At 41.7% G+C, this 69,062-nt stretch overlaps 8 protein-coding genes and 1 long non-coding RNA gene across 18 annotated transcripts in view; 4 read left to right on the forward strand and 5 right to left on the reverse strand.

The window, feature by feature from the left end:
- Window positions 1-20,310: 20,310 nt before the first annotated feature.
- On the reverse strand, window positions 20,311-24,678 carry LOC128895346 (uncharacterized). 6 transcript variants are annotated; one of them, XM_054157869.1, is made up of 9 exons: window positions 24,453-24,678; window positions 24,182-24,351; window positions 23,954-24,038; window positions 23,547-23,879; window positions 23,133-23,468; window positions 22,937-23,058; window positions 22,525-22,857; window positions 22,018-22,445; window positions 20,311-21,937 (listed from the first exon to the last, which is right to left on the reverse strand). In XM_054157869.1, the coding sequence occupies exons 3-9, from the start codon at window positions 24,032-24,034 to the stop codon at window positions 21,510-21,512; spliced, it is 2,061 nt and encodes a 686-aa protein (XP_054013844.1). In that variant the 5' UTR covers window positions 24,035-24,038; window positions 24,182-24,351; window positions 24,453-24,678; the 3' UTR covers window positions 20,311-21,509. The 6 variants fall into 6 exon arrangements, with proteins under 6 accessions (XP_054013844.1, XP_054013845.1, XP_054013846.1 ...); XM_054157870.1 differs by having other exon boundaries at window positions 24,182-24,240; window positions 24,389-24,678; XM_054157871.1 differs by having other exon boundaries at window positions 24,182-24,294; window positions 24,389-24,678.
- A 38-nt stretch (window positions 24,679-24,716) lies between these two features.
- Window positions 24,717-26,308, forward strand: LOC128895353 (uncharacterized). Of its 2 annotated transcripts, XM_054157887.1 has the most exons (7): window positions 24,717-24,877; window positions 25,007-25,146; window positions 25,227-25,425; window positions 25,500-25,643; window positions 25,719-25,866; window positions 25,950-26,055; window positions 26,145-26,284. In XM_054157887.1, the coding sequence occupies exons 1-7, from the start codon at window positions 24,830-24,832 to the stop codon at window positions 26,233-26,235; spliced, it is 876 nt and encodes a 291-aa protein (XP_054013862.1). In that variant the 5' UTR covers window positions 24,717-24,829; the 3' UTR covers window positions 26,236-26,284. The 2 variants fall into 2 exon arrangements, with proteins under 2 accessions (XP_054013862.1, XP_054013861.1); XM_054157886.1 differs by having other exon boundaries at window positions 24,718-24,877; window positions 25,950-26,308.
- Window positions 26,309-33,728: 7,420 nt separating this feature from the next.
- Window positions 33,729-41,528, reverse strand: LOC128895350 (cAMP-dependent protein kinase type II regulatory subunit). 2 transcript variants are annotated; one of them, XM_054157877.1, is made up of 9 exons: window positions 41,051-41,528; window positions 40,664-40,985; window positions 40,119-40,210; window positions 37,182-37,265; window positions 36,357-36,463; window positions 35,878-36,139; window positions 35,127-35,285; window positions 34,899-35,001; window positions 33,729-34,576 (listed from the first exon to the last, which is right to left on the reverse strand). In XM_054157877.1, the coding sequence occupies exons 2-9, from the start codon at window positions 40,878-40,880 to the stop codon at window positions 34,446-34,448; spliced, it is 1,155 nt and encodes a 384-aa protein (XP_054013852.1). In that variant the 5' UTR covers window positions 40,881-40,985; window positions 41,051-41,528; the 3' UTR covers window positions 33,729-34,445. The 2 variants fall into 2 exon arrangements, with proteins under 2 accessions (XP_054013852.1, XP_054013853.1); XM_054157878.1 differs by lacking the exons at window positions 40,664-40,985; window positions 41,051-41,528 and adding an exon at window positions 40,436-40,628.
- Window positions 41,529-41,750: 222 nt separating this feature from the next.
- On the forward strand, window positions 41,751-45,155 carry LOC128895343 (ribonucleases P/MRP protein subunit POP1). Of its 3 annotated transcripts, none has more exons than XM_054157862.1 (4): window positions 41,751-42,129; window positions 42,234-43,577; window positions 43,646-44,569; window positions 44,999-45,155. In XM_054157862.1, the coding sequence occupies exons 1-4, from the start codon at window positions 42,006-42,008 to the stop codon at window positions 45,028-45,030; spliced, it is 2,424 nt and encodes an 807-aa protein (XP_054013837.1). In that variant the 5' UTR covers window positions 41,751-42,005; the 3' UTR covers window positions 45,031-45,155. The 3 variants fall into 3 exon arrangements, with proteins under 3 accessions (XP_054013837.1, XP_054013838.1, XP_054013836.1); XM_054157863.1 differs by lacking the exon at window positions 44,999-45,155 and adding an exon at window positions 44,879-44,996; XM_054157861.1 differs by lacking the exon at window positions 44,999-45,155 and having other exon boundaries at window positions 43,646-44,843.
- Window positions 45,033-46,339, forward strand: LOC128895358 (carbonyl reductase [NADPH] 3-like). Its single transcript, XM_054157893.1, has 4 exons — window positions 45,033-45,176; window positions 45,294-45,554; window positions 45,626-45,864; window positions 45,949-46,339. The coding sequence occupies exons 1-4, from the start codon at window positions 45,159-45,161 to the stop codon at window positions 46,259-46,261; spliced, it is 831 nt and encodes a 276-aa protein (XP_054013868.1). The 5' UTR covers window positions 45,033-45,158; the 3' UTR covers window positions 46,262-46,339.
- On the reverse strand, window positions 46,318-47,275 carry LOC128895364 (U6 snRNA-associated Sm-like protein LSm2). Its single transcript, XM_054157901.1, has 4 exons — window positions 46,984-47,275; window positions 46,826-46,893; window positions 46,668-46,758; window positions 46,318-46,594 (listed from the first exon to the last, which is right to left on the reverse strand). The coding sequence occupies exons 1-4, from the start codon at window positions 46,984-46,986 to the stop codon at window positions 46,469-46,471; spliced, it is 288 nt and encodes a 95-aa protein (XP_054013876.1). The 5' UTR covers window positions 46,987-47,275; the 3' UTR covers window positions 46,318-46,468.
- Window positions 47,276-47,435: 160 nt separating this feature from the next.
- LOC128895348 (drebrin-like protein) lies at window positions 47,436-50,328 on the forward strand. The gene is made up of 5 exons (XM_054157875.1): window positions 47,436-47,797; window positions 48,211-48,379; window positions 48,444-48,676; window positions 48,743-48,920; window positions 48,997-50,328. Exons 1-5 carry the CDS (start codon window positions 47,715-47,717, stop codon window positions 49,753-49,755), a joined length of 1,422 nt encoding a protein of 473 aa, XP_054013850.1. The 5' UTR covers window positions 47,436-47,714; the 3' UTR covers window positions 49,756-50,328.
- Window positions 50,038-52,147, reverse strand: LOC128895357 (cleavage and polyadenylation specificity factor subunit 4). The gene is made up of 4 exons (XM_054157892.1): window positions 51,770-52,147; window positions 51,298-51,501; window positions 51,004-51,193; window positions 50,038-50,924 (listed from the first exon to the last, which is right to left on the reverse strand). Exons 1-4 carry the CDS (start codon window positions 51,870-51,872, stop codon window positions 50,561-50,563), a joined length of 861 nt encoding a protein of 286 aa, XP_054013867.1. The 5' UTR covers window positions 51,873-52,147; the 3' UTR covers window positions 50,038-50,560.
- Window positions 52,148-65,548: 13,401 nt separating this feature from the next.
- LOC128895369 (uncharacterized) overlaps window positions 65,549-69,062 on the reverse strand; it is a 9,340-nt gene continuing 5,826 nt past the window's right edge. The window contains exon 3 of the long non-coding RNA XR_008461755.1: window positions 65,549-65,757. This is a non-coding gene — a long non-coding RNA (uncharacterized LOC128895369). The remainder of the gene's footprint in view (window positions 65,758-69,062) is intronic.

Below are 69,062 nucleotides of genomic sequence, written 5' to 3' on the forward strand. Positions count from 1 at the left end.
CGTCAGAGCCTTGTGTGGTGCCATTTCGATCGACGGAACGCCGCGTGGTTAAAACGGTGGCGATACGCGGTAAGGTGCTGTGATATCGATTCGGTAGCGACAAAGTGGATGTGAAAATAATAAGAAGAAAAATGGCAACGAATCGAAAACGAGGGGAACAGAGAGGAAAAGTCGCGAAACGCGAGTCGCGGGACGATCCGAACGATCGATGTTTGTCGTTGCAATACCGCCTCGACGTATACGATCTTATCATACGTTTATCTATAAGCGACTTTTCTATTGTAATGTGTACAGTGTACAGCGCACGACGAGCAATCGTGTTCGCGGATCGTCTCGAGCCCCGTGTGATCGAGAATCGCTCTCGACCCTCGCGAAAACCGAGCCCGTTCGAGACTCATCGAGCTACCGTCGGAAATGGGCGAAATTTTCGAACAATGGATAACCGACATATCGATACGCGGATTCGTGATTGTAAACGAGCGCAGACTTTCACGCGAAATCACTTCAAGCATATTCGTACATTTTATTTGATATACAGTCAGTCCCATTAGTATTAGTACACATTAAGGCTATCGAAGACACTTGTCTTAATTAAATGATAGGCTTGATGTTTTCAAATAAATGTCTCTTTATAAACACGTCACTCGAAAATATCAAACTGATCATTTAATTTAAACAGATTTCTTTAATAGAGAGGATACGAATACTTATGAGACTGATTACATGCATGTATGCTTGAAACGGCTCCGTATACGAGTCTGCCGGTTGATCTATTCGTAGCGAAACACTTCATTCTAATCTTTTTTCGACGAATAACGAATGAAAGTCTATTCGTTTATATTCGACTATTTGAATTTCGTTCATTTCCGATTCTCTCGTTCCATTCTCGGCGGGTATCGACCGAAGAACGACGAGAAAAACCGCGCGTCGTCTCGGTATCGATCGAATAACTATTTCGCGATCGTCGTCGTCGTCCAGCCGCCTCCCGCCGCAATGTTACTGACTATTTACGCCTACCGATGCATTTATTATTATTTCTCTTCCTTTATTTATCACTTGTTGCGAGTTTTATCGAAAAGAGGAGATTTTTTTTAATGTTACACGAGTGAGAGAAAAAGAGAGTGTGTGTGTGTGTGTGTGTAAGAGAGAGAAAGAGAGAGAGAGAGGGAAGAAGAGAATTCATCGCGCGCGGGTCGCAACGCTTCTCGGCGACGGAACGCCACACCACGTACGTCTGTATACGTCAATGGAAAGATGAAAACAAAGCGATCTGTGTTTCTCGAATTTTGTTTTATTCTATTATTATTAATATTATTATTATTATTATTATTATTATTATTATTATTATTATTATTATTATTATTATTATTTCTTTTGTAATTTTGTAACGTTTATCTCTTTCGTTTTTCTTTGAGTTTACTCGGTTGTGTGCTTTCAGACGCGGAGAGGTCCCGCGCGGGCCGCGTCACCCATGCCGTCCACCGAATGCTCAACATAGATTAGGTTTAAGCTTTATATATTACCTAACGATTATGTAAATTATTGTTTTTTTTTCTCACTCCATTATAAGACTCAGGGCTGCGGCCCTGACACGGGCCAAGCCTCGCGGCAGGATGACGCGACCCGGAACACCTCTCCGCATCCATTTTTTACTCATGATTACTCTCTAGTTACGGTTCTTCTGTTCGTGTTCGGTTTTTCTATTCACTCTGCGAACGAGAGACCCTTCGCGACGACCTTCGTGTTTCTTTTTTTTTTTTTTTTTTTTTTTTTTTTAATTATAATTTTTATCTTTTCTCTATCGTTGATTGGAACCGGAAGACGCGGGTTCGACCGGGGTTTCTCTCATCGACCCTTCCCACATCGACGCGACAAATCTAGCTTTCAAAATTTTAGCTTTAGGACCTCCCGATACGGACGCCGACGCAGGTGCAATACGTTACAAAATAATGCGCATACGTACACTTAGGATCGTGCCGCGGTGCGTTGAAAGTGGGGCTGCGAGTATTCGATTAACTTCGTAGAAATGATATATTCGATATATTCGAGTTATATATTCGATTTCTATTCGAATCTTCGCAGCCCTAATTGGAAATCATGCGAACGCGTCCTCATGTTGATTTCGCGAGTGACGGAGAGTGAACGAGCGAAAGAAATTTCTTTCCTACCGATTTCGTCGTTTTGTTTCTCAGCGTGTTCTCCTCCCTCCCCCCCCCCCCATTTGTTTCTCGACCTCTGCGAAACCATATTCGCGCGTACTTAGCATTTCAACGCACGCGTAGCTCGCGTCTTATTTATATATAGATTTCTTTTATATGTACACATAAAAAGCCGCACGATCGCGAACGAGATACGAGATAATCGGCCAGCGTCGCCTGGCGATATGCGTACCAACGATTATTATTTTACGATTTATAACTACTACACGAGAGCAGCGAACCATTGAGCCAAGACTGACCTCTTTGTGTTTTGTTTCCTTAATTCGCGCGTACAATTGTATGTTTTCTTAATTTTTTTGTTTTTTTTTCTTTTTTTGCGACGAAATTTTCGTTTCACATCGATTTTCTTTTGCGTTCCTCGTCTCGAGGACTCGACGTTCGATCAGCCTTCGATGTACGCGCCGTGACGAAAAGCGAAACAGAAAAGAAACATATAAGAAAGCATTTAAAAGATGAAGAAAAAAAAAAAAAGGAAGAAAGGGAAAAAAGAACGTCTCGCGAGATCGCAATAAATTTTGAATAAAATCTATTTTCTTATGTACTCTTTTTCATTGCGCTTCTTTTTCACTCGCACACACGCTGTACGTTTCGATTTAATTTTTAAGTTTTACCTCGCATGCCGGCTTTCTCGTTAAATCGAACGAAGATGAAGGAGAACGAACGAATCGACGATACCCTCGATTTGTTTTCTCGTTGATTTTTTGTTGTTGTTTCTTTTTTTTTTTTGTCCCTCGTTCCGGTCGTCTAGGTCCAGTTCACGTTTGCCGTTCTATCGGGAGCAAAGTTCACGACGGAACTAGGCTCCTGGTAGCAATTTAGGGCGCGGAGAAGACCGAAAGAATTCGTCTTAACGTTTCGTGGCTGTCGAGCGGACTCGGTAGCGCGGGCTCGTTTCGGCCCGACTCCGTCGAGCTCCCAAAAGATACCATCAAAATTCCTGCTCCGTTTCGATTCACCTCCCTACAGCCTCCCTTTCACCGTCTGTCCGCGTTCAATCCCATTCCCTGCCGCGGCTCTCTAATCCAACGACCACGGCCCGATGATGTATCGTGCGCGTAGATCGTAATTAAACGAACGCGCGACAAGAGTTCGCGAGCGCGAACCAGGCCCGCGCGCACACCCCGAGCGTGTTCTGTTTTCCATTTTCACTCTTCTTCCTCTCTCTTCGTTTTTTTTTTTTTTTTTTATACAATAAAATTTGCAAATAAAACCAGTGACGCATGTCGTCGAGAGGGAAATACCGTTTATTATTTCGCCGACGTTTCGTCTAGACCCAGACGAGCCTTCATTGGAAAGAAACTCGGATTCCCAGTTTCAGGAAAGTCGCGTCCGACTGCGAACGCTGAAATACCCGATTACTTCCGATGAAGTAAACGTAAACCACATCCTTAGAGACGTGTTTGATTGGTAAAATCAGCTACAGGTCGAAAAACGAGCTACATAGTAAACGTTGAGACATCCGACGTTGCCTCCTTTATTTAACTCGACTTTGCGTTCAAAGTTTCTATCGTTCGTTTCAGCTTTCATTACTCCCGTTGGTAGACAGAGCCAGGAAGGGTGTCATGGGTTTCTTTTTCTTTTTAACTGCAGTTCTAGTTCCTCGACTCTGTCTATGTAATATCTCTATGCGTGGACCTCAATGCGGTCGACTAAGCAACAAACGAACGTTAATATCGTAGAATTGAATTCGTCGTCGAGTAAACATCGGCGTCATAAATCCTGAGGCACGGTTCCATCGCGATGTATGCAACCAGTTTTGCGCCTGCCACGTCAGGTCGCTCGTTCACGGTCTCGGCTTGGATTATTCCCCGTGCACTCGGCCATTCGGTCTGATACGTGCACGTGTAGCACGATAACTTAAACGAGATCCCTGGACTCGGTTCGACGTCGATCCTCGTCATCCGTCACGAGTCTTACTCGCTTTAGAACGATGGACGACGCTCTCTAGCTATACTACAGGCCTAGGCGATAATCTAATCGCTCGGTCTCGTCCCTACTTTGCTTATCCATACTCGAACCATTAACCGAGAACTCTTATTAAACTTGTTGTACGCACGACCGCCGCGCGGGAAAGACGCTAGACTCCATTACGCGGAATCGTATGTTAAAATCTCCGTTGGCCGTGCAGACGTCGAAGCCATTTGCTTTCGTCGGAACCGAACCGAGCGCCAGGGGTTCTCCCGTTCGAAACGCGGAAAAACGTCGACGCACTCGGATCTTGTTTTCGAGCGGAAAGTTTCGCGATGAGCCTATCAACGATCGTAATCGGGGGAATATTTCAGTAGACGATAATCATCTCCTATCCCAGGGTGAAAATCACCGTACTGGAATTAAACTTCCGGTCCAACTACCAATTACACGGACTCTTTTGTTTCGTCCGAGTCACCGCTCGACGCGATTCTCCCTTGGGTAATTTCCACCGCGAAAGGAATCATTGACACGAGACTTGAAGAACATCGAAATCGACGCAACCATTTAAGAACGTCTAAATTCTCGATTGATATGTATTTTTGCAAATTGTGCTACCGAAACGTGACCGTGTTTTGGTTAAAAAAAAGCTCGAAATCACTTTAAGACGATTATTGAGAAAACTAAACGAAAATAATTACGTTCGATGCCAAAGAAAGTATCTCGATGCGCCAACCTGTGCTCACAACGAGCATAATTTAAAGCAATCGATGAACGAGAGGCAGATCGATGACGGAGGAAAGCTGCGAGAATTGCGTAAAACTCGTCGGTGGGCAGCTGAGACGACGGAACGGTGAGCGAAGCGAAGTTTAATCGACGATTGTCCAACGAACGGGACAAGCTTGGAGAAGCTGACGCGCGATGCACGCGTCGATCGATCGAAAAGCTCGAGCGATTCACGGACCCGAAGGAGCATAACGAGTTTGAGAAACTCTGCCGTCTGCGAGGAGCTATGCGACTGCACTTGACTTTCCAACTTCGCGACCGCCGCCCGGCTACAAAAGCGAGTCTCGTCTGCGCAAAGTCTACGCCGCGACTCTGTTACTCTTTAACGGAAAGAAACGGTAATCGAAACGAGCCAGATGATGACGGATCGAGTCCAAGTGTCTCGGGAATCGACCCATCTCTAGAAACACACGCGAATAAGAAGAGAAATTGCGTTTCCGTCACGAGCACTGTTTTCCCAAATTTTTGGTCCCGACCTTGTTGCGATGAAGTTGCAGATCTATCCGTAAAAACAACTTTAAAACAGATGAAAGATGAACGTGACATCTGAATCGTGACATTGTTCCTATCTCGGTTAAGATATTCGCGACTCGAATCGGTTAGCGCCGGTTTCGGTGGCGCGATAATGTACTTCGTTATAATTCTTTATCGATGGGAGGGCTCGCAAGTACGGAAAACAGAGACCACAATTTTGAGGACTTTTAAAAATGACCATTTATTTGAAACATCTTCGGAATGTGGTAAATTCGAAAATAACTTTGATTTCGTTTAGTATACAGAGCTTGATTAGCGTCGTTCAAAGTAAATGTGCCACAGGAGAACGAGTACTAATCATTTTACATGTGAACTGAATATTTTACTCCGAACGATACATACGAATTTCGAAAAATTACAAACAGAACAGAGTTGCGCATTAAAATAAAATAATGGTCGCGTGGGTGGCAGCAACGCGTTGGTTTTATTATAGTTTTAGCCAACGGGCAGAGAGAAGAGACGCGTTTCGAGAGCGAAGTCTAAAGGCGATAAGGGTCGATGACGATCGACGCAGGTCACACGGATGGTCGACCTCTGACACAGTCGATGGTAAAATCGCGGTGATAACGTCGGGATTTCGGTGGCCGTGCTGCAACTCGGCCAAGCGCGGTGCGTTAATGTTGTTATTGCCAAAAATGACGGGGAACGAGTTTACACGCGGCTCACCGATCGCCGTACCATCTTAACCAGCCGCACACCGAATCCGGTTAGACCGGTTCGGCGAGACGTTAGATTTTCGCGTGATCGCACTTTCGGTTTCTGAATATTGTGTCCTTGAATGGAGTCCAGCTCCGGGCCCGATGTGGCCAGAAAGGTGATGCAAGAATGAGTGCACCGAAATTTACGGGTGAACAAATGAAAAACGAGAGAGGGTGGAACAAGGGGAAAAAATTAATAATAAACGCGTATCGTTGGGTAATTAACGAAGCCTTTATCGGTGTTTCGCTCGGGTTTCATTGCTGTCCGTTCCTCGAGTTCGTTTCACCGATCTTAATTTCGATATCGGGATTAAGCAGCAACGATTATAAATGAACAGCCGATAGTATCGTTTCAATTGGCCAAGTCCACGGATGGCTCGTTAACGTTTCAATCGTTGAGCATTCTTAGGGATAACGTCTTACTAGATCGGCCATCGAGGTAGCTGCTCGGATTTTGAAAAATTGGTTCCCGACCCGATAAAAGCTCCAACAACAAGATAAACACAACGAACTTGAACGAATTCGATTCAACTTTAATCGCGCAGCAGCTCCGATGTTCACTTGATTTTATCGTTTGTATACGTAGACGACTCCATTACTGACCGTGGCCCCGCGAGGGACCAGTTGCTTGTTTCATTAATTTTATTTCAACTTTTATTATTTCATGTATTAATCTTCCTTGTCACGCACCATTGATTGATGCATAAATTCGACATCGTAACAAGGTTAATTTACGAAATGGATATTTCATAAATTACACAGGAGATACGTTGGCAAGTAAAATTTCCTACAAATATTAGAGGTGTACGTCGGTAGTGGGATCGTTTACCTTGTACGAAAAATTCGAAAAGCCTCGTTTTGAAAATTCCGTAACCGGGAGAAAGCGAAAAAAAGGTTTGGGAACGTCTAGGCGAGGAAGCTCGGTTGCAGCAAAAAAAAAAAAAAAAAAAACAAGAAAAAGAAATGACGCGCGCCAAGAGAGGTTAACGAGAACGAGAAGCTGGGGTTCATCGCGAGGCCTCGAAAAGACGCGAGGACTGGCCAGGGATTCGGTCGCTGCACGCTTCGCCGCGAAACGTAAAGCCGAAGGACAAGAACAGACGAGGCATTGGAACGGCGCGAAGAATGATGGATCATCATGCATGCCCGAAAACCCGTTGGGACTCCACCGAGATGAAGAATGTTGCCCGGGGAAGAGAAGAATCCCAGCCAACGAGTGGTAACTCTCGCAACGATATCGGCAATCGCCTGGGCTCGAAAAGCGGATTGATTGGGCAAACGAAGGACGCTCGGACGTTTTTCTCGGCGCGCTTGTCACCCGACTCGCCTCTTGATCGATGGTGCGCGTCTCCCGTCGAAATTGCAAGCTTTTTTCTCGCAACGGGCAACATTGTATCCCGTCGGGGTACAATTTCGCGATTATCGACGCCCGCAGACCCGCGGCAAGCAACGAAATTGCAGATTGCACGCCGTCAACGAGGAGAACCGCGCGAATCTCTGGTAAAAAAAAAAAAAGCCGTCCTCGTCTCCTAGCGAGGAGCACCGAGCGTCGCGGGAATCCGATACAAGTGCCGCGATAACGAGTTGCATCGGGCGAGGCTGCGTTTAACAACTGCGAATTTCTCCGAGTAGTCGCTTCGGCTCCAAAAACACGACGCGATACGAAAAAGAAATTCAACCGAGCTCTTCTATAAAACCCTAAGATTACTTTTTCCTTTGTTAGACAAGACAGACTTATCGAAGAACTCGATTTATATACGTATTCGCCGAAAGCGTTTGAATATTCGAGTAGAGAAAAATTCGTCGACCTTACTCGAGAGGACCCCGAACGAGACGAAAGGACGGCCCGCGCGAAACATAGAGAGAGAGAGGGGAATACGGTGCACGGCCGGAGGAAAGGAGAGGATCGAACGTCCCGAGCAAAGAGGCTCTTCCGAGAAAGAGTAACGAGAAGAGAAGTGCGCGATAAATATACGGATCGACCCGGGTGGAACGGAGAGAACGATTAACCGGGAGGAAGACGCGCGTGTAACAACGAAAGCTAAGGAAAGAGTGTACTTTCAGCCGGCGATGAAAGGGAAAAACGGGCCGCGCAAAACGGTGGAGAGACTGGAAAAAAATCGCACGATAAACATACGAGAGAAGCCGATAATAAGAAAGGGACGGGATCAGCCCGGAGAAAGACTTCGGCTGGCCCATCGGCGAAGAAGGGGCCCCCGACGATGGGACCGATGGAGAGTGGAAGGTGGAAGGGAGAGAAAGAGACTCCGTTGGATCTCCCCGACTCATAACTCGGCAGGTGGTGGGGGAACGCCCTTGACTCGGACTCTCGGTTGGCGGGGGAGGAGTAGGACCACCATGCGGCCTTGAGTCGGCCCGTCTCGTTCTTCGACAGCGTTTCTCAATCTCGGAGTCTCGTCGGAGGTCTACCGGGCCCGTGACGTTGGCGACCGAACAAACTTGTAATCGACGCGCGAGAAGGGGAGAGAGTGGGACCGAGGGGATACACCGGTTGGCAGGGCGCTGGTAGGGTCAGGTGGTCGACATTGTTTTCGTGACATTCCTATGCTATTCGTGTTTTCGCGGTCACGACTCTCCTTTTCCGACTCTGTCTCGGACTCTGTCTCGGCCGCCGCGGCGGGTAGACGGGGATCGATCATGCACAGCAAGATCTCTGTATTCCTACGACTAAATGAGTCATCGCGCGTACCGGGACGATTCGACTCGAGACTACTAAGCGCCACGTTTTCGGCGTTCGTACCGCCAAGACCCTTTAAAACTCATTTCTCGAGACGCACCGCAGACAAACGAGTACAACGCGAAACCCGGAGGCACCGGTTTTTTCAAATCTCTCGAAGCTGAACAAAAAACCCTTGAATCGAACGAGAAGTAGCAATATACGTCAACGATTAGCGGGGGTTAATTAAACGAAAAGCACCAACGATCGGGTTGGTCGAAAGCTAATCATGCCTGGAGCGAACCGCCGATCACGCGGGGCCCCTCGAAACGAGTCGGTCTAAAGAAGGGTTCAAGGTTCGCGAACTTGGCACGACGATCGTCGCGACGGCTCTTACGAGAGCGGCTCAGAAGTAACGAGACGCTCTCGCGGTGTACGGTACTGGTTCTCTCGTGTCGTGGTCACGTGAGCGAAATTCCTTTTCGACACGGGGAACAGGCCCGTAGAGGCAGCATCCTCCTCGAAAAAAACATTCCGATGCGCTGATTGCATCTACCGGTGCATCGGAGGCGGGCAGAGGTGCTAATCGGGTTACTCGAATCTCCTTGAGAAGCGAACGAATGAAAGGAACCGTCGTCTTCTCAGACGCTGCTACGTAAAATAATCCATATTTTGCCTGGGACACGCGGACGTAAACACGTCCGGGCTGAAAAAACAATTCTCAAAGAATGACGAGACTTCGGTCCCCGTCGATCCGTGCCGAAAATGAATCGCTCGAGTAATTGGAATAATTGAAATTCATACGAGCTGTTGCCCCGTGGATCGAACAGATTGGCTCGTAAAGATCGCGACGGCGTTGTTAAAATGAATTTAAACTCTCGTAGATCGACCGGTTACCTACTAATCGAAGCAACAACGGAATTAGAAGTCTATCATTTCGGATAGAAGCATTAAATTATACTCGTACGTGAACACGATCGGAGTCGTTGCTCAGAGAAATGCTTTTTCGCGGTTGCTTTCGCAACCGAACGGGTCAACTTCGACCCTTGTCATTTCGCTTGATTATCGCTGAAAACACGCCGGGTACTCGTTGCTCGGACAGATACGATCGCCGCGTGGAACGTGTTTGCTCCTCGGGAGTAGCAATTCTCGATCGAAACGTGCGCGAGTAGTTATTATCGCTGTGGATGCTAGCCTGCATTCGTTTGCCTTTTCGATGTATCGCGTTATCGTTTTATAAATACGACTGTCCATCTGCGGGTGGATTACGTTCCGATGGTCGAGGTAATTGTTCACCGTTGAACACGAGGAGGGGATGGAAGGCAATCGTATTCGCGACTAATTACAATCATCGGTAGCGAGGATTTCGAAAGTACTGTGGTTCGATAAAAGTCTTAGATGGACTAATTAGGATTCATTTACATCTAGATATCTATTCTTCGTATCATTCGTTCGATAAAAATAACCTATTCGAATCATAAGGTGAAAGCATATTTCGCGTTGGACTGTTTGCTTATCGTTCGAATAAAATCCTGCCCGACTCCGGCGGGAGTCCTCTATCTACGCCGTCCGAGAAAATGCAGTCCGCGCGAGAGAAAAAAATCGCGACGTAAAAAAGGGGCGAATATCTCGGTCCCCGGAAGGTGAAATTAAGGAAGTTGAGAACAAAACGCGCCTCGTCTGCCAGAAGCGTCTGCAAGGCTAAAGGAGCGGGAGAGTGTATCGTGGAAAAAAGGAGAGGAGAACGGGAGAGTGGACGAACGCGAAAGGAGGAGATTCGAGAAGGAGAGAGGAATCGTGGGACAAGGAAACGAGCAGACACGGAGAGATAAAAGGAGAGATCGAACGGTGAGAAACGGAGAGGAAGACGCGTAGAAAAAGGGCAACCGAGATCGAGAAAGAGGAGAAGCGCGGTCGAGACAATCCAAGGAGAGTGGGAGAAGTTGGTCCATACCCGGCGTACGTATATACGACGCACCGAACACCCTTTATACTTTATTTTGCCTCCGCGCGAAATACCGGCTGACAGTTACTCCCTCGAACGAAATAAAAGGTGGCCATCCTTCTCTCACGGAAGAGAGGAGCAACTCTGAGGAACTTCCACTTGGCCTACTACTCCACTCCACGGAGCTGCTCGCCACGGACGAGCTACCGGGGCTTTTCTTTTTACGCGAGCCACTTCCTGCTCGAACTTTGTTTTTCTTTCTTGTCCCTCGCCCCCGTCGGCTGGTTCTTCCTTTCTTTCCCTTTCTTGTTGTTGCTCGAACCGGGCCCCGGCCACGGGATTATGCAACGCATAACGGAGAAATCTAAACAAGCAAACGACCACGAAATCCGCCCAGATATCGCCGCCCGCGCACGCGGCATATATATTCGCGACTCTCTTGCGTCCTGATAACTTCTCCCCCATCCCTCTCGATCTACCCCCTTTTCCCATTCCACGCAGCTACACGGTGAATTCTCGTTAGATTTGCGTTTCGAAAGTGCCGCGCGCTAAACCGACGCCTCGAACGAAGTTAACCTTAATTCGATCTTCGGACCGGTAAGTTTGTCTGGAAACGCGATCGTTCCAATTGCATAAATTAACGTGGCACGAAATTCAAACGGGTTAAGCTGGCCCATTACGGATACGCCAGTTCCCGCGGACGCGTATGCATAAGCTTTCTAAGCGTTGCTCGATTAGAAAGCAGCATCCTCGCGGACCGAAAAGAACGAACAAAATTCTTAACCGGATGACATATGTTTACGATAGCTCGGACCGTATGATTAAATTACGTTTCACGTTATGAAATTATCTTTTATTAAATTATAGGAAATCCCTGTCCGAGTTCTATTTATAGACTTTTCGATTCCAGTGCTTAGGGGAGCTTAGGATCAATTCATTGAAACGTGGGTCAATAGAAACGTGTAAAGTAGCTCGAAAGTGGCTAGTGATAGGGAGAGATCGTCGAGGGAACGTACAGTTTACGATTATTAAAGCAATCCAACGTCAACTCGATTGCAACTTATCGCGTTACGGTAATCGTTGCTTTTCGCTTTCAAACCTGTCGTTATTAAATATTTTCGGACACAATGGGTACGGTGAATCGTTCGGCCGTTTAACATTTGCAATTCGTTTCCGAGCGCGATTAACCTGTTGCTGGGAATTGTTCGTCGTGGCGAAGAACGACTGATACAAACCTCGATAGGTTTAATCCGACGACGCGCAAAACCACGTATATTATGCGGAGATTCCTCGTAGGACGGGTTTCCTCGTCTACCAGGAGAGTTGTAGCAAGTTTGGACGCAAGAACTGTCCCTCTGTTTACAGCCCGTCCTTCTACATCTGTTCCACACCCCTGTTGCCACGAACCACCCTCGTTATCATTGCTACGTCGTAAAGTGTTGTTTGGACGATTACGATTTGAATTATTCAACGCGAAAACTTCATTAATCGGAGATGTTAACGAGATGGCCAACGAAAGGGTTAATTTTTTGAACGTAAGTAGCTTGATATTTCTTTAGAGAATTTCAAGCTACGTATACATACTCTACACGACCGATCGAGGTGGTAATATCTGTTGGACCACTCTGCATACCGGTTAAATCTATCCGTTTGTTGCTCGATTCGAGCGGTTCGGCCGCGTCGGCCATCTCACAGAGAAAGAAAGGATCCTTGCTCGAGATCGAATCGAAAACTGCCGACGACGAGCAAATTGTGCGTCACGCGTGGACAATCTTTGCGGACTAGGTTGTCCTTGGGCGATTATTAGCCAAACTGATACGGCGTGCGTGTCAATCGGGCAACCGTACGATCGATACGCTTTGTTTTCGCGGGACCGCGCATCGTGTCCCTCCCAGTCTGTCAAACTCTCTATGTACGAGCTGTTTTTTGTCTTGCACGCCGGCTACCTGCCAATGAGACGCCCTGCCGACCTTCGAATCGGAGTCTGACCGTTTTTGCTCTCCGCGCGAGCGATAGCTTCGAGCGAGGACCTCGAACTACGGTTGAATCAGTGCATAACTGAATGGAACCGAGACTTAAATACGGGAGAGGCTACCTATTGCACAGAGTGTTTGAGAAAATATCAGCAAGATTTTGGGTGGGTATGACATTTAAGTCTTGTCTTGACTTAGTCTACAAAGTTATTAGTACAGGAAACGATTCGAGTTTCTTTTCATTTATCTCCCTACCTTGGTTAGTAATTTCTTTATTCGGATCCGAAGTAACACGTTTTTCAGACGTTGGACGTTGTTTCCGAACTTTTCACGTTATTTTCTAATAGTTATCACGTAGAAACGTAACAAACGCCGTTCAAACGGAATCATGTGTTTCGCTTATAGAATTAATTCAACTGCGAAAGGGTTGAATAAGAGGAAGCAACAGGTGAGCTTGAACCGTTGGTACTCAAATGGCTCGCTATGTCTATGATTCCTGTGTGGCTGCTTAGCTTAGCTTGGTTGCTTTATTTTTTAACTAAGTTACGCGAATCTAATTCACTTTTTTTTCTACGATATTTACTCTACCGCTCGGACTGTGTTCCCTTATATTCTCCCTAAATGTCCCGATCTATTTCTCCAGACATCTTTTCGGAAAAGGCATACGAATATCGGCTATACTTAATTAAAATGTGGCTCGATCGTGATTGAAAAATAACACCAACGCGCGTTCTTAATCGATGATCTATCCAAAAATTGACAAATTGGCCAAGTTACGAGTACGATAATTGCGCGAAACCGTAGTTATTAAAAAACCATGAAATGCTCGCAAAGGGTGGACACGCGAACGCGTATTGTAAATTAATAGGACTTTAACGTAGCCCGTTTTATGACGATGCGTTTTTTATAGGGATTTTATATATGAAAAGGAAAGGAACGAAACGAATATACGACTGCAACGTTTACTCGTTTAATCTGCGTTGATTCTTCGTTGAGAGTTCTCTCGTATAAAACGGGCTCGCGACGCTACCAAGCGAATTGTTAATTCCCTTAGCGGTAAATTGTTTTCTCGTCCCGTAGGCTAGACAAGTTCGCGAATTTTGCAACGTTTAACTGCTCATCAACGGGTCACGTTTATCCCCCGAAGGCGAAACTTTTTTCTCTCGCGTAGCCGAACGCGATCGGGGCTCGCGTCCTCCGCTTTGGCTACTCCTAAATTTAAATATTAGTCACAGGAATACCTAGACCGGAGGAACGCTCCGATTGTTTCTTTTCGAGCGAAGACACTGTCCTTTCTCGGGTCAAATATACCCCAGTGGTAGCAGTTGAAGGTTCGACGATCTTTAATCCTCGCCTGGTAGGACGCAATAAAAATCATTTTTCAAGAAATTCCAGCAGACCGTCGGTGAACTTTGAATCGAGACGAACCACCACGCTAATTTCGCGAGTAAACATTTTTTTTTTGTACATCCTAACGGACGAGGGTTAAACCATTACGCGTTTGTCCTGCGCGTGGGTGAAATCGGTTTTCGAATGATGATTTTGTTGATCGTATAGTGTATAGGAGAACATTGTGATTGGTACGACTCGTAAAAGCGTCGATAACTCATTGGTCGATTAATACGTACGTAGTGCTACGAGCCACGGTCTTACGATGAAAATTCGATCGTGGAACGATTCCGTAAGCGGAGGAATTAGGTGAAAATTGTATAAGAAAAAAAAAAAAAAACGAAACAGAAACCAGGTCCAATTTTTATAAGGCGAAACGAATGTCAATGTTACGACGAAACGCGAGGTATAATGCGAATGACGCTAAATCAAATATACGTATTACTGTAAGGGTTCGCCATAGCGAGGTACGATTGAAATAACGCGAAATGAAACGACGAGCGAGAGGTATCGCTGCGTAATAGACACTTTTCTCCATTTGGGTTTCGTTGCCGCGGCGGTTGCCACCGTTGTAAATAGAACAATACAATATATCGCACAGGTGCTCCGAACTTTGCAAGCATCTTCCACGCTCTACCGAAGAATACGTAATTCAGTGTGACTTACAGAGAGAAAGAGAGAGAGAGAGAGAGAGAGAATATGAATCATAGTAATAATGATGTCTACGATTTTAATGACTGTTTCAAACTCGTTCCGACGTGTCGATAAGACAATTTAGCGGGGAAGCGACGATCCTCGGAAAAGAGAGAAGATTTTCGAGCAAAACGGAAACGGTGCACGTTTAACACGCTTCCACGTTTTTTTAATTAATATAACCGTTGCTTAGAACCAACCGATGCGCGACTAATTACGAAGCCTGATTTCAAAGATTATCAGAATATTTTTGATACGTTGAATTATATCGACATTTAATTATACACGAATAGACTGAGCAACAGGGATTGGCTGGATTTAAACTGGCCACGATTCAAATACTCGTTCCGCCGTAATAATTTTTATTCGATACCGTCTTCGAACAATAATCAGGCTTCTCCGTGGAACAGTTAGATTATACAGGACGATTCGAAAAATGGTCTTAATTAAATTTTGTTCGATGATGATACCGCACAGACGAGAGGTTTTTTCGAATTTTTTCAAATTTAATCGATACACGGGACAAATTTCCCGTGCCTATTATCAACGAGAAATTAAAAACAGATGAAAAAAGATTCGTTACGAGTTTAACACACCTAATTATATCTCTGGAGAGAAACAGACATTCCAAGATTACTCGTTATGCGAAATAAAAATTCTCTTGTAATTTTCGAATCGCTCTCTCAATTTAAACGATGTCGAATTTGCAGAACTAGCACGGTGTGCCATCGATTTTCCAGAGAAAAAAAAGTCCGTTTCCACGACAGCTTTGAATCGATCTCGAACGTGGATCGCTCGACTTTTCCACGCGCCACAATGTTCATCATCTTTTTCCGATAATTAAGACGGTTTCCCTCGTGAGATTGCACGCGTCAAGACACGTGTCATTTAATCAAAATGTTATTGTAATACTAGTTCGATAAGTAAAGAACGGAAGAGAATGAAGAAAAAAAAAACGAGCGAGCGAGCGAGCGCGCGCGCGCGCGCACACACGAGTTTTAAATACACATCGACTGATTATCGTTAAGGATGGATCGCTGGAACGAAGATTAGCGAGAAATTTTATTGTCGAATCTAGAGACATCGCTCTGATTATTCTTAGACACGCTTGTTTCGAAACGCGCGTAACCGCACAATGGCTAATTTTCGTTTGGCCGTCCATTCCGAGACTCTGATGCGGGATTTTTCCACTTTCTTTTCGTGGTTACTTCAGCTTTACGAGTTACAGGATATTCGAGTCTGTGGGTCGCGACCGAGTCCCCGCAGTTTCGATACGATAAAGCGAATTTTAGAGTGCACGAGGAAAATATTTCTATAAACGTACGCGTTGTACGGCAACAAAGTATCGGGATACGTCGATTGAAAGAGTTCAACGATTAATATAATCGCGAAATTTTCGATGTTAGGAGCAACGAACGGGAAAAAATATATTCGTACGAGTCGTCTCGTGGTAACCGTTGAAAGAAATTGGTTACCGAACGATTGGAAACACGAGGAAATTGACTCGAGTTGGATTACTGCATTTTTTAAACATAACGTTATGTTTGTACAAAAAGAATTCCAAGCTTACGTCTGAACAGAAACGATTACGAAAGATACCAACTTCGAATGTTAGTTTAGGATAAATCGCCAAGTAATGGACGTTGATTTTCATTGCACTTAACCTTGAAAAATAAAAGACAACGTTTTCTCTTTAACGATAGTGAAAAACATTGATGCCCTGTTCGGTAACCATTTTATGCAACGTTTATCTCAGAGACGAATGAACAAAAATATAAGAACAATATCGAGACCAAGCTATCCAAATTTCACGTTTGGTATTATATTCGTCGAGGTTGATCACGATACTATGTTGCGTGGTCTCTCTTGGTATACGTAAAAAAAGATAAAACACTTTAAAGGAAAATGGGAATCACTAGTGTGTATATACAGGACCACAGGTTCGTTAATTTTACAATATAAAAAAAAAAAAAAAATGAAAAACACAAAAATATCCGAGGAACGCTCGTTGCCTCGGGTTCAGAATAGTGAATATAGTTGAATTGCGCGTCTTGTTGCGCGCCTGACGGACCGTGACCGGTCGTCGTCGCTCGCGGGTCCGTACGCCATATTTTAGGCGCACAAGCAGGAAGTGTATAGTGTTTAAAACTCGCAGAAAGAGCCAACAACTCTCCCTCAGCCCTTGTTACGAGCCAGCAGTTGAACAATGATATCTGATTTTTATCGCCAGAGAGCAGTAATAGCACAAGTGAAACCGTTTCTAAGTACATTTGTTATACACGCATATTGTTATCATTGCCACGTAAAAGCAATTATTAACTCCATAGCCTGGGCCATTGTTAGTTGAACGAGAGAGCTAGAGACTGTTTCTTGAAGTTGGGTTGCACCGACGCGTTTCGCCTTTTATTCCTAACTACTGTTACCGATGCTTTCCTGCGATACCATTAAGCTCTAACCGACCGAGTAATTTCGTGCGATTCGCAATACAATCTCTCGCTTACGCCCTTTCCACTTTTTCTTTCTACGATTCTGTGTACATGATTTCCTTTTACGATGGTTCGAAAGACGCGTTTAAGTGGCACGAAACAGAGATAATCTTTAAACCGACGTAAGAGTATGAAATTACGAGTGCCTGTTCGCGTATTGTTTCTAGGTCGGTAAATCGGTAACACCGTTCGCTGGACGACGATTGGTGCTGCCACTGGGCAACAGAGAACTATTTTACTCGTAGCTTTCGTGCGGATAGACTAGACGTAACTATGAGAGAAACTGGAGATGACGCGAGAAAGAGAGACCTCGAAAGTGGGTAAATGTGTCTCATTCCAACACACGTCTCGGTGGGAAAAGATAGAAGAAAGTCGTGGATGCGTCGTGAAACATCTTGTTACCCACCGCCAGTCTATCTTACCACTTGCTGTGCTAGAGCGAAGACACGAACCCAGAGCTATCTCTATCCGTCGATATAGTCTTCAGCGTCTCCATAAGAGAGCGCAATTTATCCGTAGAACCACTGAACTATGATAGTTCGGTGCGTAAAACCCAGAGATCCGCCTATAACCTTACGATTTCACTTTCGCGTTAAATGTAGATTTTAGAATTTTAGAATTTTATTATACCGTGAACGCAAAGATGCGACAGTATTATGTCCAATCGCGTAAAGTTCGTTGAAAGAAGCAATTTATTTTGTTGTCCCGGTCCATAAATTCTCATTCGTGCAACCCTGCATCAAGGAAGATCGAGAAAGAGATTATCGTAATAACTGCCGATTACTCGGTAACAATGGCAACGCCCATACATACGAAGTCTGTAATCGAAATGCTTTATATTTTTACACCGAACAAAGCAGTATATAACGTACAATAAACAATAAAACATGTCCTTCCATACGCAACCTCAAGATGACAAATGTTAAATTTTTATTTTTACAACAACCCACTATCACTTCCGATATCTGAGCTATATTCGAGCATATTCATAGTTGAGACTATTTAAGTAGGATATTTAAACAAAGTCGACTAGATTAATTTTAATCGACTCACGAGATTTACGATTTCTACTCGACGATCGTCTTTATTGTAATATACGCAAACTGTAAACGATACGACAGTCTACGCTAGTGATACATTGTAATTGTATTTATAACACGTCTATACGTTTCGTGCCCGTTTATGTGATGTTATTATGCGCAAGATTTCGGTAATGTTTTGCACTCTTTCGTTTCACACGTCGCGAGAAAAAAAAAAAAAGAGACGCAAATGAAGACAAACGGAAATCAAATGCCAATGATTTGGCGGGTTTCGGTTGAAGTAAAACTCAAACGGTCAAAATGGCGGAATGGAAGCCAAATCCAAATAAAGTGATTCAACACGGTCTGTCCAAAATGCTAATATTACCGTGCTCCATCTATCAAACGATACTTTCTTTGTATCGTTAACCTGATGTACGCTCTCCAATAATTCGCGCAATTTTTTCAATAAAAATCAAAAGTAAAAAGCCGATCGGTACCAAAAAACGAGTCTCAAATAATGATACGTTAACTTCGTAAGGGACAATGTACATATGTATTTAAGATAGTTATATATATATATATATATACACAGACACGACACACATATTCAAATACATACCTGTAATACAAGAAGGTTTTCAATGTGCTGTTAGTTTAAACAATTCGAGCCGTTAAATATTTTTAGTCATATCCAAAAATGCTTAACCCGCTTGGAACATGACGAACTCTAAATCTGCTAATACAATGGTCGACGTTTCTTTGGTATTCATATATTGAATACTTCACAACCAAGAGAAACACTTTCATAACTCACAAATACACTTTATAAATATATTTATCCACAACATTTGTTTTGTCATTGTAACACAACCGATTTAAAACTATTAAACGAATTTCCGTACATTACTCGACTTTGAACGTCTTGCATCCGATACCGCGCGTCACCAACTGTTGCCAACTGTTAAAGAAAAAAAATGTTAACCTATTGTTGCCGCGAATCGAGCATACATTTGAACTCAAAACGCGAACAGCACATGTGACAACCTTCAGTGTGATGCCACTAATTGATAGCCAATTGAAAAAGCGTCGATCATATTTCAAGATTTTCCGTTTGAAAATGATAAAACGCTCGTTTAATTGGCGATCGCTATCGATGCAAATGCAAAATGAGTTAACAAAATTTTCGTTTAAAATAACGGATAAGATTTGATGGTATATTACACGTGAAGGATTCGAACGATGTTCAAAAGAAAGCCGATTTACTGAAACCACGAGCGTACGTAATACCTCAGAGCAGTTACGATAACAATACGTAAAATAACGAAACTTTTTGTGATTCGCGATGTATCGTAGATTATTACCGAGATACTGGTAATTTCACACGACAAATAATGAAATATATACGAACGTGAGTATTTATGTATGTCGACGCCACAAGAATTCGTTTGTACACTGAATACCTCTACCATTATGAAACTTTCGAGAAATGTCGATATCTGATTTTCGCATACGATTTTCTTCCGTAATTGTCGCTACTATCGATCTTCGATTTCTATCTTCTTCGTAGAATAGACTTTTTATATTATGAGTTTAAAATAACGTTTCTAAAATTAATTAAGGAAACCATCGAGAAGGATTAAAAAAAAAATCAAATAATTTATGTTTTTAAGACACTTCGAATAATGATGTAAGGAAAACCGTACCGACTTGTACGTGAAAGTATACGTATCCGACAAAGGAACATTAACCTTTCGATATCTCATAAATACGAAGGAATTTTCTTCGAGGGCGCAAATGTTTCTCATCGTGTTCGAACTAGAAATATGTTCAGTCCGTTAGAAAAACGTGAAAGTGGCGCGAAAAATCAAAATGTGTCAAATTTGCGATTTTTCTTAACTTGTGCAAAGTGTAAAGTATGGAGAATAGGAAATTTCCACTGGAAGTTTTTCGAGGAAGGTTCCTCGTAAAAACGAACACGTATCAAATAAACGTTTTTAATATTTCACGTTTTATCGCAATTTTCATCGAAAACATTCAATGCGAAGACAGTCTTTTTCGTCTCGAAGTTAACATTATTTTATGCGCATCGAATGTTAGGACTGTGTTCGTATTACGATAGTTGTTAGAGGATGACGTTTCTCGGTCGCTAGAAACAGAAAATAATCATAAAAAAAAAAGATCGAATTTTTCGCAAAGAGAGAGTACACATGTACACGCTTACTGGGAAACATGTATATGTATTTCAAGGCATCTTTATGCAAAATTGATGAATGTTTTACGTGTACTAAAATGTTCCCTTTTAATCCTATTAAGACTTACAAAATATAAGTATTATACTTTACTTGTATATATACATATGTGATAAAAAATATATATATATACACCTGGTTTTTCATGTCATATTTATATTGTGTCCTTGCAATTTCTTAGTAAGAATTTACTAAGAGACGCGGAGGTATTAAGTATAACACGTGTATTGTTTATTATAAAACGAACGTATTATATTTTATTTGTTAAATTATTATCAATTAAACTATCAACACTTTTTGAAGAATTATCAGTCTCACGTTATCTTATACACCAACACTGCAAGACATCCAACATGGTCGTGTAATACTTTGGTATTAACGCCATTGTGTTGCCCTACAAAGTTTCCTTAAATTGTGTACAATTAATACACGTAACACTGTTGTGTTACATGTAACTTTTAAAGCCTTTTCTACCCTCCTTTCAATTAATAATTATAACGTATATTTATAAACAATATTTTTTTAAATTACATGTATTCTTGTGTATAAACTTTACTTAGATTTACAAGTTAAAAGCAAATATACATATATTAATAGGAAAGTACATGTAAGCCAGAAATCGATACAATTTATACTATGTATATATATATATAAATATCTCCTGTAAATTATTACTTAAAATTATATTGTTAAATCATTGAGATCATAAAAATATAATTTAATTTTTATGTTTCCTGAAACTGAGTTTCTGTAGATAAAAAAAATAATTTCATTGGATGAAGATGCTGCTTATTATCTTACAAAAAGAATCGATGCAGTTTTAGGTGTTTCATCGCATCGCAATTAACTCTTTAGCTGTAACACGCTCCGATTGAAAAACGATCGATGAAGTGTAGAACTCGAGACAGCATATGAATATGATGTTTACAACTAAAGGGTTAATTCAGAAGCAGCACTGATACTGGATAATGTATTATCGATCCAATTAGGATGAGGATAATTCCTTGGCGGACTCGGTATATTAACAGGCATTCTACTTTGAGTCCTAATGTCGTGGAACATATTCTGGAACTGTTCCGATATAGCAGTACGTAATAGATTTTGAGGTAAATTATTTTCTAAAATGTTAGAGCTATCGTCGATTAAAGTAGATTTTTTCTCATAACTTTGTTTTTTGTGTAATCCTGATGACTTTCGATTTTTAGGTGTATCATTTACACGTGCTTCTTTTTCACGAGTTTTTTCAGAAGGCGAGTTTAAACATTCTGACAAAGACATTTTATCGACGCTCTTAGAATTACGTAAATTATCAGTCTTTTTGTTATTGTGCGTTGTTACGTCTTCGTTTCCCTTGTGACCTTGAAGCAAAATATTATGCACCTAAATTTATTGGAATAATCATAATATATATATATATATATATATTGAACATAGTTACCTGATTGGCTAATTTCTGTGCAACCAAGATCTTTGTACGAGGATAAAAGCATAAGCGAAGATTCTCCACCAGGTAAACTAATAAACTCTAAATTAGCGGAATCTTTAGTTTGAGGTTCCTTAATTCTTTTTGTTTCGTTCTTTTCAAATTTTCCGAAATGATTTTCGGCACTAGCCGATGGTTTGTCTGGTTTGTGTAAAAACTTGTTTACATCTCTATTTTTCGATGGTATATGATCCACGGTAGACAAGGAAACATCGGATATATCATGCCAAGAAGTAGGTATATTTGATTCGCGAGAAGAAGTAGAAGTTGGGGATGAACATGCAAGACCTCCGTGAACCAATGAACCTTGCGGATTGATACTTTCTTCGTGAACATACATGTTTAAATTACTTAACTGATCGGTAATTTGGTTTTGCAACTCCCTAAGATACGAGAAAGATACTTATTATACAACCTTATTAAAATAGACTTGAGTTTAAAATTAATCGTAGTCCAACTAACTTGATTGCATTGCGAAGTTCATTCAATAACGAATCCTTGTACGAACACAAAACGGTAAGTTTATCTTTTTCAAGAGTCAAGTATTGCACCTCTAAGTGCCTTTGTCTTGCAAGTTCTATTTGTTCAGCAAGATTTGTTCTCAAATCCGTTATAACTTTTTGGCAGAATTCATGACCCCTAATCTCTTCTTTTAACTCAGTAATTATTTTATCTTTAGCATGAGTTGTTTTCATTGCTTCTTGTACTTCTTGCTTCAATGTTTTTATAGTCGTTTCTAAGTCTAACTGTCTCTCTCGAGCTTCATTCAACATTACAGCTTGTTTATGAACTTGTCTAATATAAAATAGGAAGCATATAACTCTATCCCATAACGATACCAATGCATGATCAACTTTTCACTAAAAATACATACCGCTGGAAACAATCCCGTTCTTCGCGCAATGTTTCACACATTGTATTCATTTTTTTACTTGTTTCTTCCAATTGGATTGTAGTTGCTTCTAATCTTGTACGAAGCGTCATGGCCTCTATATCCTGTTATAAGTAACATTGCTTAAGTACATAACATTTTTAATACTAATTCTTTTTACAAATTTCAATAAACACACCACAAATGATGTTTTTCCAGATTCTGCTGGTATCCTAAGCAATGCTTGTTCCATATCAGTAAAAATTTTACTAGCTTTATCATCTTTTATTAAGTGTTCCAATTCCTTCATTAAAAAACCTAATGTACGAACTGGATTGCATGCACCAAATCTATCATCGCTACAATCAAATATTCCACCACATTGTACTCCTCTATCGACAACTAGAATAGAATCCACAGAACTTGGAACAGACGTAGTAGATGGATTTGTAGTACATGGTGTAACTTTGATTTGTTCTTCTATTCTTTTTTGTGAAGCTGATTGTTTGACAGGAATCTCATCCAAGTGTTTGTTCTAAATATAATCAAGAAAGAAAATATTTGTGATTGAGCACCTTATGAATTTTATACATATAAAATAGTAAGTACTAACTTCATGTCTTTGATGACTTTTAGAATTTTTCTTCATTTCTTTAGTCTCAGTTGCATGTTTTAATGGCTTTGCAGCTGGAATTCGACCAGCTAATTGTTGCAGACTTTGCTTTACAGTTGCTCGATTTTGTTCTCTTAAAATTTGACACCAACCTTGGTGAGAATCACCACTGCTACTGGGTCTTCTTTTCTCCTCTACTGCTTTGTGACTGGTGGGACTGCTGCTAACCATTGTTGATGTACGTTTTCGACCATTTGCTTTCACAGTAACTTCTATCAGAGTATTACAATCATCATATAAAATAATACCTTCTGTAGGTACTTCATGAGAAGGCTATAAAGATATTACACAATTAATGTGATGAAAAATTCATAAACAATCGGGAAAATATCTTAACTGTACATTACCAAATGTTGTTTGCTTTCCACAGTATTTTTTTCAGATCTTGTAGCAACAGTTTTACATGGAGTGTTTGCTTTGCTGCTCATTATGCTAAACCAGTAAAAGAAATGTTTACTCGTTAGATAAATATTTCAATACTTCGACCGATTTTGTATTAAATAAAATTATGGTCAATCTAACCTAACACTTCGTTGAGTTTACATTTATTATAGTATATACATCAGAAAACTTACTGTAATGGTTGTGCTACTTGCCAACATATTTATCCCGGCGCTTACGATGTATCCACCACCTTGCATGTTGAATAATTTACAATAATCATTTTATCGAATTATTTTACGAAAAACTACAAATTCGCAATGGGACACGTGCTTAAAATTAATTTGGAGTTTTCTACTTTCACCTAACAATTCAAACAAATCTATTGAAATTTATGTTACCTTGGCAAATAGTTCTCTTTTTCGTTCTTCTAATTTAATACATAAATTAATTATAAATACATACACAAAATAGTACACTTAGGAATAGGTTGTAAACAAACGTATGAAAACTACTTATTATGATGAATAATTTTTGTTATTGTTACATAATTTTATATCTATTTAAATACACTTTTGTTTACTTTTAAATATTTCCACATGAATAACTTATCCTTTGTTCATATTGTCAATCGAAAGAATAGCATGATTATAGTCAAATAGACAAACTTGAAAAATTACAGTATACCGGCACTAACCTGTAATACCGACAAAATCGTGCTAAATTTTATTCTGACTACAATACGAAATAATGAAGGTTACATATTAGTAAAATAAATGTTACATTTAGTAACAGTATTGTATCAACGATAATAATATACTAATAAGAAATACGAACATACGATGATAAGGATATTGTTTAACTTTATTCGTAGATTTGACTTGCACGAGGTAAGTTCGAAAACAGTTCTGTTTTTATATTGTTTCCCACTTTTTCCTTTTATGTTTTCCTACGTTTCGAATGCACTTATTATTTAAATAACGTAGAATAATATGTAAATAAAAGATTTACTTTTGTAGAAACTATGGATTCATCCAAATCAAGCATATTCTACAACAGCCAAAGAGAAGGTTATAAGTAAGATGAAAATAAAATTTTTTCCGGAAGAAAACAGAATTTTAAAAGTAGCAAATGAAAGTAATAAAAGTGAATTAGAGAAGTGAGTAATTTATAAGTTAACCTAATCAATAATAATAATTGAATTCATTAAATTCAATATTTTATCATAATCTGCACTAGATATGTTTACCCATCAATTGCTAAAAAAATAATAGCACAACGCAATACAAATGGACCTTACAAATCGTTGGACGATTTATTTGTAATAGATGGATTTAAGAATAATGCAATATACACATTTTGTACTTCAATTATCGCAAATAATAGTGGAAAACAATCAAATAGGTACACAGTAACACCTGACATTCAAATGAATGAGGTATAGATATATTCATGTAACTTGCTTTAATATACTTTTATGTGAAAGTCACGTAATTTTGTAAACTAATTCAGATACCAAAAACAGTATTAGGAATTCATGTAGGACCTACCTTGATAAGTTGGTTATTAATAAATCACAACTTTGAAGTGTTAGATTGGAACTTCAAACATTGGTACGATACCAAACTAAATAATTCACATAGCCTAATCACATTGGTAAATATTATAAGATTTATTTTAAGATTTGAAAATCAACCATAATATTTTGATTGATTTTTATTTTTGTCAAAGGTACCATCTGTCGTTGAAAGAATACCTGCAGCTAGTGTTTATATAATGGAAGATGCTCAGCTCATAAGGAACTCAATAGCTAAAAACATTATGCATATTCAACAACAACTATCTGTTTCTATCATGTCTTATCTATCATTGAGAGATAGTATGTACTCTATGTATTATCGTACAAGACATTAATCATAGCGGACGATTGAAATATTAATTTTGTAAATTTGACTTCATTAGGAAAAAACCAAATTGCATCACCTCTGAATAATATATTTATATTACATCCCAATACAACAGCACGTCATTTTAATCTTCTTCTTGGTTCAGAAGTTGTGGCAGCAGAGTATGTTGTAAAAATTAACAATACCAACTGTACTCTTAAGATGAATAGCACAGAATCAATGAATTTATACTTAAACTATGATATATTAGACAGATATATGGAAGGAAACAGCGAGGAACAGGAGCAAATGAGATGGTCTCTTTTGAAGAGTATAACCTTTTTACGCTTAATCGCGATTAGAAACAATTTTAAAGAAGTATGGAAAGGCAAGCAAAACGAAGAAACAATAAAAAATTAATTATGTAATTATTAAATGAAGCAATAAATTGAACGAGATATTGTTTACAATACAATAGTTTCATTTGATGGAAACCTATTCGATGAAAAAAAGTGGGAAGGGGGATTACATTCAGAGTAATACATTGGATGTGTACAGATCCATTCATTTATTATATATTAATTTTCATTATACTATCTATTCATAGTACACTGTACGTCTAATGTTTCTCGCTTCTCGAATACGAACTCGCGTCGGGTAAATAAACAAATAAGTAACGTTTCTTCATAATGGTAACAGTAAACATTGTATTCGTAGAAATACATGTACCATTATGAGCAATTTGAGTAAGTATACGAGAGCAAGACGTCAGAGTAGTGACTATTTCGTGAACATAGTCAACGAATTTGTACGACCAACTAAAAGTACAGGTTTGACAATATTGATGTGCCAAAACTTTTAACGTCAAATTAGGTATGCTCGTCAAAAAGAGAGTAACACCGGTACTTAATCCGGCAGTGATGCTGTGTAAGAAGCATGTAGTAGCTACGTACCATTGTCTAATCGAGTATGGGTAAACACACCGTGTAGTTCTCCATTGTATATATCTGATATTCGCTTCAGTACAATCACATTGAATTCTGTCGATAACACCTTCACATGGCAACAATTTTTAATGAAAAAAAAAAAAAAGAGATCGGTGTTCATTGATTCAATGTAGAAAATTAACGGATAAATATTCCTGGTACTTGTTAAATTTAATTACGTGTGCCTACACTCGTGCGTGCTTTAGACTCGTCTCTCAGTTTAATTAGTAACATTAACAAATAGGAACGAATTGGTAACCGATTAAGCCTATATCCTCTTATATATCTGTACTTGAAAGAACAATTCATATAATGTAACAATTGATTTTCAATTTCTATATTCATCTAGAGAAAAAAAAGAGTCTCATACGCCAGTTGTTAAGTTAAAAATCCGGTTACCACACGATTATCCAATCGCGTATAATCGCATATAATTATCTGTATGAATCGAACAACAGAAGTATCAACTAGTGCACCTTTCCACTTTCATCGCCAATGGACTACAGATTGCTAAACTGTCGTCGGCATGACAGTGCGCGCTATACAATAAATTATATGATTGCACGCGTCACTTTCTATAATGTTACTTCGCAATCGCATCGCTGCCAGGTTAACGCAATTTATAATTATTAAAGTAATACCCGATCAGACCAGCTGGAAACGAGTCTCGACATATATGTATATATATAACGACATATCTAATATATAATTCTGTGTATATATAATATATCTATATGTATATATACGTATGTGCACGTCTGTTTTACGCTACAACACATCGTGAAACGGAAAAAACGTTAAGTACGTTACAATAATTACTATCTTCTTTTTTTTTGTTTGTTTGTTTCTTTATAGTTCACAAACATTTTTGTAACTCGAGAGAGACATCCTTACGTAAGCGTATACGTGTATAAAATCTATCCAGCTTAAAACGTACATCTCTCGTGGACCTCGCACCGGAGCGATATCACCAGCTCGCTCGGACTTGCAATAACGATGCGACTTGAGCATCAACAAATATAACAGGGACAGAAGTGTGACAATCTCGAGAATATTATTGTTGCGATTATGAAAATACGGCTGTTTTGCTCGGTGGACACGCAAAATAGTCGATATGGTTACAACATTAAATGATTCGATATTACAGGGGTATCTCGAAATATATGGCAAAATTCACCGAAAGAAAGAATAAATTGTTCCTCGCTTGAAAATAAGTCGACTTATTTAAACAACAAGAATAATTCAAATCTTCTTTTAGCGATTGTACCACGCAGGGACGCTCTGCATGTTAGTAAACTTAAATCGTCTATGTTTCACGGCTATAACAGCGCAGTTACTCTACCCGATAGCAATTCCTCTCGCATAATACACAAAGCATTCAAATAATTTGCTCGCGAAAGAACGGATTGCAGTCATAGGCAGAAAACGTATAAACGTTAGAATGCTAGTAAATACTCAAAGCCGCCCGGAATAATTTTGCTACACGGCCTATCATCTCGCTGACGGACACGTTATTGGAATTATCTTGTATTTTTCTTTTTGAACTTTCGCGTGCGACAAAGATTAGCAACATTTTATTGGAACAATAAATGACGAATAAAAGTTCTGTTTTTCAAAGAATTTAACAATAATTTGACTTTAACTTTTATAGAACATACAACCAATGGAAAATTGATCATCTTTTATTCGTTATACGAAATTTGTTATCTAGATGAGCAGTTTGCCCATCTTCGGCGTACGGCAGTTCTCATCACTTGCCGAGTCATTCGGCAAAGTCGACGGTCACGTCTTTGAGAACTTTCGCGAGTCACGATGACGTCTCAACGCCTCCACGTTTTCAACCATTCGATACCCTGATAATATTACAATAATATGACTTATTTTATTTAGCGCGTCATCGGATCGTAGACAGCCTCTCTGCAAATTGTACCGGTGCAATTCCATTAACACAAGACGGTCAACGAATTTTGACCGTCGGTCTCATGCACGCATTCTTTTACAAAGTCGCATCGTCGCGGAATCTAAGCCCTCAGCAAAGGACAAACATTTCTCACGCGTTAAATTTACGTTACGTATCTGAAGCCAGCTTCTTTGTATCAATTCCGTTTCACCCGATGGCCTTCTTTCCATGGTAATTTGCGGGGCATTGAACTCGCGCCGTGATCCTTCTCTGCTGCTTCAGACTTCACGGTACGCAAAACGAGAATGCCGATGGATATTTTATCGGTTATATCGCGATTAACATTCTGAGACTTACATACACACGAATATCTGTTAAACATTCATTAGACGAATAGAACAATTCTTCGCTTAGTTAGCTTCGAATCGAAGGACCTAACGGGTCGACACAACATACGAATACAGGACTTTTTTCACTCGTTCTGGTTTCAATATACAAAATATTGTTAATTCCCCTGGCCTGCATGCGACACGCTCTATTCGATAGCGAACGAACCTTCCGTGGAACGTCGCGGTACAACATCGCTGTCAAATTAAGCAAGAACGTAACGAATCGTTGTTCCAATCGCATTAACATGTTTGTTAACCGAAAGGAATATTCCTCGTTTCAGTTACGGAGATACGAGTGCGATAATTATAAGATGATCGATAAATAGGCGTGACAGTTGCATTGTGTGCAGAATTGGGCGCTATTGGGATAATTTCAAATAAATTTTTATCTAGATAAAGCTCTCCGCTCGAATAAAGGACTCTCGAGAAAACGTTAATCGTTACTCAAATAATTTTCTCCTAATTCTTGTCTTTTTGAGCTACACAGAAGTCACATACATAGCGAAGAAATATTTATTAAACGGTTATTTAAATAACAAATAGTATTTGATTCAAGACCCACTTTAATAACAGACTTTCATCCAGATCAAACTTTATTCGTGACTCGTCAATAGAAGTTTCCTCTAGAAAGAGCTTCATTCGTTATCTAGATAAAAATATGCCTCATTTTAATCGTATGAGACTTTCATGCGGTGATATCGGACGATTGTCGATACGCAATCGAGCTGATCGCTTATATTGCTTCGCTTAAAGCATCGGAAACTTGGAGAGAATTTCACTCTCGGGACATTTTCTCTATCACGGAGCGTATTTTGATCTGTTGACGTACCTCCAGGCTATATACTTGGTACAGAGTTTTTGCACGCGTAACAAATTACACAGGTTGGATAAATTGTTTAGTCGCTCAAGATCACGTCTCCCAGGATAAATTTCATCAAGCAAAAAATGTAAACAACTAGTTACCCATTTCGGTTTAAATAAAAATTTGAATTATAACAAAGTAATGACTTTGCAACAAACAAAAATTTCATCATATATATATATACACTCAAATAAAACACTACACGTTAATTTTATTCTCTTTCGTTAGTTCAAAACCACGAAGAAATAGTACATAGCGACGAGGGTTAGCCAAATGATATGGTGGAGATGGTCTTGAGCGATCAATATCTTTCGCCCTCGCTGCGATCACGCGAGCAATAGCGAATTTACCATTGTCTAAATACAGAGACAGTCGAGACGCTACAGACTCTATATTTTTAGTTATTTTATATACTGTTGTTCACTTCGATACACTTGAGGTTTGCCTAACACGGTACACGATCGTTTTACATAAACGATTACAAAGAAAATCGAGACAGAGGTAAGAGTAATAGCACGAGGGAAATAGTTGCAAACTCCGTTGCTCTTTTATAAGGTATTGGTCCGACGCTAAGAGACTGTTTCACTTAGACAGCCATCGTGCGTGCCGGCGTTATAACAGCGCGGTCTTTTCATGGAACGGACATTGATATCGATACACGTGGAAAACAGAAATTGCGTACGAAGAACCCGATGGGTTCCGGTGGTGCACTTTGAGCGCGTCAATCAAAGCGTCGATTTCAGAAATCTAATCAGGGTATAGGTGATGCCTCACGAGTGCATCGATATGATCCTGACAATTTATTCACGCATAAAATTAGTCTTTCTCGGAGCGTTAGCCGCAGCGGGTCTTGGAATATTCGCAAACACTTTGAGCGAGGTGAGAGCAAATATCGATTAGGTGATACGTCGATATTGCCTTTCTCTTATAGCGATTTGCGTTAAATTGTGATAGTCGACGCTTCAGAAGCATATAATTGGCCGCGCAACCCATCAAACTGACTTGGTACACGTTTACTTAGCCAGAAATATTCTTCGCGTCATTCTGGACTAGACTGATAAGAACGAGTCGCGATCTCGTGGACTCGGAGCAGACCACCGACGTGTCCGCGAATTTACATGATCGCCGTTCTCGTTCGGAAGCAAATGAGAAAAGGAACCCTCCGGCACGATGAAGCGTACGTCTTATAATTACGCGAGATTCATTCGCATAGCTTCAGCGAATTAGTTATTTTACCGGCGATTACTTTCAATGATGATGACACGAAACGTACAACCGTTCGGACGAAAATTTCCTGACAACGGTTCATGCAAATGAAGTAATAAATTACTGGCTCGGTCGTCACGCACACTCACACACACGAAGGGCAACACGCAGCACATGTAGAAGAAACCACACGCTTGATTAAAGATACATACAGTACAACTTGAATTGGGTCAACTCTACTTAAGCGTTTACATTTAATTTATCGAATCTTGGCTCCGCACAGATGAGTACTTTGCCTAAATATACTTTTCAATTCGGTGTGCGAGAATAATCTTCCGCCATATATGTATATATATCGCTTCTCTTAATTGCCCGATTCTTCTATTAGACATTAACGATCAAGTCACTCGAGTCGCCGATCGGAACTCCTAGTCGCCCTTAACGATGCAATCAACAGTCAATAATAATCGATCAACCCTATCTTTGGAATGGTTCGATTCCACGATAATCAAGGGTTCTCCTTGTCTTCTTTATCTTTCGGTTATCTGGAAGCTGTCGTAACAAGAAACATCTTTTTGCGTACATAGACCTACGTGAAAGGAATGAAATACTCTGCTGAAAATAATATCACAGCCTGGAGATGCGGCGGAAGACTAAGAACCACGGCTGAAACTTCGCTGAATCCGAGAACGATTAACTAAAAAGGAAAGATGGCACGATCACCAGAATTCGAAACAGGAATTTCCGGCAATGTTAAACATAGCAATCGTTCGTTGCTGCATTCTTACGAACGTGTGAATGCAACGTAGGTATTTCAAAGCGTACGATACGTGTATACTCATCTATAAACAAAAATTCGTGAAAACAAACTTGTTATGCGTCGACAACGGTGGCCTCGTAAAATGATCGACGACGCAACTTTTGCTAGTAAATACCATGCATCATTAATGCTTTTCGTGTCAGCAAAAAACAGGAAATATTTCGTAGACTTTGATCAGTTAAAAAGTTATCAACAATAATTTTAAATTCGACTAAAAAAAAATGTAATTATTAGGAGAACTAAATATCCGTCTATATGTAATATAATGTTGGTTTGTTTTTTCTCAAACGAAATAATTAAAAAATTTTTAGTCCAACATGTAAAACATGACGGTTTTTTAAAATATTTCTAAAGTCGTGAAGATATTTCCCCTCAGTATCGTTGGTAAAACCCTGTTGCTATTCTTGTCATAGTTTTCGTACAGTATACATATACTAGTCTCCTTATCCTTTCCCCGTGATTGTGATATTATTTAGAAAGCTTATCGCTTATAATTGAGTTTCAGTCGCACAGTAAATACATAGTTTCGTAGTAATAAAAATTACATCCGACTGGTCGGCGCGATTGTCGCGAAAGAAACACGACAATCTCACGCGGCCACGAAGAGTGACTAGCATACGCACTTGTTCGCACAACGTTCAAATTAGTTTGAAACCACCTTTCTTCTTTTTCTTTATCACGATGCTAGACGTATATCATACATGTATAACGTGTATCATACACGTGTAACAAAAATAGGTTCATAGGTTCTTTTGGTCGATTCTGTTACCAGGATTCACCGATAAGACACACATGAACGTATCGGAGACCAGAGTGCTCGCCCCATTTCAATCCCAGTGCCGCGTGTAGTTCGAATCAATGCATTTCGTACAGTATCAGTGAGTATAAAGATCTCAGTACTACTCAGATGGATAAAAATTACAAAGGAATTAGAAAAATGTCGCTTTTGCTTGTTTCTTTTTTTCACGCGTCCGCGATAATCATCGTATCCTGCGAAAGATATGACCGCGCACTCGAGTCTGCATTAAGAAGAGGCTTTTATTTCTCATTACTTTTTTCTGACGATAGTACCACACTTTTGAAGATGGTTCGTTTACGAAACAGCACGGTAGATGTAGATGCTGGAAACGACGAATAACACATTGTGGTGATAGAGTACTACTCTTGAACGTATTTAATCAAAAAATGCACTATTCTTTGATTGAAAATGTATAGCGATGTGCGCTACAGCAAGCGTCTCTATTTCAAATTGTAACAAATGATGATAGATGATAACAAATATAAATAATACAGAAATATAATGATTCAACGCAATCTGTTGTGCGTGTCTATAAACAATTAAATAAACGGATGTTGTATTGTGCGCTACATAAATATATGTATACGTCTCGTAATACTTTCTCGTTAACGCAAAAAGCAAATCGTAAAATTAGGAACATGGGAATTAGGAAAATTATCCTGTTAAAGTTATAGAAGAAGTGCTTTCTTCTCAGGCATTATTATGTAAATATTAGACGGAACGTGTGACATTTGAAACAATATACTCTCTTACGTTTTCTCCATTAACAATGGTATCATAGATACTAGTAATTGCTCTAACTTGCCTGTCGTGCTCCTGCCCTTTGTATTTAATTTAATTCTCCTAGCATAGCGTTATAGCTATGATTTCATCGTAGAAACACACACCGAACGTCAGGATCTCGAAATGTGTATTTCCGTTCTTATCTTTTAGTACAACTAAATTTATATTTTCGTACTAAGTTAGCAATAAAAACTCTCCTTCAACATCGCGAAGAAAATCATAATGTAAGATACACCATTGGTATTTCAATTTTTGTCTTGACCAGAAAGATCATCGAAGCACTTGTACCAATTTATTTTATTGATATTTGCGTTAAAGCGGAATAATGCTCTCGAAATGTCGAGTATAAGAATAGAGTACCATAAAACGTACATTATTTGAAAACTGCACGAGTCTGTCGATACGTTGCATCATCCGAGTATTTTTTTTTTTTTTTTTTTGAGAATACTATTTTGTTACTCAGATTACTATCTTGTATACGATCGAGCACATGACAAGATAGGGTAATATTTCACGATCTGATGCAGTCTTAGAGAGTTCAGTGCCGTTATGCGAATACGAATAGTCGAGAGAAGCCTATACAAGTTTTCTTTTTTTATCCGTCAGTGTGTGTCATAGGTACAAACTTGGTAACTATTAACGACGATCCTTACTAGTACACGTCTAAGTGAACAGTCATTACGAAAGTCGACTTGAGATGATAACTTGAAACACGCGGATGAGATTCATATAAGTGGGTGGTACAAGTTTTTGTGTTCATCTTACATTACTGTACGAAAGCCGTGTCTTTAGTACAGCAGTGCATCGTATCACTACTTATGGACAGTTCATCGGATATCGGTAACGTTAGCTTTGCTGCCAAAGATTTTGACTAGCTGATCCTCGTAATCGTCGATATTACGCTTCATGAGTTCCATACAAGGCCCAAGTAAGCGTTCGAAAGCTTCAACGTCCAGAACTGAAAAAATAGTTTGTCAATATCATGTGTCACAAAACTGCGTTTCATCAATTGCACATATACACAGTCATCCACACACTTGGGATACTAATTTCTCATTATTTTTTTCTTCAAAAAACCAAAGCCAGTTAACCGAAGGAACTTAAGCAAGGTCTGCAAGGCCAGAATCTTCTTCAAAAGACAACTCTCTCGATACATTTTGTCTACTTTGATACAGAACACGGGTTTCCAAAAATAGAATTTTTCTTTTCCGTTTGTTAACGAACATATGTTTGGCAGTAACCTAATACCATGTACAGAAACATATTGAAAGAGTACTCACAGGCCAGCTTTACGTCGCCTACAGCGTAGGCCGAAGCAGCGCGAGGTTTATGTGTCACGAGCGCCAACTCGCCCAAGTACCCACCAGCAGGGACTCTATTAATCTGCAGCAGCAAATAGAATACCAAATGACATTTATACAATTGACAGTGTAATTAGTCCGCTAGTCTCTTAACACGCACGGTAGTAGTAGCAGACTCGTCGTACCAAGCAATGGACGTCAACGTACCTCTATCTCGCGACCGTAGTCTCCGAGTATAGTAATCCTAACGACGCCGTCTTCGACGAAGTACATCCCGTCGGCAGTATCGCCCTGCCTGATTATCTGTTCACCGGCCGAATACTGTTTTGGTACTAGGGCGTCCGCCAAGTTCATGCGCTCGTAAGGCTAAAGAGAAATAACGTTTAATCGTCGAGTAATAATCGCATTAACTCATGAACCGTTTCAACTTCTTCAGGTTTTAGCATCTTCTTGTCACGATATTGTCGTGTTAAATATTTACTATACTATACTTTAAATAGTTTGTTCATATACCCAAAAATGCTAAAGATATTTAGGTAATCCTATTTACGCAGTCCATTCTGTATATATCCTGCATAATACCGTATTACTATATTGCGCAAAACAATCAAGGGTTTGCAAATCATTAGTGTATAAAATAACAGGGATGAACATGCATTTAATCCTCAATTTGCGAGAATTAAATGCACGATTTTGACTCCGATAAATAAGGTAGATGAAATATACGTTAAATATACCATTGTAGAAAATTGCTAATACGAATCAAATCCGGTTCAACATTTCTGGCGATTAAACGTCTTTGGATCTCGCCCAAAGTTCATCAACGGCTATAGCTAATCAAGTACAACGCTTTCAAATGTTGGCCGACCCCGTCTTTCCAATTGATTCTAACTCGCACGACTGAGACTTTGGAGTCGACCATTATATTCCTATGAAAAGCTATTTCCATCGGTCTTACCTCCAGAGACTTGAGCATCGGGACTTTGTTGATGAGGTCCTCGTACATCTTACGCTTCTTGTAGGCGGATTTCAAAAGAATACGTCGGAAAGTTTGCCTGTCCATGGCCCACAATGTACCGCACGTGACGGCCTTTATAGTGGCCGCTCTGGGCATTTTGTACAGAAGAGCGAGCTCTCCAAAAGCACCGCGGTTATCGTACATGTGTATCATGGATTCAACGCCCGTCTGCGAATCTTTGACGTACACCTCGAACTTTCCCCTGAAAGAGCAATGGAACAAAGACTAGCGATCCACTTTTCGGTTCATCGAATAAGGTACAATTGTCTCACTGGAAGATTGTTTCGAACGCCAACTTCTCTCGATAATTTTTAACGATAAAAATAAAAAGCATCGCAAACAATTACTAATTCGAAATAAAATATTAGTAAACAGTAATGTATTTTAAACTACGATCACGATGTAGAATGTAATATTACCTCTCGATGACGTAGAAATTGTCACCGTCGTCACCTTGTCGAATAATGAATTCTCCCGGCTGTACGGTTTTCTCGAACATCGCGTCCAGCACGTCCGCCATTTGTTCCTGCGAAAAGAATTCGTGCGATGCTCGTGTACGCGTGCCGTGAATATCTTAAGACTAGGTATCTACTGTCTTCCAGCGTTCAAGGACACCGACAACAATTGTCACAATTCCAGCGAAATTTCAAAAAGGGAACAGTAAGTGCACTCTTACGTAAACTTGAGTGTCTGTTACATTAATTAGTTTCGAAAGAATCCGTTCGGAGTTATTAGGAACGCGTGGAAATCGAGCCAAGGATGAACGATGTCGTAAGAGGACTTCCTCAGGGTTGCAGACCTCGATTCATGAGAATTTAGGAATTTCAGAGTAGGTCTAGGCATATCTTCTAAATTTCTTCCGAGGATATACAATTATTAAATTATCGAATTAATACGAAAACTGTACGCGTTATTATTTATTATAAAGAGGTCGAGCCCTTCGGGTATATCGAGATACAAATACAGTGTACGAAAGGAAAAGAAGAAAAAATAAAAAGTGAAGATTGCGTTACGGATAATAAAATATTAAAAATAACGTGAGAGGCGTGGTGACGATAATTGGAGGTTTATATCTGTATCAAGTTAGTTTGGCTCTCTTGGATAGGTCTCCCTCTGAAACTGAATCCCAATTGAGTAGATTACACGTATTCACTGGCATTTCCAAGAGTTGGCGCAAACTCTGGTCGATCTGTATTTTCGTTTCAATTACGAGCAGAGCGGAGTACGTACTATGTTTAACTTACCTCGTCTAGGGCCCGAAACAGAAAATTATTCTTAACGCTGTCGCTGAGCCTCTGCCGTTGCTCGTCGCTCTTCGGATGCACCATCTGCAAACGATGAATATCAACGTTAGTATCAAAGAAGACCTAAGCAATTACTTATTCGGCCAAATTGCGCATGACAAATTATGCGTATCCGAGGGTGTGTAGTTAAGAACTAAACATACTTTAATTTAAATTCCAATTCTTGTTCTGTATTTGTGAAAATATGAATTTGCATATACGTCCACGGTCTATTAATAAAAATTCCAATCACGATCAATACCATCACGAAAAATGATACCTTGTAGCATAAATTATAATACGTAGTACAGATTAAATAATAATACACAACAAACACGATGGACGATACGCGTAATGTAAATAACGAACAATACGAACAGCGTGTGTGGCAAATGACCCGTATAACGAGTAATACGAGAATGAATAATCAACAACGCAAACAATCATCCGAATAACAGGAATCTGAAAATATTACGAGGAATTATGATCGTCGCGTGGCACGCGTCGATATTATAAATTAATTGCAGCGTTATCGATCGAAAACCTCAGGCCTGAACACATCTCCGTTATATAAAAAGAAAGGGTTTCCCATTAGATACACGTGAATAGATTATACAGCACGGTAAGTTTAAAAAAATAAAGAAGAAAAATCGAACTCCTTTACGATCTTACGTTCCGTTTATCGCCAACCTCCACACGTACACCTACACTACGAAAAGTAAATCATAATTTCGAATTACGAGATGAGCGAAACCGGAGATTAAACGACACCGTAAAACCTCTGTAATCGATTACGTAGGAAACCGATGTATCAAAGAATTGTTACGACTCAGCCTGCAGATGTTACGAATCGCGATCTGCTTTTTTTAGAAATCCAAGGCAGGGATAAACAAAACTGGTCGAATTTCGCTTCACGTTCTGTGACCTTTCCATTCGACGCAGTCGTGCTTAAAGACGATAATCAGTCTTCTTTTGTTTCCATTGCGGTTTTTTTGCGGATAAAGTCTGATACAATTTAAGTTCGAAAGGGAATTGAAACGATCACGAAAGTCGAGCTTGCGGTGGACCTTTAACTCTAGTTGCTCGTCTTTTCGAGCAACAGTTACTGAAAACGTCTCTTGCTGACCTACAACTTACGTTACGCGTTCTTGTTCTCGGAACAGGGATCTCAATTGATTCATCTACATCTTAATCTACATCTACATCATAATATTCAATGCTAGTCGAACGCATCGTAATTAACATCTTGAACCGCGCAAAGTTACTCGATGCATACGCGGTACGTAATAACGTAACCCTGGATCGTAGGAAACTCTTGCTTGACTCGATGAATTTCGGGTACAGAGCATTTAATTGAATATCGATCGCTGTGCGCAGCCTCGATAAACGTGAGCACGTAAAAAATCGAAAATTATAACGAAAGTGTGTTTTCAAGGCTTCGTCCTCCTATTTACGTTGATAAATTGTGTTCGTCGTTAAACGACACGGGGTAGTCTATCGGAAATAGACGCGAGATTGTAACCCTGCGGTTAAAAATACGAGACAAAAGTTAGATCGGTGTTTTCCAAAGTAGGGGGTGCGACCCTTGCGGAAGGCAGACCTTATAATCGAAACGAAGCGCAGAGAAAACTTGTACCGTAAAAGAAGATGTATACAACTTACATATGTTTTTTCTCAGTAAAGTAAACGAGGTTATTAAAGTTTCCGTAAGTGGCACAACTAATCTTTCCTTTGCGAGATTAAGGATGCACGTATATCGAAATTGAATATAATTTACCCATATCGTGTCCGTATCGTACCCATACCCTGATCCCTTTGGAAAACCATATGGCTAGCGAAAGAAAGAATATGTTCATTGTATTCTCCCCCGCATCTTCGCGACTATCTCCGACGGCAATGAATTTAATCAGATGGTCGGTTTCTGACAGTACACCGTATAGGTTTTGTCGTTGCTCTTCCGATCAGTTTTAACGGCTCAAGTTCCCGATAATCGAGATCGACGTTGCTTTTGAAATGCTTTCGAGCAGTACGATCCCGATCCCACGAGCCTTACCCGTGTATCTCCTCTCTCTATCTCTCTAATTCACAAACACACTCACGTGCGCGTATGTATATTACACATATGTAAGTCACGTCGGTAGCAGGTTATCGAACACGCGCTCTGACGTCACAAAGGTACATCGTTCGCATCGTCGAGCAAAGTAAATCATCCCGTTTCGTCACCCGCGCAGCCTGAATACGGTGGTGTTTCGATAGGGAAGGATAAAAATGTTATTTTCTATGTTTCACGTATGCACGCGCCGACCTATTCGACGTACGTGTATTCGGATGATAAAACTTGGGCCCCCAGAGGCAACGTTTTCTAGAAACAGCAGTAGTTTCGCCTGTTACGATCCGCTTTTATTATTTAAAGGAATTATACGCCATCAATATTTAGCTCTTACACGTAGTGGCACGACTAGCAATTTCAAAGATATAGAGCAACATTTTTTATATTTATATCTGTAAGTAGAATGTTTTTTACATTCCGTAACATACAAATATCGTTTCCGTGTTTCAACCTACCGGAAAATAAAAGGATTTTCTTTGATCCCTTCGCGATTCAAACGTATTTAACGTGAAGGGATAACGTATGTCGGCGTGTTTTTCCGAATCGTTGATGTTCTCAATGTCAGAGACACGATTCTCGCCCCCTCTGTGACCGATTAAATTGCATCAATCGATTATCGATTTGATACACGCAGCTTTCGTTCGAAGATGGTACTGACAACATGATTCCTCGCGTAACGGAACTAAAATCGAAGTACTCACGATAATAAATGTATGGGTATTGCAAAGGATTGATGAGCGTTGAACGCAAAGATGTTGATAATCGAAACAAGTACTCGTCAACGTTACCTTAGCTCCATCGTCTTCCTCGTCTTCCTCAGGATTGTACGCTTCCGTAAAGATACTCTTCCTCCTTGTCGCGAACCTTCCGAGCGGCGGTTCTGTAACGAGCGAAATAACCTTGAGTACGTCATTTAAATCACTCGCGATCGCAACGTGTTTCCTTTTTCGTTAAATAATTTCCGAGGATCTATCAAGGTCCAACGATTTATCAACCTGGCAATAATAAACAGAGCGATATTGCAAATAGAGCATATGCAAAGTGTTCAAACAACGATGAATAATTTATAAGAAATACGCGTATAATCGAGAGGAAAGAATCGTACCGATATCCATCGATGCGCGTGTATGGAAATTTGTTCACGAAACCGTGAGGATCGCTGACACCGGTCGAATTTCACAATGACAAACGAAAGGGTCGAATTTCAAAATCGACGCGATAACACCGACGGTGGGCTAAAAACTAAGCGGCAGGTTGCACGTATCGCTCGGTTGCGAGAGGAATACTCGACGCGATGGGAAGTCGCATCTCGAATGAAAATTCACTCGCTCACCTTCATCGACAGACTCGTCCGGCGTAGAGGAGCAGGTCTGCGCAGTGAGATGAATCAACTGAGTCTGACGGCTTTCCCGAAGTTGCGTGAAAAAACCTATCGCATACTCGATGATATCCACCGGTTGCTCCAGCAAATAGCTGATCGTGAACTCCAACAGAATGTCACGCAGCTCGTCTGGCACCGTGATCTTGCCAGCGTTGCGTTGACAACTCATTTTTCTCCCACCGAAACGATCTTCGTCGACACGTTACAATGGCATACGCCGGTAACTAACGGTCCGGCCGATGAATCGCGAGCTGGTCTATTATCACCACTCGGTCTAATCAACCCACAACTCGATGTGTCACTTGTCAAAACGTCCAAAAATTTCTGTCACGTACTTACTGCGCTCGCGAGGCCAGGAGAACGTAAGCCCCACACGTAACGTTCGCTCTTCGTGCTGGGCTACACTCTCGGCGAAGCTTGAAAGCTATCCGGTCTCACTGAACCGCTTTACCCGTTTCGTCACCAATTTTCAACGATTTTTTTTCTATCCGACACAACATAAAGCTGCGCGAACAATACGACAGACCGAATCGAGGGGATGCGACTCGGTCGCAAAGATGGCGACTATTTCACGGCGCGGGTCTTGACATTAACAGAGGGATCGTGTTGAACATTTAACTGGCGAACTGTAGCCAAATCGAGCACTATTGGACGACCTCGATAATGCGGATCGTAGACCAATAGTGAACTTTACGCAGTCGTTGCACAACACTACTACTTTGGCGGAAATGCACACAACCATTCAACCAATGAAACTATTGCTCTTTGATGCAACGTTATCTATATCGGTCCTCTTATTGGTTGACGAACCGTTCAAATTCCGACATAATTCGTGTACATACGAAATTAAATACATTATTTAGTACGATATCTGTAATATTAAATAAAATTAAATTAAAAATAACGATGCATTAAAAATGTACAGGCCCGATTCTCAAGTCTATTTTCAATACACTCCATGCTCTGCCCCCTACAGGCACTCGTGCCAAGTAGTTTCTACTAATCTACGACCTGCACGCAATTCTAAGTTTAAATTGAAATGTTTTCATCCGTGACGTTAGTACGTCATAATAACACAGAATAACACGTGCAAGTTGTAAGTCAATAGTTAGAGTAATGTTATAAAGTATACAATGATTTGCAATTTACATACGTAACAAGTACTCGTCGCGCATGCACATCGATAAAATAGTAAACCTGAATTGTTTTTTCATATCTACTCGTTAGTAATAAAAACGAGAGAATATCACCTTACTTTCTATAAACAAGTATTCAAAATAAACATTCGGCGAAAATGGCGGGAAAGGAACAGTTCGATGAATTTCTAGGTGGATCTCAAAAGTTACCGAACGAGGTACACATTAAAAAACTTGTTTCTTCGAGAGCCAGCGAAATTGCTGCAATGACGTATTCTATTGGTATGTCGATCGATGCTTCGTTTCATGCATTCGGAATTGCGATACAAATATATTTTTACAAGACAAGAAATTCTAATTTAGCCTTAATATTTTTAAATTTACAGAGAACCCTCAACAAACGAAATTACTATTTCAAAAGCTTCCGGTATATATGCGCAGACGAGTAATGTCTCATAACGCGAAACGTTTGCCGCGCAGATTACAGGAGGCACATTTAAATCAAATGACTAAATCTGGATTGCCGCCCAAAACTAAAAGACCGTCGCGTAGGTATCGAAGACGACCACGTAATTTACTTTTGGAATACAATCGAAGGCAAAGAAACAAAATTTGGTTAGAGACCCACATTTGGCATGCCAAACGTTTTCATATGGTTGAAAAATGGGGCTACAGAATCGCGAGTCACGCGAACGACAAATGTTTTAGGGCCAACTATCGCGCTGTCGCGAGACATTGCTTGATGCAGGATATTTCTTATTACACATGCATCGAAATATATGGCCCAGAAGTAGTTCTAAAGGAAACCTTGAAAGACCATTGCAATCCACTCGAATTAACGTTCGTCGCAAAGATTTTTATTAGCGCCGCTCGAGAAGGGACATTAATGTTTTTTAAAAAGAACGGCTACCCTCAATCTCCGATCGGTTATGTCCACTTCCTGTGGAGACCAAGTCATTCTGATGTAAGGACGATCTGGATTTGGGTACATCCATCGTTTCTTAATGATTTCATCGTAGAAATTGTATCGAGTTTCGAGTTCAAATCTGACGACGCTGATCCTACTTTTATGAGCAATCAAATCACAAAATCCTACTCATATGTTAACAATAAAAATTGTAAAATGATTATCCATAAGAATACTTTAAATCGATTTCGATTTTATGGCCCGTTATCGATAAGCATCTTAACGAACGTTTTGCGGTTGCCGAATTTTGATGATAAATTTTCTTCGATAACGAATGATATAAATGTAACGCCATTCGAAAATAACCAGATGGATTGCGACGAAGAGTTTCAAGATTCTAATAAGTCATGGCATATAGAATATTATAACAATCGAGAAAACATTGAATCTTTGAAACTTCAAAAACAGCTGTGGCAAACGTTAAAAACGCTACAGTCACCTAGTCAATTGCCACCAAATATTGTTCTTGGATTTACAGTCTTAGATCCAAGGTTTCATCTACCCGAGAAAAGGTTGAAGCCGCGAAATGATATACGGGTGGCTGAAGTAATGCCAATGCCACCTACAAACGCGAATTCTAGTCCAATTTGGGAACAAGAGATAAGACAGAAAGTTAGCAGGGCATGCGTAACTATGAGTGCAGTTAACAAGCTCAGGAGCGAGTGTTTAGTTCCTGGTATAGACAATGATAAATACTTCAATGAAGAAATTATGACCAAGATTCCCATATTGCTAATTCAGAAACCTGGGATTGGTAACACAGGTACTTTTAAATTCATAAATGCTTCTAACTATAAGATATTTAGATTAATACTAATGTTATTTTTATAGGTTTAGGTTCTGCCATAGATGTCATTCTTCCAGCAAGTTGGGCAATGCCATTCTGGCTTGCATGTGTATTCCGTTGCGTGAGAGTTGGTGCACTAAGAGAATCAAAGTCTATCGCATTCGAATATGGACAAATGAAATCACCAGACATAAACGATCCAGATACACCTGCTTATACAAGGGAAGCATTGAGTACTAAATTAGAATTGAAAGAAAAATATCTTCGCTATCCACCGAACAGGCGTGTAAATTTTACAAAGCTTGGAATTTCTAGTCCCTTCTTCTGTGAATGGAAAATTCTAATGAAAGAATGGACGAATGTCGAAGATTTTTTTGTGTTAAGAAATCGAACGTTATTGCAATCATTACAAGTAAATTTATTGCACGGAGAAGTAAATCAAAATAAATACAAGAAATCAAAGAACTATATACCAAACCCTAATCTGAACAATCTATTTGAAAACAGAAACTGTTTAGTTCGCGTTAAAATAACCGTTTTACAAAAAGGGTGTCCTAGAAGATTCGCGTTAATATGCATGCCAAAAATAGAAGATGTTAATAAATTTAGAGGCAATAGAAATTGGTCAGGTCCTGTGGAAAAACTAAATCATGACTCGAATGAAGCTGCTAGAAAAATATTGAGAAAAAAACATTTATCTCTTTTGAAACGTTTAAAAAGACAAAGAATACGTCATAGAAATGCATTAACTAATAAAATAGATCAAATAATGAACCAAAACTTTCAAATCTTGAATCATGAAAACAAAGCAAAGAAATTATTAGAAACAAGTCGTGAGGTTGTATATACACAATCCCAAAAAATGTCACAGTTGGTTCTTCCTGATTGTGTCCGTGTAAAACATTCTTGTGACAGAGAAATCATGGGATACATAACTGCAGCTGATTTTTCCTTTGCAGAAGCAAAAGGTATAGGTTTTGGATATGTAACATTAAATGCGATAATTGAATTGATTAATAAAATGTATACCTTTGTCCTTGTCAGAAATACTCAAACAAGACAATATAGAATTGCTAGAGTAGAAATAGCAATTTAGTAAAATAAAAATAATTTCATAACATTGTTTTTTCTTTTATTGTCCTTATGAGTACTAAAGTATTTTGAAGAATTATTAAATATTAAATATCTACATAAAAATATTTTCTAAAAGATCAACTCTGAGTCAAACCTTACAGAAAAAGAACTGCATAACAATTTGAAAAAATATTTGCTTTCAGATAAAAGTTATTTTTAAAAAATAAATGGTTAAGAAATATATGTAATTTTATCTTGTCGGAATTGAAAAAAAATACGATTACGGATGCGGTTACCAGAGCGATAAATATTGATAAATATAGGCTATATAACTTCGAGCTTCAGTCAGATGTGATAAGATGTATGTATGTGCCGCATTTACACAGATTATACTAAACTTTACTCGAATATACTACTAAACTAAACCACTAAATTAGTGACGGTCATCATAGTTGCAGCTACTTATTTTTATTTTTATATAAAATGAAGCGTGTGGCTGTTGTAAGTATATGCACATATTAGAGATTATTGATTATAAAATATATATTTCGATGAATTTATTGTTCAAACCATTTCTATAAGTGTATCATAATGCTTTTAATTACATCGAACATTTAGGTAACCGGAGGAAATAAAGGCATTGGATTTTCCATTGTTAAAGCTCTTTGCAAACAATATGATGGAATCGTATATTTGACAGCTCGCAATACAACCCTAGGTTTAAATGCTGTAAAGCAATTAGAGGAAGAAGGTTTAACACCAAATTTTCATCAACTTGACATTACAGATGAAAGTAGTATTATAACTTTTCGCGATTACTTGCAAAAAACGCATGGACGATTAGATGTGCTAGTCAACAATGCCGCGATTGCATTTAAGGTAATTACAAAATAATTTTATTTCCTTGTTTTCTTAAAAAACATAATGCATACTTATTTTTACATATGTAGACAAATGCTACAGAACCATTTTCCTTGCAAGCTGAAGAGACACTAAGAGTAAATTATTTCGCTCTTAGAAAAGTGTGTAGCATATTGTATCCACTATTGAAACCACATGCACGTGTGGTACATGTTTCAAGTTCTAGTGGTCTTCTATCATTAATTCCTAGTGAATCATTAAGATCACGATTTTCTGATCCAAACCTTACAGAAGAAAAACTGGATAGCCTAATGCGTGAATTTGTTGAGTATGTTGAAGTGCTACAAATTTTATATGTAAAGTATTTGATATTTTAAGCATTCATTAAATGTAAACATAAATGAACTTTCAGTGCTGCAAAAGCAGACAAACATGTGGAAAAAGGTTGGGGCAATCGTGCTTATACTGTGAGTAAAGTAGGAGTCTCTGCTCTAGCTAGAGTTCATCAAAGAATGTTTAACTCAGACTCAAGAGAAGATCTTGTAGTAAATGCTGTACACCCTGGCTATGTTGACACTGATATGACTAGTCACATGGGAAATTTGACACCAGATCAAGGTGCCACAGCACCTACATTCTGTGCACTATTGCCAGAAAATACAGACATCAAAGGTAAATATATTTGGTACGATAAATCATTGGTCGAATGGACAAAAGATACATAAACATCCAAATTGTAACAATATAAATATTTCTTGTAGTTGGTTAAAATATAAATAATAAAAATTATGATTTTTTAGTTTTATACGTAAATTCACTTTACATACTTATAAATACAAAAATTCATATTTTATATATTCAGTGTGTATTATTGTTAATTTCCATAATAAAATTGAAATAAACAACACTTCCCAACTTAAGAATATTATCAACTATCTTGCTTGAACTGCTGCTTCTTTTCGTGCAGCATCCTGCAATAGTTGAGTATCCACTTCGTCTCCTGGTAACTGTACATAGCGTACTACCGATCCTCGAATAAAACAATTTTTTACTGACAACTGAAATATAATATATATTTTCTGTTATCAAGTTTCCTCTCATAGAGTTTTAAAAATTATTAATGATACAAACCATATGAGGGTATTTATCTGTATCTGCTACACTTATGTCTGTTAACTTTATATTCAAGTATTGATCAACAGAGTGTAGAGTACCGCAAATGCTAAAAACAAAATAGTCTCGTTAGAAGTTTTCATTAAATATGACGCATTTTTTTTTTATGAACTTACCTGAGATCATTCTTCAATTCTACAACAACATCCTTACCAACTAAGGATTTAAAAAACGAATAGAATAACTGTAAATATTACGAAAATAAAATTAGTTTGCTTTAGCAAAAACAACAAAACTAAGGTTAACCGGCCAAAACTGAAAACCGTAGACTTACCATTCTTGGAAAAATACAAATATATTTAGTGCTCTCTTGTCTTCTAATTATATTATTTACATAACAGAGTGCAATAAATATACGATTGAGATCGAAGTTTGTTTCGATTAGCAGCTAAAAATTGCAGTAATGACAATTTGTTTGGAAATGTCACTGTATGCGTTATTGAGTTTAAATTATGGACGTTAAGTTCGATATTGCGTTTGATTGGATCGCATCACCCTGACGCAGAATAATTTTATTTATATTTGCTATCGATCGCTATGTATTTACGAAGATAATTGCAAATAAAAGATATTAATCGAAAGAATTTGATATGCTATATAAAACATTTTTGTTTGCATTAAGTTTTTCAATTTGCTCGTGCTTCTATCGTGATTGGAGGATCGTCTATCGGTACGTAGAACGCCACCAATCGTTCTTTACACGTAATCGTGAAGAATATCATCAAGGTCGGCTTTTCAATAAAGTTTTGTCAAAATATGTTTTAGTGTTCTTTAGATCTCGTACTTATTTGTGTAATTTACAAAGAATTTCGTTTAATAACTCGTAAAATGTTTCAAACGTGTCATCTACTGAAGAAGATCACCGTTTTGCGGTTGGTAACAGAAGGGCGTTGACATATAATCTAAAAGGCGAAACGAGAAGATGCGTCTGTGACATTAATTCGCCAGTAGCAACTCGATCGGATTCGTTGTTACGGTTAATCTTTTATAAACTAATTGAGAAACATGTCAATTAATTTAACGAAAAACAAAGACGCTTTGGTAGCTGCTTGGCACAGCGTAGTCGACGACAAATCGTCTACTAACTGGTAGGCTTTCATCTCTTTCTTCACTGTTACATTTTTCTCGTCGCGGTACAGCATTATTGTCACACTACTAGCAAACACAAATGTTCAATTAAAATTATGAATAAATCGCATTCCTATAATCAATATCAACCTCTTTTGTCGTTATCGCAAGATATAAATAGCGTGAGATATGTAATTAACATTTTCTGTCATAAAACATACTTTGTAGCTTTCAGTTGCATTGATTGATAACTGAACAGATTTTTAAAGAGAAAATTCCATGTTGCTTTTAAGTTAATAAAAATGTTATATGCTTAAATTCATCTTAATATCAATGTTGTGTTAAATGTTATAAGCAATAATGTTACACATTAATTTTTTAAGAATATATGTAATTAAGTGTTTATCATTATTAATATTCGTGTCATACACAGGGCTTTATTCGGATATGAAGGGCAGACTAACAATTTAAAGGTTGTTGCAACAGGAACTGGTGGTGTGGAAGAATTAATTGATCGATTAGACAGTAGTTATATCATGTATGCCTTTTGTCAAGTAATAGATACTAAAACAACCCTGCCAAAATGTCTTTTAATAAATTGGGTAAGAATTTAAAAATAAGAATCATAGAAGTATTATATTGCTCTAATCAAAATATGTATTACAGCAAGGAGAAGGTGCACCAATAGTTAGGAAGGGTACTTGCGCAAATCATATTAGAGATGTAGAAAAATTACTGAAAGGTGCTCATATAACAATTACCGCTCGCTCTGAAGATGACGTCGAAGTAGATTTTATTATGCAGAAGCTTGCCAGAGCAACAGCTTCTGCATATAAATTTAACGAGCCACGCGGCGAGAACGAAGGTAACGCGGGTCCGGTTGGTACCACATATCGCAGGTATGTATCATACAATTCACGACAAAGGGACTAGATATCTAAACATAAAGATAACATATGTTGCAGAGTAATCCCAGAGCAAGAAATAAATGCCACCGAACGCGATCAATTTTGGCAAAAAGAAGAAATGGAGGAGAAGAAAAGACTAGAACAGGAACGCACGAAATGCGAGCAGGAACGTCAAAGACTCGAAGAAGAAATTAGAGCTCGAGAAGAAAAAGAAGCTCTGCTTAGAGAACAAAAAGTAAAGAAATATTGCAAATTTAAATCGTATATTTATCGCTACATATTTCATTAACGGAATTTTGATACGTTTACAGGTCACTGCCAAAGAAAACTCAATAGCACGGCAGAAAATGGCAGAACAACGCGCGGAGGAAGCCAACAATTTACGTAATCAAATGGCAGCAAGTCAGCATTTTAGTAATGACGTTGATGATAGTCATAAGTCTCGAAGCGAAGAATTGCGACGGCAAAGAAGTAAAGAAACGCAACAGTTAATAGCTCAAAGAACGATAAATGCTCGCGCAGTTTTTGAGCAAAATTCAGCTGCCGGTCAAATGAAGTCGTCATCGGTACAACAATTCGTTCAGAAAAACAGCCACGTGGAAGCAGCTAAGAAAGCTCTTGAGGAGAATCAGCAGAAAGATCCACCTCAGACTAAAGTAGAGGAAGAAGCGAAAGTTGAAGTGAATACGACACATAACTTGGATTCGGTAACAGATTCTGTTTCGGTTACACCCTCGGTTCAAACCCAATCTGTAGAAGCAAAAGTGGCCGATCCGCAAGAAGAACCCGAAGAATCATTAGCGACGAAAGAAGTCGTTACCGAAAATGAATTGTACAGCCAAATGGATGGTCAGTACTTATACTTTGATCCAAACAACGAAGGAATGACAGCAAGGGCGCTATACGATTATCAAGCAGCCGACGATACAGAAATTACTTTCGATCCTGGAGACATTATTACGCACATAGATGCTATCGATGAAGGATGGTGGCAAGGTCTTGGACCTGATGGAACTTATGGACTTTTTCCAGCTAATTATGTTGAAGTTATCGAGTATAACACGACATGATAAGAAACACGCTTGTAAAAATAGACTACCTTTGTTTCCGATCGAAAGAAAACCGTGCTTGCTTGTTCGTATACGAAAAAAGTGATATTCAGTATTTTTCATTGTTACAGTGACTTTGCATTTTCCTTTTAACACAGAACGTACAATTTTAAGTATTTAGATATCATGTATTTCGGAGAATTGTGCTCATTCATAACAAGAGAACTAATTATGTTTTGAAGACGACTGCACACATTAAAGAAGGAATTTAATATTTCTAATAATAATCACGCAGTAAATAAATATTGTTAATATTCTAGCGGACAAGATTTTAAACTTTAATAGTGTCACAATGCCAATACATACACAAATGGCGAAGTACGTCTTCCCATGTTTAACGTTTCGAATGAAAAATAAATTAGCCGTAAACGAATATATCTTTTTATAACATTCTCTGACGAAAATCGATGCGATCATAGGAATAGCGTATTTAATAACTTAGCAAAATACCCTTGCATTTACAAAATGTAATAACTACTTATTTAGGAATATGTTTAATTCTTTAAACAATAAATACTTAAATTTGTTATAGTATCCAATGGTATTTTAGTCAGCAACGTCCATCGATTTGATGAAATTTTTATTACAGAAAATGATGTCAATTTTATTTTATAAATATCTTTACTTTATTTTACATGTAATAGATCTGGAATCTGTCTATTAAAACGGTTTTATTAATCTTACGTTACCATACGATATAGAAATCTTTACAAATGATCTTATCGAATTAAAATGGAATCACAATATCAATGTTACAGAAGTAGAATCATCTGCGATAATTTTGATTTTGACTTCCGCCCCCGCTACCTCCTGCATGACTTAAAAATGCTAAGTGGCCTTTCGGACATTTGTTAGCGTAGTGACCTTTAGTTCCGCATTTGTAACAAGTAACTTCTTCGAGTGGCTTTTGAGGTCCTCGAGGAGGCGGCCCGTTATGCATATTCATGTGATGCGCCGAATGAGAATTACCTTCTATTTCTTGCCTAACTTGTGCTTCGCGTACATCGGGCGGCATTTTATTGCAGTATATAGCTTTATGACCGCCTTCCCCGCAAAAATGACATGTGATCATCACTTTTTTTCCTTCTTTAGGCTGCATATCTTGTACTGCCGGTAATTCAAATCTCGGACTGGAACCAAATAAGAAACGTTACGCGAGTCGTCGAGTTTAAACTGGAGGTATTTCAAAACTTGGCATAACGAACTTACTGCATGAATTTACAATTTGGACCTTCGGGACAAAATCCAGCTAGGTACGCCATACAAAGAACACGACGCACGTGTCGATGTCGGCACAACGGTCCGTGCCTACAAAATCCACGATCGTACCAAGGACAATCTCTGACTTTAGTTTCTGGATCGATATGCAAGAATGGACATTCCTTATTGTGACAGGCATCTAATAATTCATAAATGACGTTAATACACCTGTACTATGAGAAAGCGAAATAGGATATAAGTGTATTATAAATGTGTCCTTGTAAATATGTAAAACACACTTACTAAATCTAGAATAAAAATAACATTCTGGCATTTTTGTCATATCATATTCGTGTAAAAATTCGCACTGGTCGCCCTTTTTACAAAGACCTCTTAACCAATGTTTACAAACAATGGTACGATCTCCTCGTACATGTCGAAATGGACAGGAAGCTCCTTTAACGCATGTACCTCTTGGATAAAATTGACATACAGCAGCAGTAGATTCTAGAAAACATATTAAAATTGGAGATCGAACAAATATAACCAACGACAAGTAAACAACGTAAATGTAAATTAAAAGATCAATATTTTGTTAAGAATTGTTAAAGTAATAAAACATCTTTTATTCAAGGAATATACAACAGCAATATTTATTATTTTACACTTTAATCGACACATTTTTATAGATTTGTGTTGCTAATTTGTTCTACGCTTCCCATGGTATAACCTAACGAAGCGTGTATCGGTGTACACTGAAAAAACAATTACGTACTATCCATCCCAGCAAATGGTAAAGGAAGAGCTCCATATTGTTCGTCAAGAGCGATTTCAATATCAAATCGCATATGATCCACGTTTGCCACTATGCACTCCATTATTATTTGAAATAATCAATCAACAATTACAATTGAGTACGTTCGTCTCTATTGACTACACATCACCAGTAACTGCATGTTTAAACCATTTTACGGTTAAATATTCACGCATCGTGTGTATTTAATATATAAGCGTGTTCAACACTATTTTCTCCAATTTTCTATTTAGAAGTATTCATAGTGTTTATTGATCAAAGAAGATCGCAAATATTATGAGTTCCTCTTCGCGCGACCATCGTTGACCATCGTTTTGCACGTGCGTGACAATTACACGGTTTCTTCACAGCGCGCTCTGTGAAAGATTTCTTTCGACAATCGAATGGTCGTATAATGGTAAGTAAAAAATATTGAAAGTAAAACTCATATTATAATATTGGCAGGGTAAAATAAATTTCTATTTTAATTCAACTTTTGTAGGTACGTTTTTAAAGAAAAGATATCAAAGGGTATACATAAAAAGAAGAAATACCTAATTCAAATGACGCGCGATTTTTATTCAACTTAATAGCCATCTCGCGGTGAATAGGTGGAACTAAAATCCCGACCTCCGTACAGCGCACCACCGGGAAAACGTCTAAGCTTGTCCTCGAATAGTTCCTCTTTTTGACGCTAGATGGCGCCGTTTACGTGGTAATTTACCGACATTATGGTAATATATCGACGAGTCGGTAAATCACCATGAAAATGGCGCCATCTAGCGTTCCGAAAAGGAACTATTCGAGGACAAGCTTGGGCGTTTTCCCGGTGGTGCGCTGTACGGAGGTCGGAATTTTAGTTCTACCTATTCACCGCGAGATGGCGATACCAATTATTGTTCCGTGGGAGCGCGTAATTTCAATTTAAAAATGATTATATATCCAAATTAATGAAATCTTTCGTGCAAAATGTCCTACGTGGCTTTTAATTCGTCTTATCTTGATTAACGATCTATAAAATCTGTTGAGTCAAGACACGAGATAACATATGCTCGCGAGATATCGATATATGTACTTCAATTAAAAGTATCTCTATTTTGAAATAAAGCTGGTCAGTCTCTTTCGCGCTCTCTTTTTCGATTTAGCCGGTACACCGTGGAAAGGAAGGATACTTAGGAAATCAGCGCTACGAAGTAAATCCAGCAGAGCGTGAAGGGGGGTCCTACGACACAGGATGTTCTCCTACCTTCCGTGTCTTTCACGCTCCGAGCCCTCCTACCGTAATATCGTCTATTCGTGGAAAGATACCGGCGGTGCTGTTCGAAACAATGGCACGGAGCTCGTAAATACGTGCGAACCGCGAGAAATTCATGCCACTCTCGACAAACCGAAGACGTTAGAAAAAGGCCCGGAGCTCTTATTCATCAGGGAGACTCGCGAAGCCGTTGAAAGCCATGAAACGAAAGTCCTCTCGTTCGCCGGCCTGTCGCTTCGATTATAAGACTTTCTCAACTCGAATTAGTTGGTCTTACGACGTTCCATCAGAGGAGACACCCGACTGCAAAGGGCGCACAGAGTATTCGAGTATAAAATGGTTCGCGCAGAATCTTTTGTATTTAGCGCGAAGGATCGACAATCCTGTACGAAACCTAGGCGCAATTCGTGTTGGCCTGGCAATCCACGCGATAAGTCGCTAAGCTTTCCCGTCGACTTTTATTCCTCCGGTTCGTATTTGCCCCGCGTAACGGTATCGTCCAAATTAGGCGACCGTTGCGCCGGTACACGCTAACAAACGCGCTTTTTGTTAATCGGCCGCTTCCCCGTCTCCGAACCGTGACTCTACGGCGGACACGGTTTGCCTGTGCCCATTACCGGAAACAGTAAATCGTTTCCTCCTAAATTACGGAGGCGAGAAACCACGGGCACCTCGGACGCCGCGAAATAGATTACTCCGAAGGATCATTTACCGGGCGCGCGAGCTTCGCCGCTTATGGCGGCCACGGATCGCGCAGGAACGCGGTATATCACGCTCGAATCGCTCTCTGCTAGGAAAACACGCTCAACGATTAGTACGATACGTACTTCCTATTACAATTGTAGATTTCGTGCCGCGTAGGGATTGTTGCAGAGATCGACGCGATAATTATGACGGAACGCGTACCTGCGTACCGTGCCGGACATAACCATCGCCAAGGGAGCAATCCTCGGAATAAAACTGGCCGCAGGCGTGGTGAAAATCATCGCGGACGTTTCATTTGCGCCACAATAAAACTTTATCGACGTGTATCCAAGTGTTGGGTATGCAAGTAATACGGACAAGTAAGATATTCGACGCTTTCAAGGTCCTACTTCTTCGTAGTTGATATTAATCAAGTATCTTGGGTGTAAGATGCGTGCTTTTGAATTTTTATTTTTATCACAACGAAATAATAAAATACTAAATTTATTAATTAAAAGTTTCACCGACCAAAGCCAATGGCCACTGTACGCGTATGTCTGCGATCGGAGGCGGGAATGACGATGGAAAAGCACCGTCTAATTGCGTGAAACTCCACGGTACGATAATTCCAGGAGGACGGTTGGCCAGCTATGAAATTTTATGAAGGAAAATAAGAAAATCAAAGGCCATCGCGGGGAGAAACCCCGTCCGGCAAACGCATGCCGTGACAAGCCAGCGTTCGAGGCACGAGCTATATCGCGAGTCGCTTCGGTACCCCCGAACGAGTACGCGCGAGCTGCCGAAGAGACAGAAGGAGAGCAGCGAGGAAAAAAGCCAGGATGGCGGAGGAACGGGGACGAAGGAGCACGCAGAGACGTGGAAAGGAACAATGACTCCGCGGTGGTGCTCCAACGTTTATAGGGCCGTATCGGCCGACAGCGGGGTGGGTTGTGTTCGTAATTAGTCATAGTGCGATGCGCTAACAGCGGCACTCTGCAAGACTGAGCCTCGCTCGTTCGTTCCTTCGTGCGCTCCTGGCGACTCCGGGCTAACCTCGGAAGCATGGCTAAATCATTTACCGGGTGACGCCAAAGTGTTCGAGTAGCCGACACGATTTTCAATTTTGTATCGTACGTCTAGAAACGTACGCATGGGAAACGAAGAATGTTACGATTCAGTTCGTTTGAATCTTTTCTCGAAGACAAATTTTTGTTACGGATCCGATCAGCCATATACCAACTTTCCGCTTTTTTCCGAAGCGGAAGTTCGCGTGCAACTACCGGAGCACTCGCGAGCGTTAACATTGTTTCGAATTTAAACGAAAAATATTCCCTCGCAACGGATTCTCGAGTTGAATTTCTCCATCGTCGCGGGTGTCGCGAAACGACTCCAACGTCAAGTTAAAATTCGCATCACGGCAACAGATGCTAGTCGCGAAACGACTTTGCCGCGATCAAAGAACTCGCGGCTGCACGCGTAACGGACCACGGCAGTCGCATCTGCCGCGAACCGCGACTTGATTTATGCCTGTTCTGACTAACGGATCGTTGCAAATTTCATAATCGAGACCTTGCGAACGGACGCTCCTCGCCTCTCGTAGCAGTCAGAAATTTCCAAAACCTGGCCAAAAGTCGTTCTTGAGAATAAAAACTAAAATCGTCGCGTAAGAATCGTAACGTTATGCATTTAAATACTCGAAACTGATATTTAGATCATTTTCGTATTAGATATCAGAGAAGCTTAGGGAAGCTCTAACGAATACGAAAAAGGTACGAGTATAGCCAAAATGGAAAACTTACCGTACGTGGCAACCATCCGAATACGCGCATCGGTTACTCTGCAAACAGCGCGGAAAATGCACTGACCCAAACGTCTAATTTTAAACGGTGAAAACGATGCGAGCATTTCATCTTTAACAAGATGTAAAACGTATAACAAGATCGCAGAAGTAAACCGTATCGACGCTTGCGAAGCACATTTCCAACTCTGGTTTGTATCGCAAAAAAATAAATAAATTAGAGAAGTGCGGTTCCTTGTTCGGAAAATGTTCGAAAGAGGAAACGAAGCAAACTTTAAATTTATTCGAAGCCTAGGGTTTTGCCCATTTTCTCGGACGGTTTTCCGGGGTTCGCGTATTTTTCAAGACCACCCCGTAGAAGCGCACCTGCACGATGGAAGACACCACCTCCTCGGTGCGTTAGGCACGGAGGGTTGCAGAATCTGGCGGCGGGAAGGTGGTAATCGCGAGGGAAGGACAGGTACCGACTCGGAGAAAAGGAGAGACGAAAAGCGGCAGAGCGAAGCCACAGGCGGCCAGCCGTGTCTCCGGCGAACTCGGTCGGCGGCTCTCTTGCCAATCCCGGCAAGTTTCCACTTCTATGTGTGTTTATGCACCTCCAGCGTGGCTGTCGTACTCATCGACCATGGGCTCCACTTACGTCGAGCACACATCACGCGCGATGTATGTTCTACCGGCGAACAAACGACGGTGCGCTGACCTTTTCCGCGCTGGATAGAAACCACGCGAGGAAAAGAATCGCTCTCCTCGTGACTTCCTGCACCGCGCACCGTGCCGCTGGAAATTAGTCGTAAATATTTTCAAACGAACGAGGGTTATCGACGAGGAACGATGTTTGTTCACTGAAAAGCGACTTGCTCGGACGCGTCCGCCGTTCGGTCGCGGACGCGTCGCTCCTGAATCTGTATCGACGACTCGTTTCGAAAATAAGTTTATAGATTATCGGGCGAAAAATTAGTTGGCACCGCGAGTCGTACAGGCTGCAAGCTGTCAGCCGCTACGAGAACGGCTTGTATCATCAATAGAAAGCATCAAACGAGAGCCGGTTTACCGACTAGATTAAGATATGCCGCAGCCTCGAACGTCGTAATTTGTACCGTGGAATCTCGTAGACGCTTCAGGTATGACGCTAAGTCGTAGATAGGCATCTGGTAACTACGAGGTTTGGGATAGACGGCCTATTTAGTACGCAGGACGCGTCGCGCGCAATTGGGATGCGTCGCCATCGAGCATCGGGTGCCGCGGTCTCGTGGAAAATTAACAGATAATTTTATTCCTAAATCTAAGGTGTTGTTTTCGACTCTGTCGAAGAAGCGACTCCGCGAGGACGATTAGACGTCGACGGTGAAACGACTCGGCCGAATTGACTCCACGAAAGATCCACGGAAGGACAGCGTGTCAAATAAAGCGATTTCTTTTCCGTCCCTCTGTCTCACCTCGCAGCTGCGAGCTTCACCTGCGAAACGGTCCGTTGCCTGTGAGCCATCGGCACTGTAGGTCTCTTACCTGTTGAAGCGAGCCAAACACTGCGCGTCGTCCAACACCTGTTACACAGAACTACGCATGACTCAGGTTTACCGCTGCCTACCGATCGACGAATATTGACATTAAACGAACGTATCACGATCCCCACGGTGTTGACGCTCGATGGACGAGCACAATTTTACTCGAATTATAATTGGCTGGAACATCTTTTTTCCATACATTATGCTTGTTATTCGAACGCAGGTTTCCTAACAAAAAGAAACATCAGAGCTTGCGTTGATACTTTTACTGCAACGCGAGAAAGAAAGCAAACGATAATGAAATATTCGACTTTTTGGCTCGAGAGAGACGCGCGCCCACGGTTTATTTGTCAAGGGATTTCAGGAGCGCGATCGTTGGGTCAGGGCCGAGAGCCAAACGCGATAGTCGACTTCCGTCAGCCCGTACGGTCGACAAAGAGGAATTTGTAATGCGGCGGAAATGTTGTTCCCAGAGGGGTAAGCCGTAAACCGGGCCCGTCACGTAGGTATCGCCTCTACAATGGGAAATATTCCATGAAAAAGTATAAATACGTATAGCCACGGATTCGTTCGTCTCGATGGCGCGCCGCTTACGGGTGGTACCGACGAATGGCGCGTCGCTTAGAATTCAGAACGTATCGCTTTAAGGTCATAAAGGAATTACGGGCACCGGTGAATCCGAGAAGCGTGCGCGGGATTCACTGTGAGAACTGATATTACTTACAGATACCGTGCACGAATGTCGACTCCTAAATTAAACTGTGAGACAAGCTCACCGGGCCGAGCGCTCGTTCTCGTCTACGCGCTACACTTAATCAGAGGACGAGGCCGAGGGGTGTCGAGGATCCTTATCTGGTCACAGTTAAAAGTTAACAGCTAAAAAACCGACCGGTTGCATCGTTCCACCGGCTTTTCGTCACTGCAGGACCACGGACTTGCCCGTTTTCGGGGCAGCGACCACGAAATATCAGATGAGAGATAGTCGTTAGATAAGTGGTCAGAGCCCCGGGAAACCAGTTTTTCGTACGTAACGATTATAGGCCGACGGATGAGATGACGTGAACTCGCGAGGATAACACAACTCGACCTCCTTTTTTCCTCTTTATCTCGGTCCCTCGGTCGACGATACGAGATTCCGTGCACTCGAGTCGCGCTCACCGAAAAACTGAATTCTATCGTTCCGATTAACCCTTTGAGTGCCAAGTTTGAGCGAAACATTCATTTTACAATCACGCGTGCTTTGCTGAAAATTGTCGGACATTTCTCGGGTACGCATGAAAATTTCCTCTGGCACTGAAAGGGTTACGCATCGCTAAACCGATACCGTTTTTCACCTTCAATCGTAAGAAAGATACGACCTACTCGACTCGCGCGACTCACCTGTACCGTACACCATGTAGCTGACGCGACACGCGATAGAGTTAGTTTTTAAATCGAATTCGATTCGCAGCAGGGCAGGACGCGTCTCGTGTTGCATCTTCGAGCATTAAAGCCGCATTACCCGACTCCCGTGAGTACGAGTCGACGAGGTCTCAGGAGCACACGGAGCTTACTTCGGGTCCCGCGATACCGAGATACTCCACGGTGGCGCGATGAAAACCAGTTTCTCGTGAAAAGCGACTACGGAGTAGCCTCCGTTCGCTCGAGGATGCGGAGCATGGGGCAGAAGGAGACTCGTCCAGACATAATATCGCGTCTCGAATTCCCCTGGTTTTATTTATAACGTCACCGCGCAGTTCTTCGTCGCCTTCGAGGGCATATGGTCGGGATCGATCGGACGGAGGACCGGTGGAGAACCGTTCGGGTAACACCTGTCCGAAACGCGAGGCGTAGCCAGCTTTTCCTTCGTCTCCACCTCGCGGGCTCCTTGCTTTGGCGACGCGCCAACCTTTCGACGGCTTCTTCGTCGCTACAGCGAACATATCGCTGGTACCGTTTTGGTGCAGCTCCAAAACCTCGCGGATTAATGTACCCGAGCGGCGTTTTCGGATCGTCTTCGCTACTCGACCTCCTCGAGTTTCGAGTTTCCGCCTGCGTTGGACAAAATTCGATCTACCATCGTTTTGGGGGTAACAAATATATTCATTATCATTCATATAGTACATAATAACGACCCACAAAGGTATTCGTACGACGCTTCATAGAGTCGATTTTCTTTTGTTTACATTGCCGTGTCACATTGGAAATGATTTCTATAGCTCGCAGCGAGTCAAGCGAGTCGGCCGAAAGACGAACGCGGAGACATTCCTGCGCGAAAAAGCGACGTCGCGCGTTGCTTCCAAGATCCGAGGCCAGGTTTAGGTTGAAGCTTCGCGGTTTAGAACGGGGCGACCGAGGAATTCGAATCCCAACCATCTGCTCTAGCAGCAAACTCTAGTACTTAGATGCCCCCCTCCTAGTTTCTTGTACACCTTCGTTCCATCTCTGTTTCGCCGTGTCTTCCTCCGTTCCTCCGGTATCTTCCCGTCTCTAAGGCCGGCGTTACGGTGCTGAATGTCCGGTTAATGCACCTGCGTACTCCGTGGCTCGCGAGCGGAACACCGTGAAGCGAAGAGGACAGCGCGATGGAACGAAGAATAGAACGCGGAGGACAATCATGGCGCTACGAGTCGCCATCGATGACGAGACGAAGAGGACATAAGGCGACCACGTGGACCGGCTCGATCCGTGGACCACGGGAAAATAGGAGAGACGCGAATCGGAACGAGCACGTCGAATCGCCGCGGTCTGTCGTCGTTTTCGCACACGGAAACCGACAGATAAAAATAGACGTTGTTTCTTCCTTATTCATCCTGTTCAACTGGTGGCTGGAAACCTTCGATTCTGGGACAGATTCGATGAATATCTTCTTTTGGAAAATTCGTGGGTCGGCTGGGCTTACTTTGCAGAGTTATACTCGAAGTTATCTCAAGTATTAGGTAGGAGTATTTAAGAAATAAAACGATATTGCAGAAATAGAGATTCGAAATGGTCAAGGAAATTGCACGCGATTTCCATCAATTTCTTTATAGAGACATTCGGCAGCTTCACGGATGGCTATCGGCAAGATCGTAGCGTTAATTAATTCGCGGACGTACGAGTAGCCAAGGTAATTTCTAATTTCGAGAGGTAAAATAAAATTGCACGCTGTAGATGGTTAAACGCGGTTGCGGTTAGCACAGTCTATCCCGAACCCATCGTTCCCCGAGGAACGCGAGGGATCGAGAAGACGTAAAGTTAAGTTGCGAACGCTACGGCGAGTTTGGTCTTATTCCATTCGTTCTTTTCATAACTTTCCGACTTTATGCTGCCGATCATTGGATTTTTCTTCACCTCCGTGGCTTACGGCCGACTAGTCGAACACGATAGGAAAGATCCTTCGCTCGATTCTCGAACGTCCCGTCTTCTCCCGCTTCTTCCTCGTTGCCTCCTTCTTCCACTTCTGCTTCGCGGCTCCACCATGCACCAATTCATAAAATCCCTGGAGCGAGCCTAAGCGCTCCACTAACTCCGTCGACGAGTCGCTGACCTCGGGATTCAGCCGTGCGCATCAGCTGCATTTCTCCATGCGCATAGACCAGTTGCGCTGCGATGGTCATGGTAATCTCGAAGGAACAAGGAACGCCGATTCGTCTAGGCGAAACAAGGAAACGCCGCTGAACGAAAAAGGGAGACGGTGGAAATTACTAATTCCATCGGTCGTCTTCCGAGCTCGACGTCCTTTGGCAAGAAAACGCGCCAAAGACAATTGGGAAAAACCGCTTGTCGTCCATTATCGCGCTCTCCTAGGATTTCCTGTTCTTCGAGATTCGGGATTTCCAGGTGGTCTCTTTGGTTCGCGGGATCGGGCAGTCCCGTTCGAAAACGCTCGAGAATCTCGACGATATTCTCGTTCCAGATCGATAAATGCTTCTCCGACTATTCAATCCGAAGTTTATACGTTTCGTTAAACGGTGGTGCTTATTTGTCGATACTCGACAGGCTGCATTTATCATTCCGGCGTGAAATAATCTCGAAGTGGGCAATTACCAGAAATAATTACCGTCCATGACAATTCAGCTAGACGCGAGAGCTCTCGGCGAAAAGAATGGCGGCGTGGACATCTCGTGGACGTTTAACGACGACCTCTTTCGAATGGAATAATAATTGCGCGTCCAGTCCTGGAACAAATGAATCAAACGGAGATCGAAGAGATCGAAGAATCGTCTGTCGCAATTCAGCGTCCATCGCGGTGTTCGGTTCGCAGAGGTTCTTAGCTCTTGGAAGCCACCGTGTAAATTCTATCAAAGTCTATGTTACTCTACGCCGTGGTACGATCATGCCCCACTCCGGCACGACTACACGTGAAAAGTCACGCTCTGCTGGATCAGGTATAGTTAGTCTCTAATGTACTGGGTGGCTCATCGTTTCTTCTAACTAAATCGTTGTTGGCATGTCGCAAAACTTTCGCGACAGCTACATCCTTCCGAACAAGCTTCGTTCGAAAGACAATTTTTAAAAGAAAGATAGTTACGAGGTTTTCTGAGTCATCTAATCAGCAACGGTATAGTATAACCTGCCCCGGCGTTCCTCGGAGCGGTTTGCGTTGAGCAAATGCTGCTCCGATTCGATCGACGTTTTATTAAGAGCATAAATGCGCGAGACGAACGTTATTGAATAAACCGTGGAAACGCATTCCCACGGGTTACGTAGAGCTCGGTGGAGCGGCAACGTCCTATGGTTCGGTGCACGTGAAATCGTCGGTACCGCGTAAATTGTCCGCGTTATTAATACCTTGCTCTGAAACGGCAGAAATCCTGTTGCAGTTATGCACCGACTCGCTGGATACAGCCATTTCGCTGTATTCCAGTATTTCCAGTTGCAACCCTCTTTGAACGAAACTCTCCCCGCCGCAGATACCGTGGTTCGCGTCGGAAACGCAAGAAAAGAAGGCTGCCGCGGAGCTATCGTCCGTCGATGAAAAGACGGGACTTGGACTTGGCGAGTGCCTATTGGTCGGAGATACTCCGACGCGTGAGGCCAATCGGCGACGCGCGACATCGTCATCTTCCATTCGCGCGCAGTTTACCGCCAAAACAACCCGTTTTGAGTGTTCCTATAATATTAAAATTTTACAAATACATGTAATATTATACTTCGGAGTAGTTTTAAACTCGAAACTGATAAAAAGCGAGCAATTGGTATGGTTTTAATAATTTGATCTTCCTCGGTGTGAAATACTTTAACGAGGTTCCTGTGGAGTCTCGTTGCACTACCAAGCCACATTGCAGGGCACAGGTGGAGTCAAGAAGCGGTCCCTTGCCCTGGTACCCCTGGGGACCGTACATCCCGTCCGTCTAGGATATACGGCGAAAATCCAGCGGACCAGTGCCACGTGCCCGAACATCGGGCGCCGTTCGATCATTCGGAGCCGGTTCACCGGAAAACCGTAGGGCCCGTATTTCTCGATCACGGTGTATGCGTATACTTGTATCCCCGTACACGCGTCCGTGGCCACGGCTTTCGCTACGGTGTTAGCCTATTCGCCCATTCCGAGCTGAGTCACACACCACCGACACACCGCCTCTCGTCTCTCTCTTTTTCCTTCGCTCTGTCTCTCCCGCACCATCTCCTTTCCCCTCCGTTTGTTCAGGCTTCTCCCTACCACCGGTTCTCCCTTCGAAATCCTCCCCCTCCGCCACGTCCCTCACCTGTGGCTCGTACCTGCGGCCGCAGGGGCCGCAGGCTGACTCCCCAGGTCGACTGACCGAGCCGACTGTCTCTACGGCTGGCTGGCTGGCTCGGAGTAAGCCAACCAGCCGGTCGACCAGCCAGCCACCTTCCTTCTCCTGCGTGTGTATCGCAGGTCGGGCTAGAGTTTACCTGGCGTTACCTGCCAGCCTGCAGCCTCAGTTCACTCACGTCACTTCGAGCAACCGGTTCGCGGAGTCCTCCCGGCCGCGCTCCTTAGACTTTAAAAGCCTTCTTCCCTTCCTCGAGCCTGCCTCCTTTTTTCCTTTGTACCCGCGTAACCGCCGCTCTTCTTCCTTGCCTCTGTCCTGTCGGGCCCTCTTTTCCTATTCCGTCGATTCTTATTCCATCGTCGTTCCTTCGTACTCGCGTGACGTTTTCATCCGACACGAAACGACACGTCGCCTCGTGGCGATCCGAGCACGAACACGGCCGTCGAAGCTGGGAAAATAAGTCGCGTCCACGGTTTTAGTTCAGAATCTTCGCACGCCAACACGGACGACTGGATTGTGGACGCTGAAATCGGGCAACAGTGAAATGTTGATGGAACTCGCCGAGCGGAAGATATCGGCGGTCAGTGAGAGAAGGGAGTCATCGAAGAAGAGGTCGTTACCAATGGCGATCGGTACCCGAGCGTCATCCTCTACCGACCATACGACCGCAGTTTGCTGGAATTATCTTCCCGCGGGCACCACGGAAATCGGTAATATACTTCCCTAACCTAACGTAGTTGATCGTTGATTCGGCTGCGTTGAAAAATTAAATTGTTAATACCGAGCCAGGATTCTGGGATCCTAAGATCTCGCGCATTCGATGGTTTCTCCTCGATGGTCCCTCCGGGTCTAAATCTCGCGTAGCGGTTCCCCGTTGAGAAAAATATCAATCGAGCGGCACACTTCACGAACCGACGCGAAGCGTCAATCGGGAACCTTTCCAAGTCCGGGGTCACGCGAGAGTTTCTGTATTTTGCGGAACGGGGTAAATGGATGTAAACGGGCCGTTTCGAAACCAGGTGGATCGCTGTTGGCTGCCGCGTACTTTTTCAATCGAGCCGCCACCACGGCGAACGATCGCTTACTCGTTCCCGCGGCCGCGGACTTAAATGTCGCGAGGTTTTTGTCGACAGTAACGAACGCCGGTGAAGTCTATTTCGTTCGGGCTCGCGAGGTGGCACGTTCGCGACGGTTTCTCTTTCTTGTGTACCCGAGATTTTCATCGGGTCACTGTCCTCGGTACGGTCACCGTTATTCTCCGGCATCGACCTCGTCACGAAAAACACCGCGGCGCTATTGCGCAACGGAGAATCGAAAGGATCGCGGGAAACGATTTTTTCCATGCCGAACGAGACACTTCTCCGGGATGGGGAAGAGTTGGACGATTCGAAACGTTGAATTTTCTAAGATAGATAACTTTCCTGATATGATTTTTACAAGACCTCTTTTTCGATCTATCGTTTTACGTGTATAAAAAAGATTTCGATATTTCATCAATCCCTAAGTAATACGCGAATCGTCGATCTTCGTGCATCGGCTAATGAAGAAATCGATAGCAACCGGTTATTAGCATACCGTCGCGCGTTAGCTTTCACGCGAGGCCATATCCTGGAATGCAGAGAGCAGCGATCTATCGATTTATCACCTCGTAAGAATTCACCCGCGTAACTCGACCGGGTACAATCCCTAAGAGCAGATCTATGTCATGATTTAATACGGTTTCGAAAGTCTCGCGGCTCGCTTGGTATTTTATTGTTTTCAGTTCTCTCCTCGATCGTCTCCCTTTTCCACGAATGCGTCTCGTTTCCGGATGTATCCACTTTTCGTGAAACTCTTTCGTCACGCCGTGCTAATTTTTTCTCTTATCGAGCGGACGGTACCGTTCTTTTCTTCCTCGAGCGTGACGCATCGCGATCGATAGGGCCTGATTAGATATCCAGAGGAAATTCGACGTTTTCTAGTTTTTCCGCGAATAAAATGAGCTACATTATCCGAGTATAAACGTTATAATAATTATATGTATACGAAAATGTATAATCTGGAATATTTGTACGAAACAACTTTCCATTTAACAAATAACGAAAGAAAAATTTGCCCACCTTTTATCCATTAGTTCGAAGCATGTATCCAGATAAGAAGTTCGCCCGGCTTTGGTGCACGCACAGCCTACGCGTGACCGGCGCGGCGTCGGTGTTCCCCAAAGATCGCAGGCCTCGAGGCGCGGCATCGAATTAATCTAGTCCCGGAATCGGCTGGTATCGTCGCGTTTTGTAAGCGTTACGCAACCGAGACAAACGGAAAATAACGACGATCGAGGAACGCTGTAGTTTCGACGAAGGTCGGTAAAGAAACGGACAAGAAGTACAATGCGATAAACGGCGCGCGTGACGACCGACGAAAAAACGCACGCTAACGCTACGCCTGTATATTCCACGTTATTACAGACGTCGGTGCCGCGGTTTTTCCTCGTAATCGCGTGCCATCGATTCGATTCGTGCGTCTATCGAGAAACGTGCTGGAACGCGCGGCAAATCGCGGCTCGCGAGCAGAGAAGCGCGCGAGTTTGAAACGAGAGGAGAATTTCTGATCGACGTTCGACCCATTTAAACGACACCGTGATGCGATAACCAACTATCGTACGTACAAGGAACTTGGCGGAAAATAGTTTACGTGGAAACTCTGGCGTGGCTCAGGGGACATCGTTTAATCCCTTGAACGCCGAGGACTCGAAGTTTAACGGTTACGGTCGCTGGGGTCCTAACTAGAGGATTAACGAATCTAAATATATGAATTAAATAAATATTGCGAAATAGTATGAAAAACAACGATAATTGCCCGTACATGCGCCCATAGCGCTCGAAGGGTGAAAATCTCGACTTCGATTCATCCCATTTCCAATCGCCAACCAGTTTCTTCGGTTTAACGATGTTCCTTCGTGCGTTTTTAGGTGTTTCGAATAAACGGCCCGTTCCCTCGTGGATGCAGGAACGATCGAGAAGCGAGAGGGAAGATCCTTCGTATCCACTCTGAAACGAGAATACTGGGTTAAGCGGTGGATTACGAGTTTGACGAGTGGTCGAACCTCCTGAAAAATTTTCTACGGCAAAACATCGACGGAAAGCCTCGATTCTCCTGGGAACGGGTCGAAAGATAGGGGTACGAAGTGAAACCGGCAGTTTTCTACACGAGCCCAGCGTATAACCAGTTTCGAACACGTATTTATTACAGCTTTTCCTTATTTGCTTTTAGCGACGGGAGCTAATCTTCATTATATACGGCGTCGAGGCCGAGAAACGTCGGTTTTGTCTCGGGCGTGTTTATACACGCTATGCGACGTAACGGATGTCCGGGCAAACGATATGCTAAACATCCGAGTAATTAGATCTCGAGTTTGAAGCAATCGTTGGAAGGCTTTCATCGATTTTGAAAAAAAGAAAATTATTCAGTTGTTGTTAATGTAAAATAAATGTCATCTCGAAGATGTCACTTTGCATGATACGTCGAAGAGAGACCCAAAGGCTAAAAAGCGTCGCAGAGTCTACGTGAAAATCGTCGATAACGCTCGCCCTGACACACTTGGACGCGGCTCCTTGGACGATAGCGCGTCTCCTGAAGTCAATAAAGATAATCTCCGCCGGTACTCCTACGCGTTTCGAGCAGAAACTGTTCCTCGAACCCGGCCGTCGTCGAGGTAATTACTCGTTTCGTTTAAGAACGAACAGAAAGGACATCGTCGAGAGACTGTTATTTCCATACCGCCTGTCTCGATGTTCGAATAAGTCGTGAGAACCGGAATGATAGCGCGACCGGAAGAGCGGCTTGAGAACCAAGGAGACTCGCAGATAATCGTCGAAGAATCGCAGGTATATACGGTGCACTGAGAAGATTCGAATCGTGAGAACCAGACGGGAAAACACGCCTGCTGGGTTCCCTTGCATACCAGACCTCGCCATCTTTACAATAAATCACTCGTCGCCGTTGCGCTGATTGAATTAATGCTTGTAAATTACGACGTACAGGAGCGAAGAAAATAAACTCGCGAGAGGATGTTCGATACGAAGCACAGGACGCTAGGAGTAATCTCGACTAATCTCGAAACGATGGAGACCCCCTGGATGGAGGTTCAGCTTTCAGAAGCTTTTACGCTTCTAGAAGTCTTTGTTGTATCGATCAAATCCTTCGTTACGCGACAAGTAATATTTTTGGTAGAGAATTTGGTAAAGATTTGGAATGAAACGCAGCGATATCGGTCTTGATAATATTCGAATAATATTCGTCTTGCTCGCGTAAACTTGAAATCTGTTTTGGAGCGAGGTAAATGGACCGACTGACCGATCGAAATCGTTCGGAGCAGTGACAGTGCGGTCTCGAGTTCGTTGGGCTCGGGAACGTGTAACCGTGAGAAATCGGTGGGACTCGTCGCGGAACAAAACGGCGAAGAAAATGAGAATCTCCGTGGCCGGGCTCTCTAGGAGGGAAAACACAAAGCCCGTCGAATCCGACGAACCGACGCGAACGATTCTCCGAGGATGAGAGTCAGCGAATCGAAAATCTCTAGGACGATAGAGGGGGCCCTGGATGGTGGGGAACCGAGCGGTGGGAAATCGGTGGAATCGAAGGACGAGCTTGGTGAACGCTCGGGGAAGAAATCGTGGCACTTGGCGGATCCAACAGACACGGCTTCCGGGAAGGGATCGTCGTTCCGTGACGGACCGGCAAGAAAAGGGAAAGAAACCGTCGACATACCCGAGACGTGAATTATCCTCGAAGAATTCGCTTCTTTTCGTCGCGTTCTTGCATACAGGTGCCCCGAGCTTCGATGATTTATAGCTCGAGAGACTCGGCCCGCGTGTGAATCGTTTCGTAAACGTTGATAATAATAAGTTGAAAGTAATTCAAGGAACTTCTGAAAGGTAAGTGACTCGAGTTTCCTTCGATCTACGAGTGGTCTCGGCCACGTTTCGGACGGAACAGAGAATAGGAGCATTGCCGAGGGATCGGTTGGACTTGGATTCTGTAAATGGCACTGGAAGAATTCACGGGGGATTCGAGAAACGGACCCGTGGAGCTCCCGTGTCATACACAGCGTCCGGTCGTGCAACGCGATAAGCCATCCCTTTTTTTCCATCGTGTTCCAGCGTTTCGAGCTCGAGTGGGTCGAATGGAATCGCTGTTATCGGTTCATAAACATCGAAACATTCGCGCAAAGGTCGAAGGTGGTCGGTGATTCGATTCGTGGCGCGCTTTTAGATACCGGAAATCGTGCGCGGACTTAGGTGTTTACGTAACCCGGTCGATCGCTGTAAAACACCGAAGAATCAGGCTACGGGCCGAAGATAAGAGATCGTTAACGTCTTGCTCGAACGTCGCCGCGTATTCTTCGACAGCTGGCAAGAACCACCGAATGAATTTTGTATCGGGAATCGGCGTCGACGGGAGGCCGTCCTGTGGCAAAACGCTTAATGGCCGAGCAAAAACCAGGAAGAACGCTTTTTAGCGATAACGTTTATGTTCATGCTTCGTTTCTCGCGAGCCACGACGCGGCGCGACGACCTGTGCACGTGGCGAGTGCACCGCAGCCTGGCAACAGGAATGGACGGAATCTCATCCGAACGATTAGCTAAATTAAACCGCCCTTTGGCATCCGTGGTTGCATTTTGGTTCGATAATAACACGACAACGTAAATCGTCGTCAATAGAACACAGTTTCAACAAAATAATAATAAATCGTTCTTTCGACCAAATAAGTAGTAAATGTAGTTGAAATACGAATAAATATGCCTCGGAATTTTTGCTGCTAAAGGTGCTCCTGTTCTATCATAAAAAAATCCAAAGTTTCAACCAGAATACCTCCGTAACGATTGGCGCACCATTAACCCTTTGCACTCGGTTGTCGCACATTTTGCAACACGATGGCGCAGAGTGCAAAGGGTTAAGAATCTTCGATTTGGAAGGTTGCGATTTCTTTCTTCGGTTGTCGTTCCAAGTTTTTATTTACATGAGAGTTTGTCCGTCTCCGCCTGGCAACAAGCGACCATCTCCGTCGCGGATGCGCGCACCACAGCCGAGGGACAAACGAGAGAGGCGCGTTTGTCGAGCGAAATGTCCATCCAGGAAGAGGAGGGGGCCCCCAGGGAGACACGGGGTACATACGCTCAACCGGAAATGCAGCCAGCGCGGCTAAAAGAAGAAAGTGTCGGAGAAAAAAGTCCCGCGACCAGGGGCCCTTCGGATCGATTCGTGCCGCGGCTCGGCCGCGATGCGCGGTACACCTGTCGCGTTGGTCACCAGGTAAATGCATTCTTCTTCCCGTTGTCGCCGAGAAAACCTA

Source organism: Hylaeus anthracinus, unplaced genomic scaffold (genome assembly GCF_026225885.1).
Source record: "Hylaeus anthracinus isolate JK02 unplaced genomic scaffold, UHH_iyHylAnth1.0_haploid 5, whole genome shotgun sequence".
Lineage (NCBI taxonomy): Eukaryota > Metazoa > Arthropoda > Insecta > Hymenoptera > Colletidae > Hylaeus > Hylaeus anthracinus.

What these genes read in the sequence shown, in the direction of transcription:
- LOC128895346 (XM_054157869.1), bottom strand. Translation starts at nt 24,034, where the DNA reads ATGAGCAGCAAAGCAAACACTCCATGTAAAACTGTTGCTACAAGATCT. An exon ending in TGGAAAGCAAACAACATTTG is followed by an intron (nt 23,880 to 23,953) that starts GTAATGTACAGT and finishes ATATCTTTATAG; the next exon opens with CCTTCTCATGAAGTACCTAC. An exon ending in GAACGGGATTGTTTCCAGCG is followed by an intron (nt 22,858 to 22,936) that starts GTATGTATTTTT and finishes ATTTTATATTAG; the next exon opens with ACAAGTTCATAAACAAGCTG.
- LOC128895353 (XM_054157886.1), top strand. Translation starts at nt 24,830, where the DNA reads ATGATAAGGATATTGTTTAACTTTATTCGTAGATTTGACTTGCACGAG. An exon ending in CACATAGCCTAATCACATTG is followed by an intron (nt 25,644 to 25,718) that starts GTAAATATTATA and finishes TTTTTGTCAAAG; the next exon opens with GTACCATCTGTCGTTGAAAG. An exon ending in TTATCTATCATTGAGAGATA is followed by an intron (nt 25,867 to 25,949) that starts GTATGTACTCTA and finishes TGACTTCATTAG; the next exon opens with GAAAAAACCAAATTGCATCA.
- LOC128895350 (XM_054157877.1), bottom strand. Translation starts at nt 40,880, where the DNA reads ATGAGTTGTCAACGCAACGCTGGCAAGATCACGGTGCCAGACGAGCTG. An exon ending in TGTTTCGGGCCCTAGACGAG is followed by an intron (nt 36,464 to 37,181) that starts GTAAGTTAAACA and finishes TTCTTTTCGCAG; the next exon opens with GAACAAATGGCGGACGTGCT. An exon ending in AATTTCTACGTCATCGAGAG is followed by an intron (nt 36,140 to 36,356) that starts GTAATATTACAT and finishes TTGCTCTTTCAG; the next exon opens with GGGAAAGTTCGAGGTGTACG.
- LOC128895343 (XM_054157861.1), top strand. Translation starts at nt 42,006, where the DNA reads ATGGCGGGAAAGGAACAGTTCGATGAATTTCTAGGTGGATCTCAAAAG. An exon ending in TGCAATGACGTATTCTATTG is followed by an intron (nt 42,130 to 42,233) that starts GTATGTCGATCG and finishes TTAAATTTACAG; the next exon opens with AGAACCCTCAACAAACGAAA. An exon ending in ACCTGGGATTGGTAACACAG is followed by an intron (nt 43,578 to 43,645) that starts GTACTTTTAAAT and finishes TTATTTTTATAG; the next exon opens with GTTTAGGTTCTGCCATAGAT.
- LOC128895358 (XM_054157893.1), top strand. An exon ending in ATGCCGCGATTGCATTTAAG is followed by an intron (nt 45,555 to 45,625) that starts GTAATTACAAAA and finishes TTACATATGTAG; the next exon opens with ACAAATGCTACAGAACCATT. An exon ending in CTAATGCGTGAATTTGTTGA is followed by an intron (nt 45,865 to 45,948) that starts GTATGTTGAAGT and finishes ATGAACTTTCAG; the next exon opens with TGCTGCAAAAGCAGACAAAC.
- LOC128895364 (XM_054157901.1), bottom strand. An exon ending in GAATTGAAGAATGATCTCAG is followed by an intron (nt 46,759 to 46,825) that starts GTAAGTTCATAA and finishes TTTTGTTTTTAG; the next exon opens with CATTTGCGGTACTCTACACT. An exon ending in CAGATAAATACCCTCATATG is followed by an intron (nt 46,595 to 46,667) that starts GTTTGTATCATT and finishes ATTATATTTCAG; the next exon opens with TTGTCAGTAAAAAATTGTTT.
- LOC128895348 (XM_054157875.1), top strand. Translation starts at nt 47,715, where the DNA reads ATGTCAATTAATTTAACGAAAAACAAAGACGCTTTGGTAGCTGCTTGG. An exon ending in GACAAATCGTCTACTAACTG is followed by an intron (nt 47,798 to 48,210) that starts GTAGGCTTTCAT and finishes TGTCATACACAG; the next exon opens with GGCTTTATTCGGATATGAAG. An exon ending in GTTGGTACCACATATCGCAG is followed by an intron (nt 48,677 to 48,742) that starts GTATGTATCATA and finishes CATATGTTGCAG; the next exon opens with AGTAATCCCAGAGCAAGAAA.
- LOC128895357 (XM_054157892.1), bottom strand. Translation starts at nt 51,872, where the DNA reads ATGGAGTGCATAGTGGCAAACGTGGATCATATGCGATTTGATATTGAA. An exon ending in ACCATTTGCTGGGATGGATA is followed by an intron (nt 51,502 to 51,769) that starts GTACGTAATTGT and finishes TATGTTTTCTAG; the next exon opens with AATCTACTGCTGCTGTATGT. An exon ending in CCAAATTGTAAATTCATGCA is followed by an intron (nt 50,925 to 51,003) that starts GTAAGTTCGTTA and finishes ATTTGGTTCCAG; the next exon opens with TCCGAGATTTGAATTACCGG.